The 65,453-nt window shown below is 44.6% G+C and overlaps 1 protein-coding gene across 1 annotated transcript; it reads right to left on the reverse strand.

The window, feature by feature from the left end:
* Positions 1-27,554: 27,554 nt before the first annotated feature.
* tle3a (TLE family member 3, transcriptional corepressor a) lies at positions 27,555-57,605 on the reverse strand. Its single transcript, XM_080736032.1, has 22 exons — positions 57,248-57,605; positions 56,274-56,452; positions 55,628-55,728; positions 55,327-55,390; positions 53,358-53,402; positions 47,441-47,503; positions 47,052-47,156; positions 45,294-45,323; positions 41,790-41,998; positions 40,816-40,819; positions 38,611-38,733; positions 38,076-38,126; positions 37,437-37,589; positions 36,811-36,943; positions 36,035-36,210; positions 35,064-35,137; positions 34,708-34,957; positions 33,700-33,947; positions 32,868-33,015; positions 30,454-30,604; positions 29,714-29,790; positions 27,555-28,957 (listed from the first exon to the last, which is right to left on the reverse strand). Exons 2-22 carry the CDS (start codon positions 56,295-56,297, stop codon positions 28,850-28,852), a joined length of 2,337 nt encoding a protein of 778 aa, XP_080592158.1. The 5' UTR covers positions 56,298-56,452; positions 57,248-57,605; the 3' UTR covers positions 27,555-28,849.
* Between the last annotated feature and the right edge of the window lie 7,848 nt (positions 57,606-65,453).

Consider the following 65,453-nt stretch of genomic DNA (forward strand, 5'->3'; position numbering starts at 1 on the left):
GCATAAATGGACAATCCAAGCTATTATTATTATTATTATTACAAGCAAACAGATGGTCAAAACGGGTCCTATGACAACAGGTATAATGGGGTTTGCATTAAAGGGCGGGCATTCATTCCCTATTTACATCGTTCCCGATTTGACCAGGTCGCCGACTAGACGCTCGGCCGCGGCCGAGCTTCTAGTTCCTTAAATTGTCACTTTTATCTGGGGACCCCCCACCCCCTCTCATCTGGGGTCCCCCTACAAAGTTGATGTGTCACAAATATGGAGTTCCAGATCAGTTGTGCCCAAATATGGGCACAACTATCCATGATGTCAGGCCAAGGCCCTATTTAACATCTTACTCTAGCTAACAGTATGTCACTCTCAATGTGTTTAATACACAAATAGATATTTAACCAGGTGCTCTGTCGTTACCACACATTCTGCGAAGGATTATGGGTTTGAGAATCAAGCTGCCGAGCCTTAACCAGACATTAAAACTCAACCTTAAAATTCTAGTGTTGCTTAATTTTGCACAGTGTCTGTTAGTGTTTTATATGCAAGCAGCTACACCCCCACCCCCACCAGCCCCGCACCCTGCACCAGGGGCGTGCAGAGAATGTTAGAGAGGCAAGGGCTGGAATTTCTAAATGGGCTTTTTGGTGAAAATATCGAAGATAGCAGATCTCTAACTTAAAGCAGTGTTTCTCAACCACTGTGCCTGGGGACCTTTGGTGTGCACCTGAGAAGGGTCAAGTGTGCCGCTTGAAACTGCTTGAATGCCAGTATTGTGTTTATAATTTAAAAAATGAACCCACTCACTAAACTAGTGAGGCGTTGTGTGCTTGTAGATCTGCTGTTTTCACTACTGTTGTGCGACAGCCTTGTATGATGAAGCAGGGCTTTACTTTGCGAAGAAACGTACAAATTTGAAACTTGGAGATGCAAGGTTTCTTTCCAACAGTGACGATATTTACACCCCCGTATTATGTTGGTGTGCCCATGGATTCTTGGGACATGAAAAGTGTGCCCATGCAGAAAAAAGGTTGAGAAACACTGACTTAGAGCACACCGGGCATATGCCCGGTCGGCCAACTATACAAGTGGGTCTGTGGGCCTGTGCCCCGCCCCCCCCCCCCCCCCCCCTTTTTTTGGCCAGCATTTTAGGATAGTTACAGTATTTTTTTTTGGCTGGGCGGCCATAGCAGAGAGACATCACATGCATAATTGGCCCACTGGCTTGTCTATCATCTGAATACTGGCCAATCACAGACTACTGTGGCCCAGGTGTCCCACCCGAACATATATGCCCACAACGCTTCGCTGCCTCGACGCGTTGTGGGCTTGTAGCCTACTAATAATAATAAATATAGCTGCAAGCAGCGTTAGTGGCCAAAAACAACTCAAATCATGAACACAGCCTGCGATGTGCGTGACATTTTGCAAGCACATTCCCACTAGGTCAAGGAACAGATGCCACCCTTCTCACATTGGCCTGTTATAGCGCCACCAGCGGGTCAACTTTTGCATAACACATTTTTGGAACAAAATGCCTCAAATCACCCATGCAGCGTCCGATTGCGTCAGTAACGTCAAAGAGAGCACTGCCTGCGATCTTGATATTTTGTACTTTTATAGCCATTGTTTTTTGGCTTGAAGCGAGCCCACAATTGTTTCGAAGGAACAATATTTTCTAGTTTAATTGGATGTTACTCAGAGGCAATGCAAGTGCAGTCCCGCTCATGGGAGAGAGGCCTTGAAGATTTGACAAATCCTTTGAATTTATGTAATGTTACTTTGCTTCACACAAGAGCAAAACCCAATGATTTGAACACAAAAACAAAAAACGAACTCTTTTATAGGCCTATTTATAATCCCCTTTGAACTGTAAACTCCATCTGTAGTTTAAAGTGATGACTCATTCAGAGCCCTAATCTTAATCCATTTTTATGCGGCTTAGTTCTTAAGGGAACCAGGGGAATTGAAAGCTGCCATCAACGCAATAAAAAACGGAATCTAATACACATACAGAGCAGGATGTAAATCTCCTACAAGGGCACTAATGGTGTTCATGTGGGTCCCTTAGATATGCAAAGCAATATATTTTTACATGGGCTGAAAAATAATTCTCGGTTCTGTGCACTTCAACACCATCAAATTCACACAATTATTCAATTGCTCTTCTTTTTCACTTGTGTCAGCTGTAAAACCGACCAAGTAAAAAAATATTGTCACCTAGAAATATTTAAATGTCTATGCTTATCGTATTCAGAAAGCTAGCATCACAACAAATCACTGAATCAGTTAAATTACAATCAATTACAATTATTTATTGCCAAATCCAAGATGGCGCTCCAAGGTGATGTCCTGTTCTACCAAATGTTTTGACGCCCTTTTTCCCCAATTTAATTGTCATTCCTATTGATTCCTCCTCTTTGTGTTGTCACTGCACTGCTGTGATCTTACTGACTCACCTACCAGTGAGGAACCCCAACCAGGAGAACATAGAGCCTTCGTCCTATTAATCCTCCCGCACAACACTCCCTGCAGCCTGTAGGATTTTGTGCAGTGATAATTATCACCCTTCCCAATTGTGTTTGTGTAGATTGCACCAGGGTGGATTCAAACCTACTGTACAACCTCCGCGGTGGTGGGCAGGCACTTGAACACTGCGCCAACCGGGCGCCAAAAGAACAACACATTAACCTTTTATTAATTGTAACACAATAACTGTCACAGGTGTCAGGTGGCAATCGATTCATCTCACTTACAGTATGTCAACAATGAATGCTTCTTCAGATATTCTCTTGAAGGTCATTCATTGTGACTATTCCTCTGACTGCAAGACTCTCCACTGCTCTTTTAAAAAATATGGACTACTACATCACCGTGTCAACTTGAGGAATGTGACAATTCGACAAGTTTTTCTTCCCGAGGAGTCAGAAGATGACAATAAATAGCGACTAACTAAAGATAGTATTTCTCAACAGGGACGGTATGTATTGAATTGTATTGTATTGTATTTATTGCGGCCGTAGGTTACAGTTAACTATGAAAACGTCACATCTTGTCCGTACGTCCGTGAGTAACGCCTCAATGTCTATAGCTGCTGACCTGTTGTGACATCACATTGTTGTCACATCACATTGTGACATCACATTCCGTCCTTGTCCCTTGTATGCCCATATATGGAGATCCCTGACCTATGACATCACATAGTTGTGACATCACATTCCGTCCTTGTCGGGCATATGATGTCATCAATATTAAGCCCATAGCTTTGAATGCCCATATATGGATATATTGTGTGATGTCTATGATGTCAAACGTCAGTCATATCCATATTTGGGAAAATATTATGGGTAGCAATAATGACCTGTTATAAATCATTTATAAACATTTATAAGCAGTTTATAGATGAGTAATAAACATGAACAAACTGTTCATTGACATTTATAAATGTTTAACTAAACATTTATAACTGTTTTAAACATAATTTACATGTTATTAGTAAGGTATTAGTAAGTAGTAAACTAATCATGAATAAACCATTTATATACATTTGTAAATGCTTACTAAATCATTTATAACCAATGCTAAAATTCACATAATGTGTAGGTAGGAATGCATTTACAAATGTCTGTTAAGGTGACCTCCATGTGTTGTTCATGTTTAATATACGCTTTGTAGATGTTATCAAGAGCCCTAATGTAAAGTGAAGACTATTCATTGCGACCATCAGGTTGCAAGTTACTATGAAAACCTCCCCCGGCTGTCTGTCAGTCCCTCCGTCAGTCTGTCCGTCACATCACATCACGTCACGTCACACTTTTGGCCCTACTCTTATCTCCGGCACCGTTTCCCCTATCCTTGCCAAACTTGCCAAACTGCTAAACATGAACAAACATGGAGGCCACATTAACAGACAGTTGTAAATAATGAATAGTCTTCACTTTACATTAGGGCTCTTGATAACATCTACTAATGATTTATAGATATTTAAGGAATGTTTTACAAAGCATAACCATGAACAAACAAGGAGGCCACATTAACAGACAGATATAAATAACCAGTAAGGAGATAAGCAACCTCATGGTGGCGCTAGAAGAGGGGCATGTGAGAAATCAGGGGTGGAGGTTGTGGTTTGGCAGCCAAGGAGTGTGTGCAAAGTTTGGCATGGATAGGGGCAACGGTGCCAGAGATAAGAGTAGGGCCAAAAGTGTGGCGTGACGTGACGTGACGTGACGTGACGGACATTCGGTGGAGGTTATAGTAACTTGCGACCTCACGGTCGCAATGAATAGTCTTCACTTTACATTAGGGCTCTTGATAACATCTACAAAGCGTATATTAAATATGAACAACACATGGAGGTCACCTTAACAGACATTTGTAAATGCATTCCTACCTACACATTATGTGAATTTTAGCATTGGTTATAAATGATTTAGTAAGCATTTACAAATGTATATAAATGGTTTATTCATGATTAGTTTACTACTTACTAATACCTTAGTAATAACATGATAATGATGTTTAAAACAGTTATAAATGTTTAGGTAAACATTTACAAATGTCAATAAACAGTTTGTTCATGTTTATTACTCATCTATAAACTGCTTATAAATGTTTATAAATGATTTATAACAGGTCATTATTGTAAAGTGCTACCATATTAGGTCCACATTTTGTCCAACTTAAACAACCAACCGCAACTCGAATTCGCCTTTCGCCCTTAGGCGTCTTACTGGTATTATGTTCAAGATCCAGAACACTCCTTGCCTGACTCCAGACCAAAGACCTGCCCACTCTCTGAGCGGCTGCTTGTGCTGAATCTGAAATCAGGCTAGAACACTCCCCTTGGAATGGTGCTCATCAGTTACAGCTGAGTATTAAAGGCTGTCATCTGAACACCACCACACCCTGGGCAAGATATAACTTCCGCTTGGTTCCAAGATTTCTAGCGGAAGTGCTGTGTTTAACGGACGTTACGTCATGCGCTGCGGGTCTGTTTACATCCCCAGCGAAAAAACAAAAATAGATTTGTCTGAATCAATGTTTTTGTTTGCATATTGTTTTTTGCGAGCGCAACCGACGGAGCAGGAGACGTAGACCAGAGTTTTTCCAGCGGGGAATACGTTTGCAGGAACACCGCACTGTACAACTTCCGGGAAGATTCAGCTCCACCTCCTAGAACGGTCTCTGCCTCATATCTTGACCAGGCTTTTCTCTTCGCAGATGAGTAAGCCTGGCAACGCGAGGCTAACACCACCATGCTAGGGGTGCTGGAGGCATGATAGCGAAAGGGAACCGCTTTCTCCCTGGTCCTGGAAAAGACGCACTGTGATTGGGCGTCGCTTTGAATGACAACCGCACGAGGCTCCTCCCCTACGCGAGGCTTTTAAGTTTTCCTCCCTTACTAATGCAGACCGAATGCCCCCTCCCTCCCTGGCCTCAGTGGCTTAGTGGATTAGTCACAGTGCTCCCAATCCATGCACCCTGGGTTCGCATCAGGTGCTTGTGCCACTTTTTTATCGCCACAGCGAACAACTTTTTTTGTGCCGATAAAGTATTATTATTATCCATACGGTGGCCCGCTGTCTCAGGCGACCTTGAGCCCTGTGAGGCCCCGCCGAGCAAGTGGTAGCGTGCGAATCGCTGGGCCGAGCGGTGCATAGGTCGCATGAGCCGTCTCAGCGCCGTTACCGAGTTACGTGCCTTTATGGACTGAATACTAAATATTCACCAGGGGACTGCTTCTGCGTTATGCGTCCGAGGAATGCGGCTCAAAGGGACTTGAGCCAATCACACGCTAGCAGGGTGGGGTTTTGGAGAATGCCTGCCTCAAGTTCTCTGTCCAACTTCCAATCGGGCACTCTGACAGTAAATAATAGATACATGCTTCCAAAAATGCTTTCTTTAATTTTTTGGATACTTCTTTTGTGTAATTTATAGTAGAACAGGAGATCACCATGGGACTCAGCTCAGATTTAGCAATAAATAATTAACTAATGGTAATTATTAAACACACACACAATCACACAGACACAGGTGTCTGAGTATTTGAGTCCTCGATGCACAAGAAATATGGCAGTGATCGGTTCAGCACTAAAACCTATAGGCACAAAAAGCACCTTTCTAGGTTGAAACACACACACACACACACACACACACACACACACACACACACACACACACACACACACACACACACACACGATTGCAAACCATGGAAATGATCTACAGCTTGACAGATTGCCGCACACAGCATTGTTGGTGGTCAACACTTGGTCCCAAACAAGATATCTCCAAAACGACTGGTTTGATTTTCCATGGAATTTACTGTGCACCTTCAAGCCCCCTGGAGGATGACACACAGTGGTTTTGGTGACCCCATGGCCTTTACCCGAGCAACCCTCAGGCCAAAATGTTCAACTTTCCACACAAGATATGTATCTCATAATCTAAGGTTACAGGATGAACCCTATAAATTATGGTGACACAACAGCGTCTCGCATACTGTAGCACCAGCCTTGAGCCATACGTTCCAGATAATTGGCTGTCAATTATCGTGTAATTATTTAGTAATTACGGGGTACTTATAAAATACAGGGTGCAGCAGTGTGGTTACAGGGAACAAAACAAGACAACTTTTTAGATTTAGTAGCCCGCTTCTTTTCTTTTGATTGGCTACAACATGGTTACGGGTGCTTCCCCTCTTGTTCCCTATAGTTAAGGATTAAGCACACGGTATGCAAGCTGTAAAATGGAGCTGTGCTTGTTCCTGTCCTGTTCACAGTAATTATTGGGTAAGTACAAGGCTGCAAGAAGATTGTTCATGACCGAAGGGGGTGGAGGGTGTAATGGTCTAACCCCAAGAAAATCGGAGTTCATGAGAGCATAATGACTATTATGATCTATTGATCAAATTCACAGGGATATTTAGTAGAACAGCAAATGACAACCGTGTAAGAAACCAAACACTAACCCCTGAACCCTAAAACACACACACTTTCCAAGAACAAACTCAGGTAATAGTGCAGTCTGTTCTAATTATCCATACTACCAGTAATATGCCCAACGTGCGAGAAGCGAGGTTGCGCTGAAACAACAGACTGTCACAATATGTCCATATATGGGCATAATTAATATTGATGATATCAGTGATCTTGGCCATATGGAGCGTGACATGAGGTGTGACACACGTACACGCACATGATCTGCAGGATTTCATACTAAATGCGACCTATGGTCGCAAAAATAATGTGTAAACAAAATGTATACAGCAGCTAGCACAGGTTAAGAACCTCTGAACTAGACGTCTGTTGTTCTTTTCAAGCCAAATTCCAACACTAGCATTTCTGCCTCCTCTGTCCTCCTGTGTTATGGAGAAATTGGTGAGCTGACAAAATACGTGCCCATCTTGTGGATCACTGCTGTTTGTTTATTAACAGAGCAACTCTGTTAATAAACTAACGGTTGTTATTTACACTTTGGACATTGTTGTTATGTGAAGTCCACGAGATGGGTCACATGTTTTTTAAAGTCACCCATTTCACTCATTCATTTTGTGACCAGCCCAAATGATTATGATGATTGGCATGCATGTCCACATTGTAAACATTTGGATTTTTGTCATGTCTGAACAGCAAAACAATCATGGAAACTGTGTTCTTTTTTTTTTTTTTTGTAAATCATATTTGAATCTCATTCCTGAGCCTTGTTCAGACAGCATAAAACCAATTCCACTTTGGTTACATAATCATATTTGGGCTGCTAGTGTGAACATGGCCAATCCAACGATTCATCACCAAAGACTCCGCCAAACCCTGGTTTTCAGTCAATAAGCTAGTGGGCCCTCTTTGGCAAGGTATGAATGGTGCTAGGTTGCTAGGAGACAGATACAACCGGAAATGACGTCATCTCAAAACTTTTAGCCCCATTCATTTCCAGGTTATTGGATTTGGAAAAATCCATTTATCTCAGATTCTTTTCCCAGATTGCGTTTTTGTTCAAAACAACGAACAAGACCCTAAAAAAGGAACACTTAATCACAGATACAATTTATTTTTTTATTTTTTAAAGAAAAGACAACAGTCCGCTTGGCCATGTGCTTTTTGTTTACATCCTGGCCACATGGTGCGTTCCTGTTGCCGGGCGAACATAAGATAAAAACGCTGAAAAACCCTGGCAGTGGTGGATGAATGAATTGATAAGAGTGACATCAGACTTGACAGATCCTCGAACAAGTATACTGTATATAACCACTATAGACTGATCCATGACAGGTCGAAGCTGAGTAAAACACCGGTCTATAGTGTACTGATCCACGACAGATAGAGACAGAGTGAAACACGCCCGCATAGTAGGCTGGAATGAAATATTGACTGGGCCTTTTAGAATCTCGGATCTGATCTACTGTCTGAGCCTACTACTGAAGCTACAGAAAACAAGCGTGAGAGGGCATCCATTAGGTTTAGACTTTAGAGGGACACTTTTTCTTTCATGAATGTTTTTGGTTGGAGGCCCTTTGAGGGTGATGCCCATGGCAACTGAGACGGGTGTTAATGAATATGTGCTTCTGGAAGCCTTTTCTTTCTGCATGGCCAATCTTTGTGAGTGTTTGAGCAGACTGTGTTTTAGGGCCAACTGAGACCTTTTCCAACTCGCTGACGAGCACTGACAGATTTGCACTTGTTAGGTATGATCCACATACTGTACGTTGGTGTTTTGGCAGAGCTGGGAGAATTTAGTTTTGGTCTAGACTCATTTATACTTCAGCGACTAACTGTACGTGCCATATGGCTATGTACTCTCAACTGAAAAATGTATTGACATTCATCATGAATACCAGAACACTCGCCCCAATTCACAGTCACAGTCTGTCTGGTGGAACGGTAGAACAGTCTCTGCCTGGTGGTATTCCTAAATGTAACACTAACAACTATGCCTCAATGGTGAAATCTTATGTATAAACTTATTTCTAACCTCATCCTCAGTAAAACAAATACAAGAATACAAGAACCGCCCCACCGAGCGGTTGGCAGGAAAAATGAGGGTGAGTGTGAATTTGGGCGAGCGATCTGGTTACCCCCAACATTGACACTTTTTTCTGTTGAAAATATACATCATCTTTGTCGTGTGAACAGGTCAGCCGATGAGGTGCAAATTAGACTTTAGTTTAGTTTTAAATTAGCAGTCATAGACATGTTGCAGAGACAGGCTTGCTATTTTCTCCACAACCAAATCTAACTGCACCAGGCTAAATCTAACCATGATGTATGAATAGTTTCCACCCAGCTATAGCTCATTCATTGAATGTATATATAATATACCAGGAGCAAGAGTTAGAAAACACATTATTATTCTGAACAACTATACTGTACCACCCACCACTCATAACAGTCATAGTTGTAATATATATACAGTATATATGTATCTAATTATTATTCTTTTAAGGAGTGGTCACACCACTCCTTAGCGTGGATGTGTGTAGGTTACTACAGTATGTGTGTATGCGTGTGGGTATGAGCATGAACTGCAATACCACTGGTGACCAAGGGGCGCTGTTGCATGACACTCACACACACACACACACACACCACCGCTCACTTCAAACTTGGTTTGATTTTTTTTTAAAGATATGTTTTGGGGCTTTTATGCCTTTATTGAGAGGACAGTGACTGACAGGAAATGGGGAGAGAGATGGGGAGTGACACGCAGCAAAGGTAGTCGGGGTCGGGAATCGAACCAGCAACACGCTGTCAGGCTACACTGAGCCTAAGTGGTATGTGCCTGGACCGGTAGGCCAGCAGGTGCCCTATACAGTAGTATATTTTAAACCAAGAACCAGCCTGGTTCTCCACAGGGATGTGCTGTTTTCTCCAAGTTCCCTTGGCTTTGCCCAGCAGAGTTCATCACCGACATGCTGTGTCTTTGTGACACAGTCAGCACCGGTATAGTCTTTGGCCCTGGGAAGATATTGCATGATTGTCTACATTAAAGTGCTCCTGCTGGGTTGTTCATTGTGGTGGCTGTCATGCTGCCTGAGAGCTGGGCAGGCTTGTGTGTGTGTGTGTGTGCAGTGTGTGTGCAGTGTGTGTGTGTGTGTGTGTGTGTGTGTGTGTGTGTGTGTGTGTCACTGAGAAGACGAGGGAAACCTTGGGTGTCTCAAGCCCAATTCATGCCCCATCGTATGACTGGGTCGCTTGCCTAAAATAGACAATCTACAAGCTCACAACATGTTGTGGATGAGACTTGTAGATCTGCTATTTTTGGCATGTGGCACCATCGTACTGTGGGCATGTCGAACTCTCTCACCACCCCTTGAGCCTTGACTCCACACGTTCCACGGTTCTCACTAACTTGTAATTGGATTATGAATACATGTCATTGAGCAGCCAAACAGATTAGCCTGAGTCAACACAAGGCTTGGCCAAGTTACTGGTTCACATTGAAAATAGAGTGACAGGCTGGCCCCAAAATTTTAAGATTGTAAATATTTCCAAACAAACTTAATTTGTGAATTTCTAGCACTACGGCGAAACTATAATTTGACATATAGGCTAGTTACAAGATATGTTTAACACGCTCCCTTTAACTGGAGCAAACATCACAGTGACTCACACCCTTGTTTTGAAACCCCCCCATTTGATTTGTGGGAACTGATCTAATGGAAAACACTTGCAGGGTCATTGCTGAGACATTGAGCCTGGCAAAAACATTTAGTCTCGTACTTATCTATTTTCAATTAGCTGTGTGTGATGATGAATGGAGCGCTGGGAGTTATGGATGGGTTAATTAGCACGGAGCGCTCATGTCATTAGACAGAGAATGGCATCAGAACGTGGTGTACAATGTACCATCAGAGCTCTGATGGTACATTCCTCTGCACGCCTGCTTCACTACATCATTGTGTGTGTTACTGTCTATTGTTCGCTGACCCGCATCGCTGTCACATGACCACAGTGTGTGTTTTTTTCAACACACACTCATGCATGCACAGATCCACACACACACGTATGCAACACCATACAAAATATAAACAGAAATACTTGCACACATGTGCGATGTACAAACACACATAACATAACAATGGAAACGAAAGATGCATGTCTTTCCCAATTTCTGTTTCTACACGATCAGATTGGTTTACCATTTATGTCAGTATTAAGTTGTTTCTTTCTTATATATCAAAATAAAATGAAATGACAGATTACCTTTCCAAAGTAATGTTTTACATTCTAATATCTGTACAAAATGTAAAATTGATGCAAGGGTCAGTAGGCTTCTAGAAAGTGCAGGGGAGCACGGTTGCTGAAATGACCCTCATAGATCAAGAAGAGGATGAACTATTGTTCAAATGCCTATGCCAACATTAAAACTGTGCTGGAACAAGTCCTGCATTTTTCATCAAAAGCAGCTTTATGTGTTCTTTCTGTCCTTTCGTTTTTTTCTTGTGTGTGTTATTTTCTTCCAAATGATACATCCATGCCTGTCTGGCTCGATATCAGATTTAAAGATCCTGCAATCTGGACTGTAATTAAGCCTGATCTAATTGAGTCATGGAACAGGTGTGAATCCCTAGCCTTCTATGCTATCTGTCTACTCTGACAGGAAAAACAAGTCAGCACCACATCACATGCATTCTCACAGCGCCTCATTAACCATGTGTAAATTGGTGAATTTCTTAGTAATTGACTTATGGCAATTGGTTATTAGATTTCTTTATTTCCTAATCAGAAGCCCCATAGGGTTGTGGGGGGAGTTTCTCACATGTTGGTGAATGACAGATGATTTGACAAATCACCCCCCATCCGCTGGAAAGCTTAATGTGTTGTGCATATTCATAGCTTTTTTTTTTCCTCCTCCAGATTTCCAATCAAAGTTGCTGGCAGGTCCCCGGCATGAGCTGTGCCTCTCACTCCTCTATAAATGATTCATGCTGTTTAGCTCACAGTAGTTTGGGTGCATCTGGCTCAGGGAGGTATGGGGCCGGCCAAATGGAGGAGCCACATGGCAGCTCCAGATGTTCTGCTTTTGTATATGCACAGCTCATCAAAAACAACAAGCGATGCCACCCCGGAGTCTCTGCCATCTGGGGGAGAGCAGACAACAGCTTCCAGTCCTCGCTGGTGCATCATGGGAGAGCTCTTTTGAAAAGGCTGAGTGGCACCAGTTAGTGATATTAGTCTCGGGCACCTTCCAGCACCATGTTCAACACTACAGTCAACATGTATTTGTATTCATCGCATCCTAAGACAAAAAAAAAAAAAAGATTATAGTAAACCCAAATGCATTTGGGTCAGAATCAATGGGGGTAAATTTAGGGTCAAGGGTCAAGTAAATTTACCCCCATTGATTCTGACACAAATGCATTTGGGTTCCCATCCAGGCCCATGCATTTGGGTCCCCATCCAGAATCAATGGGGGTACATTTACTTTTTGTCCTAGGAATGCAACAAATACAAAAAAATATTATTGAACTCAAGTCTCCAATGGAAAAAAGTCATTTTGGGGTGAACTACTACTGTAAGGGTCAATTTAGACCCCCATAAAGGAACCTAGAGTCCCTGAAATCCACTTCTATAACAACTGTTTTAAGGGTACACATCATTATTAGAATTGTAAACGTGTTCCAGCCATTACCAAAATCTTTGTCAAAATTGTCAATATGTTTTCTAACTGCATTGCATTATTATGGAAATGTGTAGAAAAGGGGACTTGTGAAAAACTGATGCCCGCTTTTGGTACAAAGTTTGGTGAATTCCAGTCAGGTCAGATTCTTCTGAATGAGTTGCACAGTGTTCTGTAGGCTACAAGGCTCTTTGTGGCCATCCCTCGGCATGCATCACATCTACCCCAAGATCCCCGCCACACTCTCTGTAAAAATCATTATTTAGTCCTTTTGTAAGCAAGCAGTGTCCCTGATCACAAATTAATCTTTCATATGTTTCCAAGATCTAGCCTTCTGTAATCCCATCTGTATGAGACACAACAAAGCACAGCAAAAGAGAGCTCCTATGAATTATTCATTCATTTCTCATGAAAGGCTTTCGTTATGTCTGTCATGTTTCACTCTTGCAGGGGAAAATCCATTGATCCTTGCCTTTTTACTCTGACGAGAACAAACAAGCAACATCTCATGGCTGTGCATTATCTCACACCCCAATGAACAGATCTGAGAAAATGCAGAGGGAAATCAGCGGGTGTACAATATGCATGTGTGCATAATGAGCACACACACATTATAAATGTTCACTCAAACGTACTGCACTGTATGCACACACACCACATTAAACATATAGTACATGCTCTCGTCTAATAGCCGCGAGTGCAACCTCAGGGAAAAATGCATGAAACGGAACACGGTGAGGCACAGTGGATTAAGTTGCATGCTCCTTGCCCGTAATCATTTATCTCCAGCGGTATTGTAATCTAATGGGCACCCGTCTTCTTTTAGACAAGTCGCCCCCATAATTCTGCGCAACGGAATGGAGAAAACAGCATTGTTAACAAGAAAAGGCTTTAAATCACAAGCGCGGAGTACATTTCCAGTGAAATATTAATGTGGAAAGTGTGTTTGTGTACAGGGAACAAAGGCCAGAGTGTTGTACATCAATGGGCTGACAGTGCTGCAGGCTCCACAGACCAGGCTCTGCTTACTCCAACCAATGGGAGAGCGTGCACGTGTGTGTATGTCTGTGCGTGTGTGTGTGTGTGTGACTGGAGCGTGAGTGGGGGCTGGGGTGGTCATTTATAATGTATGGGCCTACTGGAGCGTGAGGTGTTGGGTCTGTTCGGGCCTCCGTGCATACCTCACTGTGTGTGGCTGGGTTTCACCTAGCTCTGAACACTTGCTTTATTTACTTTAAAAGCTTCCCTCTGGAGGAGCCTTGTTTGGAAACTTGGGGCCTGGATGGCCAAGACAGATCCAATTCACTAATACACCCCCCCCCCCCCTTGCTTTCCCAATCATGAGCCTATCGCCTTACAGGATTGGGAGCAGGCACAACTCTCCCTTTGAAAGTCAGAGAGGCTTGTAAGGCCACATTAGTGTCTTGTTACCTGGAATGTAATGAGGTTAGTCAGGGGTTTGTCTGAAGGGGTGCACTGGTAATACTCTTGGCTCCAAGGTCAGTAGAATCTAACTGGATCCTATTATGAGCCACAAAGAGGCTTCATCTCCATTCACAATTATGGAAGGCCAGGCTAGAGCTAAACATGAGTTTGATCAATGAAAATGTAACAGCAGAAAGTATTACACACATAAAAGTTATTTCAATTGTTTACATTTGTATTTGCCATTATGGTTCTGCTCCTGTGATGCTCCTCAACAAATGTGCATAAGCATCGTGTGTCCGGATATAGCTGAGTCGGTAGAGCTGTCGCCCCGGCCCAGGCACTTCCGTCTCATCGTATGAGTGGCACGGCTTGGGTGCGGCAAGCCGTGCAAATACTGCGAGCTGATGGTAGGTTGTTGCGCTGTCCTCCTCAGCAATCCATCTCCCAGAGTTCTAGAGCGTTTTTGGCTGATACCAACAAAAAGCCTCTTCGTCCTACTTACTTACTTATTTACTTAAGACATAAGTAAATTGAATTCGTAGTGACTTGACCTGACCACGAACACTCCCCCTTTGGCCAGAGCCTAAATATACTACTACAAAATATAGTAGGCTACACATGAGCCCACATAATGAACATAAAATGGAGTACTTACACTAGATACTGGAGGAGGCTGGGAGTTCGATCGTGGTGTTATCAGGCAATTGTTTAATCTTTTTGACTGAATACTTTATACTTTATAAACTTCTTGTACAATTCATACAATACATTACATATTGTAACAACAGCAATAGCAGCAACATATATATTTACAGAGAAAAGAAGGATGGGGCAGGGGATGCCACTCACTATAAAATAATCTGATGCACACACTATACAAGATATGAATGGGGAATCCCACACTACAGGATTGCATTATGATTATCAGGTTGTTGTTTTTTTTACTTTATTTTGTTGTTTTTATATTGTAATATATTTTTTCACTTGCTTATTTGTCACTTATAAAAAGTGTTGTCTTACCTGCATAAAACAATAAAGAGATTTGAAATAAAAAATAATAGAGAGATGATCAGATGCCAACATAACACATCTAAATGTGCAGTGATCACATACAGAAGCAGATGTAAACAACTCTCCTCCCACTCCAACTCACCTGTACTGCAGAATGAATACTCCCATCACACAATGATGGTGTGACTCAACTCTAGTTATAATAATAATCATAATTGTGGGCTCGCCTGAAAGGCGAGAACACTGTCATTATTTATTTACCAAGTTCCTGCCGCAGACAGTACAAAGGCAGGGCCCTTAGCCAATGAGGTGCAATTGGCGGAAAAACATCTGGGAGTGGTGTTAGCTGGAGTATTGGTTGAGCTTCACATGACAGTTAGCACGCTGCAGAATATAGTCACGTTGGCAACCAATTTTTTAAATGATTTCTTTACGAGCGAGCCCACACTGTTTCATAGGAACAGTATTTCTAGTTAATATTATTATTGTTGTTGTTACTGTTGTCGTTGTGTGATACTTGACTATGTAGAGATAACAGAGAAGCTAGCAGGGTAAGAAGACTGCTGTTGCTGTCTACTCCCTGCCTGTCAGCACAAAGTGTGGATGAGCTTGTGGCCCATTTTCTCTGCTGTTAATCCTGCCTGTTCTGCTTTGTCAAAGCTGCTGTTTGAACAATGGAGCTGTCTTCTTGTCTGCTAATTTAGGAACAAACATTTGCCCGCGTAGCAAACAAGCTCTCCCAGGAAGTGCTATTAATAGGATAATTAAGCAGACGGTAATGAGCAGGATTACTGCTAATTATGACAAGATTTGTTTTGGCATTTGCCTGAGAGGCAGCCGAGTGTTAAAGTCTGCACAGGAGTTCATCACTACACAGAATGAGCAGGCACCTGAGTAAACAGACTGGGACTCACTGGGGGTATGGGTGTGCGTGAGTGTGCGTGTGTGTGTGTGTGTGTGTGTGTGTGTGTGTGTGTGTGTGTGTGTGTGTGTGTGTGTCTATTTGTATACGAGGCAGAGAGAGGCAGAGGGGAGATAACAGAAAATCTACAACAGGCCCAGAGGTGCTGCCATAGCAGAGCTATCACTTTGCAACAAGGTCAGTCCAACCTGACCTCTCCCACTGTTGGATGAGTCTACAGAAAGCAGCCATCTTGGGAGAGACATGGTCATATGAGGGTTGGTGCTGCAGTTTGTTAGAAGAAAAATTAAATAGTGCTGCTCATTCATATTGCAACAAGGTCATTCATTTCAAAATGAAGCAAGCTGCAATTAAGCAGTTTGACATTGGATAAAAATGTTGGTCCAGTTCATTTCCGTTATTTATATTCCAGGGTGTTGTTGACATTCTCTCAGGGGAATAGAGAGTAAATTAGACAAGTTTCCAAGGAATTATCTGGCAGATGACGGGCAAAAGTATTAAAGCTTTGGATTCATTCGTCAAAGGTGAAGCCACAATTCACAAGATTCAATCAAAAAGAGACAACAAACAAGCGCAGTTGAGGTGAAGGCGAATCTTAATGCGATTGCAGCTAAAGCCCAGACAGTGAGCCGCCTCCATTAAAGCATGCCACAGGGCCCAGCAGCTCTAGATAAGACAGCTGAGTCTGGGATTTAGAGCTTTGGCTTATCGTCATCTTCACACCACTGTCTCACCCAGCGCATGGACCGTGGCCTCAAATCCTCTCAGACTGAGGAACAAATTTGTGTCCTTGGGTTGTAAGAAGGCGGCCAGGGTGCGAACAGGTGGGTTAATGGGGCCTGGACCCCAACACTCCGTCATTTAGAACCCCTCGCCTCTCAGCCTCCCTCCAAATATTCACACCGGCTTTGGCACATCGAAGACTTTCATTTACTGGCAGAAGCTGGGATGAGATTATGGTGCGAGCTGTGCAAAGTACTGTTTCAGAAGTAAAATTGCTTTTATTCCACCCAACATGTGTTCAGTGAGATTAAGGCGTAATCTTACGATGTTTAATAAGAGCCCGTTTGTGGCCTGCTGGCTGAGACTGAAAAGTGGAGCATGCCTGCTCTACTGCAAATCCTGTTTATTGAATTATAAAGAACCTTAAAGGCTGAGGAGTGTGACTCAATGTAGCATATTTTGTGGTATATGTCAAAGCAGAAAATCAAGGAGCGTACCAAGTGTTCAAAGACGTTTTCATAAAACTGTCTTATGACTGCATCAGCAACAGTATATGAATCTAAAATATTTTTAGTGAAAGAATAATTTCAATTCTGATTGAATCATCATTGAATTAGAAAATAAGAACATTAAAAGAAGAAAACAAACAGTTTACCACCAAATGCGGGGCTACTGTCACATAGCCTACTATCTAGGTGCAACATGAATAACGGATACTACATATCATGATTCATATCTCAATATGTGCGAATTTCATTAAGGTTCACCATAAAGTGATATTATGATAGAATACATAACATTGCTCCACTGCTACAAATCCAACCCTGCTTTAGTCCCAGACATAAGGCCATATTGGAAATCCCTAACCTCAATTTATGTAATCCAAAGCCCTTGCATGAACTTCAGCTTGAGCTGTGGCTTTCAAGAGGTATTTGGAAGTTTAAGTCTCAGATCAGATTTGGACAGATTAGAATTAGGAGTTGGAAGTCTGGGAGGGGTGGATATGAGGATTTGCAGTGTTCCACGAGACAGCCTTGTCAGTGATAAGTTATACTGAGCTATGGGTAAGAGGATTGCCTAGACTAATCCGAATCAAAAGACATACCATGTGAATTACATCCCGAAACAGGTTCGCTTACACAGATTAGGAGCCTGCATGTAAATCCTGTCATACTCTACTTCGCGCAGGAAGGATGGGTCTGAAAGAGCAAACAACATCTGCTTTGTGCCCTCACTGCAAACAGTGGCACAGGGCTGGTTACCCAAACTGTCGTTTGCCGTGATTAAATACGCCTTTCCCCTGTTCCTCAGATGATTAGATAACCATTGATGAGGCAATCTGGGCCAGGCAGGCACACTAATTATTCACAACACATCTAAGAAAGTGCTTATACATTCCATGTGAGCTGACACCCTGACACAGCCTGCCTGCTCCCTCCCGCCCTCTCTCCTTCTAAAAGCCTCCCTCCCACCCAGAACCTCTCCCTCCCACCAGCACTAAACTAAGCTCTAGTTCAATGAAGCATTTATTCCTCTTCCTGTTTGACACGAGTGATTCTATCAAGGCATCTGGCAGCAAGTGCTGTAATACAAGGCTTTCTGTTGAGACGTCAAAGAATGTTACACTCTCACCGTGGTGAGAGAAAAAAATTGCTTACATTTTTCTCTCTGCGTTTCTTTTTTTTTTTTTTTTTGAACAAACAAGACTTGTATCCCTGGCCCAGAAATGCTTCAAAGAGCACATGTCTGCTGGGACTGGCTCAGAAATTTAGAGCAGTGTTGGCTGCTTAGCTTTGCATTTCAGCCAGAGCTCGCTCATAAGAGGGCTGGAGAAATCTGGGCAGATCTGTAAACCAAGGGGATTCGAGTGTGAGGTTCAACCGCCCTCCTCACTGCAACAGCTCAGAGTGACTGTGGGCAGAGGCACGTTGCCGCAATAAAAACTGCAATTTATCCGCCACTGCCCATTGGTCGCCTATTTCATAGACTCTGAATCGTGGGTGCTCATTGATGTGGGTAATTAGACACGGTGAACCTAGAAGTCAGTGCGTTACTCAGATCCGCAAGTGTATTCTACTGATAAAAACTGATGAATAATAACTTTACTGATAAATAGAATTTTAAGCCCCCACAAATCTGTTGGTCCTCCATGTGTAAAAGGCAGGTATGCCATGGTTATTACCCTACACATCAGGCCATTGTGTAGAATACAGCAAGAAAAAAAGGTATTTGGTCTCGGATTGAATGGATGTAAATGCTTCAGGGCACGGCACAAATGGAAAGCATGGAGAGGAAAGCGCCAGAGCCCCAAATAAGAAAAACCATCAAGCAGTGGTGCACAAACTGTCTGCAGCGCTATGAAGCATGCCGAATAGAGGTTTCTCTCGCTGCAGTATAACGGCTCATAAAGCCGCAAATGGTATTTCCGCTCCATTCAGTCTCGGGGCCAGGTTCCAAGCAGCTCCTCAATGACGGAATTGAACCCATTAGCAATCGATTAAAGAACCAGCAGGCAGTCACCACTCCGCCTGCGGGGAGGGAATGGGGGGGGGACGTCTGGTGAGGGAAAGGGTGGGGGCCTGTTGGCCAGCCAGACTCCTGGGGATTGAGGTTCAAATCTTTGTTTATGTAGAAGAAGTAGTGGTGAGCACTTTAACCTCAGATTCCACCCCCGTGGAGCAGATTAAGACAGTCAGCTGGTGAGTAGGGGGGCATACCAACCCTTGACTGACACATCAGTCAAGGTTTGGTATGCCCCACTGCACTCTGCACAGCCTGATATAAGACAGGACCCACAGGACGCACCCACAACCACCCCAAGAGGTCATGGGTTACCAATATGATAGGCATATTCATAAGTCCTATCGAGTGGTCTAGCCATGGGTGTTTACCCAGGCCCATGCGATATGAATGATGAACACTTTGACCTTTGGAAACAGATTAGAATTTCAATCAAGTGACCACCAACTGATCCATAAAACCATAACAAGTATGTCATTGTCTAAGGCGCAATTATTATAATTATTTTACATTGCACTGCCTAGATAATTACGAATACTTGTGGCATGGAGTGAACATATCCGTATTGAGATTTGGATAAGTCCATAATCACTTTATTTATCTGATCCCACTTTCCTTATTCCTAAATTATATATGCACTACACATGGCAGCCTGTCAGCTTCTACTCTTGGCGCCGACCTTTATCTACGGGAGCCTCATAACTGACATTTTCAATTACACTGCAAACAACTTATCAATATGCATGGATTTCCCAGCCAATATCAAGGCAAACAGAGTCGTTTGGAGAGCCGAGTCTGTCAGGGGAGAGAAATAGGGCAGACATGTCAAGGTCAGGATTTTGTTAATGAGGGACGGGCCGCTGAATAATTGAATGGGCTGAGCGGTATCGACTGCTCAAGCAGAAGCGTTTAAAGCGCTGGCGATCGTTAAGGAAAATCCTCCCAGCACTTTATGTTCCGTGGCAGTAATTTATGCACGGGCATCCAAGCGGGTGCCCTATGGTTCACAGCGCCGAATGCACAAAGCAATGAGTGGATTAGTCGAGCACACTTTAGAAACAGCAGCCAAGCGTGCAAGTCATTCCTGTGGATGAAGTGATGGCTCTGGCAGTGCAATTATTCAGCTGTGCATTTTAAACACACAGACAAATGGTAAAGAGAGAAAATCCTTAAAAATCTACGCGGTGTGGCTGCCAAGAACACACAGAAAAGCACTGAGGAACATGCACATGGCGTTGTAATAAGCTGAAGCTGTTTGAAATGCTAACAATTGTTGTACACTTGAATAATGTAATGGTCGCAGCGTTGGTAGAAGCAGGTCTGCCAGTGCATGTGCACTCTGTAAATGAGTTCCAAGAGAAAACTAATCTGAGGGCCCAGTCCTGCTAAACTGATGACATCAGCTGGTGTGTCAGATTCCCTGGCAAACGCAATTGTTGCCAACTATTCCTCTGTGGTGTGATATTTGGCTACAGAAAAAGAGATACTGAGGATAGTAGTCAGTCGAAATCACAAGCTGTAAATGCATGTACATAAGCTAAGTAATACCACTGTAGCCCACCCACACCCCCTGTTCTTGTTTTTAGCACAATCTCAGCCATTTATAATCTGCACAGAGGGCTGCTCAAGCTGTTATTGCAACAACATACTAGACCAATTCTCAGCCCTAAAGCATCCACCCCGCCTCTCTCTCTGCAGGGTGGGAACTTTGTGTGTGCGTGCGCAAGCGTGTGCGTACGTGCATGTTTGCAGCAGGGGGGACGGGGATGGGGAGGGGGTTGCTGCTACTAATCCCTCTATGTAATTACTGCTCCCTGCAACAGCCAGACCATCTCTCTGTAAATCAGATTAGCTGACCTAAATCGCTCTCGTTCCCCTCCACCCCATCAAACAATTCCTTATCTCCACCCAGAAAGCTAAACAACACTGAGACACCACTCCTCCAGCCTCCAGCCTTCCCCAGAAGACATGGCCTGTTTATTTGATCAACGCCGGAAAGCAAACAGTTTCTCCATGATACACAAACAGGCCCGGCCCGGGTCCGGGCTGGGCCAGGCTGGGCTGGGCTGGGCCTGATGGGTGGCCACAGAGCATGGGGCTGGGGACATGCAGATAACCACCCCTGTCACGTCCACCATGTCCATTAAGGGGGGAGGGTAGTCGGGAGGCAGAGACACAATGTGAATAATGATATTGCTCAACGCACAGTAAATAAAGGTCACCCAGCATCATAGAGATGTATTACGCCTCTCTGTGCTCCCGCCTTCCCATCCAATTTAGTTCTCAGGTCATACATTTACAAGTCGGGAGAGAGAGAGCAGGAGGAGGAGGAGTTACAGAGAGGAAACGCTGCTCTTCACCGGGAATAGAGACAGGCTAAAGTAAAGAGCAAGGAAGTTATTTAAGAAGGAAGGGAAACACGTGACCACATGGGCATGCGTATGGAGCTCAGCATGGGTGCCAAACTGCAGCCGGAAGTTCGGCAGAATGCACAAGGCAGCCTGGGACGGCTGGGAGCAGCTCATGAATAAATACTATTTCTGAACAATTGAGACCTTTATAACATACTCAGCTCAGGAAAATAAAAGAAGGCATGTCACACATTTTTTTGTGCTGTGTGGATTTTCGATGTGTGCACTGTGTCATTTTATAGCAGTAGGCCTATCTAAAGAGCAAAAAGTATGTTTCTAAACGAGCCAAGTATCGCGAGACTATCCACCGTTTCCTGTCTGGGAACCAAATCTCGCGATACTTCGGGGACAGAAACGATTATTATTTACAGTTATTATTATTATTTCATTATGTACTGTGCACATCGAAAAGCAAGTGATTGTAAAAATACCTTTGGTATGTCTTCTTTTATATTCCTGAACAGATTAGATGACAAAGGTCTCAGTAGTTAATAAATAGTTTTTGTTCCAGGTTTGTTCATGAGCTGATCAAGCCGGCTCCATTCACTGACGCGACCATGGTTTTCCCAACGGCCCTGAGCGCAATGGTGGGGGCGCGGGAGTGTGGGAAGCCTATTGCCCATCGGCCCCCACCTTTGCGCTCAGGGTCACTGGGAAAACTGCGGTCGCTTCACTGACATGTATTTTATCGTACTTCCGGTGCGAGTTCTGGCACCCATGCTGAGCTCCATACGAATGCCCATGTGGTCACGTGTTTCCCTTCCTTCTTAAATAACTTCCTTGGTAAAGAGGGGGAACAAATGAGGTCTGTGATCCTGCCTCCCCCTCCCCCTCCAGCCCCAATCAGGCTGAACCGCTGCTCTCAGTGCGACAGCCAGGCCTTTGTTGCCATCTGAATGGAGGTTAAATATCCCTCGAAATCAGAGCTCTTTGGCTTTCTGGATGCATAGTCAGAGCCCTGGTGCCTTTCACATGCTAATGCTCGTGTTTTTTTTATTTCCTTTGTAACCATGGTTAGACAGCGGTATCACGCTGAAGGGCGATGAATAAAGCTGGTGAATTTGGGTTTTTCTCAGCTTATATTGCTCCCGCTTTCTCTCTGCTCTTTCTCCCATCCCTCCCTCCCTCCCTCTCTCCCTCTTTTCTCTCTCCCTTTTATCGCCGTCTCTTCGAGCCAGGCCACATTCCATCCCCCCTCCTGCAGGGTTTTTAAGAAAGCACAGATGGTCTCTGCTGACCCGCTATTCATCATTGTGTCAAAAGCTTTGTCAGAGTGATGCTTCTCAACAACAAGCCGAACTATTTTTATTTGTTTCTATTGACGGGGCCTGTTAATTCCGCAGACGTCTCATTAGGCTTAAACCGCAATTAATTTCTTTTGTTCTCATTAAATGGCTAATTCTACACATGAAACCCGTGCTGACAATGAGTGCCGCTCAGAAGAAATGTCGATCGGGGCCAGACAGTGCCGCTCTCGCCACAGCCACTGGAGCGTGAAGCAGACAGGTAGGGAGAAAATTGAAGAGCAGGAGAGGGGGAGGAAAAAGGACAAGGAGATAGGAGGGGGGAGGAGGGGTTGAGTGAGGGGAGAGAGGAGGGGAGCCATGACAAAAGCCTCTGTTAATTTGTAGATGCCCTTAACACTAGGCATGGATGGCAACTCATTAACTGCTTGCTTTTTTTTTCAGTCGGTGGATCAAGTGGCCCTCAGGAGTAAAGGTTGCAATCATCTGTTGGTGGCAGCAGCCAGTACTCATCTCTGAATAACAACGAAAATAAAAATGATAGCGGAATAAATCAAAATACAAATGGGAGCATGGGGGTGGGGTGGAAAACATAAAGGAAAGGAAAGGAAAGCGCAGTCTGGAGAACCGAGGCAGTAATATTTCTATTGGAAGCGCGTTCACAAAAACTATCTTGCGCCTGCACTCCATTATGGCAGTGCAAGCTGTCATTACGGCTGAGGATATACGGGAGCCTCGTAATATCCAGAGATTGGTAGTTTGTTAGACAGGACTGTACAATTTGCTGCAGCCTTGAAGCATCCTTGAGCCTCTCTTGACGATTTACCGAGGGAATTGCCGGAGCGTTGCCTTTTGTCTGCTGGAGACACAGGGGCAATTATCCAGCCTCCTGTAATGTTTCCCTGACTTTAATCTCCTGGCTGAGAGCGGAAAGCAGAATGGGCTAAGGTTTCAGAGTGCCTCTGGGTTCTATTAACACACAACTGCTGTTCCTGCTCAGGCCAGGCAGCCGAGAGAAGGCTGCAATCTGACAGGCAGGCCTCTCCAGGGCCTTTAGGGGAGAAAACATGATTATGTCATAATATATTTTCGAAAAGAGATCCATTTGAGAGATTACTCCTCTGTCTTTTCAATCTAACATGGCTCTGCTTTTGTCAGGCACAGTGGGAGTACTGTGAATGACAGATGCTTCAATGAACCAAGTAGGACTGGAAATGCGGTTTTCTTTTGTGTCTTAGCCAGAAAACATACAAAAAGCTGGAGATGGGAAATGGGTGTAAAAAAAAAAGAAATCCTATTTCATGCAATTTGCAGTGTCCTGTATGTCCTTTGGACTAGTAATGAACATACTACCCATGACATTAATGGTCCAAATAATATTTTAGATCAAAGGTATGAGCTTGTTCCAAGTGCATATATTTCAGTTTCAAGGATGGCACTTTAGTTTTCTCAGTGTATTTGCACAGCTCTCTAGGACAGACATCACACACCCACTCCATCCACCTCTGGGTTCAAGAGCTCCCCTAAAAAAGCCAAGCGACGAGGGTGGGCAATTTTGTGATCAAAGTGCACCCCTCTCAGCAATGCACTTTCCACCATACTCCAGTCATGAAACTACATCATAAAAATAAAAATAAATCTCACAGAGAGCAAAGAGAAGGGTCCACTGTTGCCTTAAATAAAAAGCAAGAGACACTGAGCCAACTAGGGTTAATTGAGTAATAATGATCTCTCAGGAGTTTAGTCATATTGTCCCACTTAGCAATCGACTGTATGGCAATTGGCAACACAGAAAAATGAAGTAACCTGTGAAAATTCTTGGCCCAGATCCACTTAAGGAAGCTTATTTATAGTAAAATTGTAAAAAATATAAATAAATCAGTGTAAACACAGGCAGAGGAAGGGGCCAAGGGGAGATTCCAGCTCCAACCACTTGAGCACAATACCACCATTTCCTTTCGTAATTAGTCGTGTATCTTTTACACCTCCAGCTGTGCCTAAATCAAAGAACTTGTGTGGAAATATAATTAACATGTTAGCATAATGCATATAATAAGGGTTCTTGTATAGTTGTCTTGATCTTGACATCAAAGAGAACACTGCTTCTTTCTCAGGACGCAAGTACCACAATAATCTAATTACTGTTGATATTGAATTACTGGATTCTTCTGTAGATATTTAGAAATGGACACAAAGGAAGGTCCTGACAGCGAGTTGACTTTCTAAATTTATCTATGGAAGACAGGCAATACCGAAAAGGCATACACAGGAAGCACGGCTAAACAACATCCTGATAATGTGCGGGACAGATCTGGAGGAATGGCGCTTTGTCAGCCTTCAAGCACCTCCCCGTTTGTGGAGACAGTTCCTGGACCTCAATATCTAAAATGGCAGCCACTCTATTACCGTACCTGTGTCCTCTGACTAAGCTCAGAGACTCGACAAGGGTGAACTGCGACATCAAGCTCTAATGTAAAAGGTCTTGTGGACATCAGTAGTCTGAGCACAATAGCAACAGCAGCAGCAGCAGCAACGAAGGCCGAGTCAGAAGCTGCAATCCAGCCTAATCCAAATGAATCCAGGACTCCCAGGTTTGTTCATCCTGGTTGGAGGGTGATGACTGCTCTGCTGGGGTGCTTATCTGCCGGCGGTGGTCGGCGGGTGTACAGGCCCCCGTGTTATCGGGGGCTCAGCTTGCTTGGGGATTGGAGGGCCCGTGGAAAGTAAACATAGAACCTGTCCTCTGCTTATCTCTCCCAGGAGAGAGAGAGAGAGAGCGAGCGTGTGTGCATGAGAGAGAAAGAGAAAGGGAGAGGAAAAACTCGTTTCCATGGCAACCTCCTCCCTTAACCCGCACCACCCCACTCCTCCCCTCCCCTCCGGAGGAGAGCCCTGGTGGTCTTTGTGTAATGCGATTCCACTAGAATGCACTGTGGATTAGAGCAGCACTGCCTTCAGGCCCTAGGCAGGGCAACAGTAAAGACATTATTACCCAGATCAAACGCTGTAATCACTCGGCACTGGGGGCTTTCACATCCATTGCAGATAAAACCCAGCACTGGCAATGCTCAGGTGATTAGGGGATTATTATTCTGCATTTCAGCATGGTGCCAGTCCCTTCGCTGTAAAAAAAAAAAAGGAGAAAAAGCCCTGATTCTCCATTTGATGGATGGGGGAGTGAAACACACTATACCAGCCAAAATGAACCAGCCAGACTTCTGGTGGACTGAGATCAATGCCTGGCAGCTAAAACTAAGAAAGCCTATTCAGTCATGGGGGTGGATGTGCTCACCCCTACATTTTGGCATTATGGAAGCCCTGATCCTCTGTAATGTCTTTTGAGTCTTGCTCAAGCAGTCTAAGCAGAATTAGAGGACAGGTTTTAGGTTCTTATGTTCAGAGCTGCTGTAAAACACTTAGGCCACTCTAGCATCTTATGCTGGCGCGGTGGCCACCCCTAAATAGAGCCAGGGCAGCGCCAGGCCTTTCACATGAGAACCTGCTGAAAGCTCTCCACTGAGAGGTGGATGAGCGGAAGGCGAGACAATGACCCCTCAAGTGTTCAGCGACAGACCGCGAGAGCCACAAACTTTCATCTCCAGATATTCCAGTGTTTGATTAAGTGAGGAGGGAAAAAAAATCAGACTTGAGCAAGGAGCTCGGCCTTACAAACGCTCTCAGGAAGTGCACACTTCAGGGATGTGGGAAAAGAAAGACTATAGCCTGTAACAAATGAGCCCGTGAGAGCGGAGCACCGTGGTTGGCTCCACGCTGAAAGCATCCGGCCTTGCTTTTATAATCCAACAACAACATCTCTGAAGTGGTGGCCCGGGCCGTGTGAGGGGCTCGCAGCTTCAGGGACAGAGTCCTAAGAGCCTCAGACTTTGGAGTGGAGGGACAGGGCCATTCATCTCAACCCAACCCAAAAGCACTCAACTGCCAAAAGACCACTCAAGAGGGCCTGGAGAGCAAAGGGTTTGCGTCACGCACCTGAAGTGGCACAGCATACAGCCCGGCTTATTGTATCACTGTTCAACTTCAATATGACCACACAACATACAGACGGAATAAAAATAGTAACAGAAGCAACCACAAGGGCACAGGTCTGCCGCCCACTGATCCTGAAGTTCATACGTCAAATATTAATGGGATGCTCTGTAATTTAATAGGAAAAGCCATTGCTACCGGTGTCCCCTTACTGCTTCCAAAATAAGGACTTCCTCCAGAATTACGTCCTGGGTCCTCAGAGCATTCATCAAGTTCTATCTGGACGTACTTTCATCCATTTACCGTTGCAGTTCCATTTAATGTACATCTGTACAGAGAGCATGAGGAGTGCAAGGCAGAGCCCTCCCTGGTTGCGTTTTTCAGAAGAGCAAAGTAAGAATGAACACATTCATTCAGTGGACAACCCCCACACAGACATGGCTTGCCTTTACAGTCATTACATGCACCCCACAGCTTTGTTTCCACATGTCCCATCCCTCACTCGGAGAAGAGAACACACCAACTTTAATCTGTCAGTCTACAGACAAAATGTCAGCCTTTCCAAGCCACATAGTTCAGCAGTACACCTGTGCTGCACCACAGAAATTCAGTCAAAAAGATGGTTCTTTTTTAATATAAAAACAGTTTATTGAAATATCAACAACTGTACAATCCTTGATGATGACATGTGTTTTGCTACATGGTCTGAAGTGTGTTGGAGAAGAGTCCATTTCAGTCTATGACAGCAGAGAACAGTGATCGGATATCAATGTAAGTACGGAAGAAAATTAGAGCATACCCAAACACATAGAATGTGGTCACGACTTTGACTGCCACCAGTGTGAGTAACCGTGAAATAGCCTTTGCATATCAGTCACAGATAGTCAAAAGAGAAGGGCAATGATTAACTCTTACAGATCGATGGCTAACGGTGAACACTTTTGTTGAGGAGCATACACATATTCATAAATCCTTAAGAGCCAACAGTGATAGAAACCGAGGCGCCATCTGCTTGTCCACCAAGTCCAAACCCACCCTCCTCCAGATGAGCTGCCATTTGATCCATCTTTGCTGTCATTAAAAGCAGCCAAGGTTCTGGGATAAACCCTGCATTTCAGAGACAAATTAAAAAGGTCCGATTTTAGGGGAGGGAAAGGGGCTCCGACGGCTGTGACTCCTCTCCCTTCCCTCGTACTCCCGTGTAGTCTGAGGAAATTGACATCTCCCAGAATGCTCCACTGCTAAAATCCCAAACGGAGAAATAGAGTCCTAGCAAATTGTGAAGGAGGAGAAAAAGCCATTTTCAGGGAGAGGAGGGGAGGGGGAAATCGCCTCCGAATTAGATTTCCGAAAAGGTCATCCTGGACAACGAACATGAAAAAAGGCAGAGGGAGAAAAAACTGAAATAGAATATCCTCTTACAAAGTCCTAATCTAATTTCCATCCCCCAGTGGGGACAGAAAATCAAGGAGAACAAGAAAGAACCATCACAAGCGTAACTGGACACCAAAATATAAATCTATAAAAGGCCTTTTATTACTCCATTATGTACACTTTACACAGGACCTCCAGGGAGAAGCTCCAGAGTGAAGCGCCGCTTCTACTTGCGTCACGGAACCTTCATCTCCACGTTAAAAAGACAAAAAAAAAAATATCCGACAAAACAGAGAAAAAGGAAAAAAAAAACAGCAAGACAATATTTTCTTCTCTGAGTATGTGGAAAACCACACTCACTGTACAAGTGTTAGTTGTATGAATGAAGGTTGAGGGCCGGAACCGGAGGAACGCGGCACCCAGTAGACACAACAGTACCGACATGTGGTACAGTCTGGCGCAGCCCAGTCCAGTCCAGCCCCGAACTGCGAAAATCCAGCCGGGTGGGTAACATCCATGCTGTCGTTGTGTGAGGAAGGGTAGATGAAGTTCTGTCGTGTTCCTAAGCACCGAGCGATGCTCCCCGAGTTCAACGACCAGTGTGAGTTCTAATAGATCACTTCATACACGGTGGCCTTCTTGTCACCGGAGCCCGTCACAATATACTTGTCATCTGCGGAGATGTCACAGCTCAGGACGGACGAGGATTCCTTGGACTGTTTTAAAGAGAGAGAGAGACACAAACATATGTTATGTAAGGCTGGCTGAGGACAGAGTGCAAGAAGGGGAAAGCAGTTACAGGCTACAGTATACAGTATATCGTCGTTGTCGGGTGAAAACCTTGTATGTCCATAACCGTTTGTTTTGCAATTATCATTTTAAAATGATTTAACTAGTGAAAACAGCCGATCTACAAGCACACAACGCCTCGCACCGCGAGGCGTTGTGTGCTTGTAGATCTGCTGTTTTCACTACTTTTGTGCGACGGCCTTGTATAATGAAGCAGAGCTTTACTTTGCGATAGAACGTACAAATTTGAAACTTGGAGATACGAGGGTTCCACCCGACAACGACGATATGCTGCATATATCTTTATGGCAAAAGGCTACATTACAGTCACGTGACCTTTCTCAGGAATGGCTAGGGAAGAGACGGCGTGTAGTTTTTATGAGAAAAAGAAAAACGACAGTTCAGTCACGGTGGCAGGCAGCGTGATGAACTACATTTGAGGTTAAGTGGCGCAGAACAGCTGACTACAGGGCTAGATGAGATTCTAATGACATCAAATTCTGGCCCGGTGCCCCTCAGAAGAAAAGAAAAAAAGAGTGTTCTTTGTCAGGTCAATATTTCAGGTTCGGTTTTCACTGATAGGAGAGCCCTGTCAGACAGCGGTCGCTGTGTCCTTCCTCTCAGAGAGACTAGCTGTGCATACGTTTGGACCGGCTGCAGACGAAGCGTATTGATCAGCATACCTGGAATATGCTGGCGCCATAAGGAGTCCTCCAAGCATTCAACAGATTGTCCTTCCCAGTGCTTACGAACCATTTACCTGCGGAGCAAAAGAGCAATAGAATCAGCCTACCTTGAATGAGGCCGGCAATGGAAATAGAAAAAAAGGCCCTTCAAATAATGACCTTGCCGAGACACACAAAGCAAGCACTCGGGTTATGAAAAGGGCACTGCAGTATTACCGTCAAATCAGCTTATGAAAGGGTAAAGTCAGCGATGTGTGTGTATTTGTGCGTGTGTATTAGGGATGGGACGATAAGCGATATTATCGTTTATCGTGATATAAAACACGCACGATAATCGTATCGTGGAGATCTAATTTATCGTGAAATCGTCCTCCGTCATGCACTGGGATCAATTCACCTTTTATTTGCCGAGCTGCACATCCAGTACCACTTAAACCCTGGTAAAAGGTACTTATAATATACATACTTGATACATACTTGATACAGTCTTTTTTTCCCACTATCCATCAAAAGTCTATTCCAAAAAATAGCCGATCTACAAGCTCACAACACGTCACGTCGCGACACGTTGTGAGCTTGTAGATCGGCTATTTTTTGGCAAAAGTTCTGCCCCAGGATAATGGATTTTGATTACTGCGAAATTGTAAATCGCGATTTCTTTTGTCACAATAATCGTGAGGTGAAATTCCCATATCGTCCCATTCCTAGTGTGTATATGTGTGCGACTGAAATCATACCGCAGTAGGCGAACTTGAGGGAGAGGACACAGCTTTCGTGCAAGTGGAGCTGATATTTGTCAGGCTTAGTGTGGTGGAGCACCTCCACGTTGCTGCTCTCCATGCCCACAGCCAGCCATTCACCAGTCGGGCAGTAGCCCAGAGAGAAGATCTGTGAAAGGGTGACACGTACAGTAAGCGACTGCATGACATAAATCCAATTGACCCTTTGCAGGGTTCCCACACATCTTTACCAATTAATTTCCAAAACTTTTCCAAAACTTTTCCAGAATATTTAACCCGATTTCCAGGACTATATAACAATAATTCAGCTCAATAACGAGTCGCTTACTCCTATGCGCAATGCCCAAAGACAAGTAGTGTATGCCAGTGGTTCTCAACCTTTTCAGGCCGTGATCCCCAAAATAATCATATTTGAACTGGGGACCCGGCACCCTGACGAGCACTAAGAATTTTATTGTGAAAATAGCCGATCTACATGCTCACAACGCCTCGCAGCGCTCGATGGACAATTTAGCCAATGTTTAATTTGTCATTTCAGAGGTATTAACAAAATCAATAACCAAAGACAATGCATAGCAATATTTTCTCTTCGCACCCATTTGTTGGCGTTTCTTGGTTGGACAAAAATCCTTCCTCTCACATACCATTGAAATAACGTTTTTCAGTTGCTACGTATTGATATTCAGTGTATACAATTAGCCCTTCGATATGCACCTCCCCAAAAGCTTTTGTCCAATGCTAGCTTAGCAACCGTTACTAACTGGCAGCATGCCAAGGCAAGCTTCCGTGAGCAGTCATAGCCGTCAAAGCTATTTCGCCAGCTCACACACAGTTAGCAACATGCTAGCAAGAATAGGAATACCACGATAACGCAGCGGTGACTATAAGAACCAGCAACAGATTCCTCATACCCAGAAAAGAGTTTAAGGGTGCATTTTTCCACCCCTTTTCCCATGCTGAAATCTGCACTTGTTGGCTATGTTGTTGTGTCGTTGAACTCATTCACAGCTTAACGTCGGGAAAGTTACACGACTCACCCACACAGGTGATAGCAATAATACTAATCGCCGTAATCGTAACAAAGGTGCAAATCATATAAAACAAACAAATGTACAAATCTGCAGTGATCTGATGTGTTGACAGCTGCTGCTGGGCTGGCATGTTTCAGATTCAGATATCTCACGCCGTCAAGGGTCCACCTCAACCAGCTGTTGAGCAGTTTAGCCGCACTTTAAGACGTCTACACAAACGTCCAGATTTAAAACAATAAAGTGCTTACTGAAGGCTCACAGATGTCTCAATATGGTAGGCTCAAGCAGAATTACCCCATCTTCTATATTATTTAATAAGAAGCATTTTCATCCGATCGGTCGTCATTTTCTAAAAAGGTTTTAATCTATCAGAGTGCAATACACCTCACAACCGATGGGGTCTTGTAGTGAGAAAAATGCGAGAACATGGCCGCCGATCGGATTAAAATGCTTTTTATTAAACAATAGGAAGATACAGGTAATTCTGCTTGAGCATACCATATTGTGACATCCGTGACCGTGAGCCTTCGCTAAGCACTTTATTTTTGAAATCTGAACGTTTGTGTAGACATACGTAGCAAATTGGATAAACAGGTCAACACCAGGTTGAGGTGGACAGATGACAGTCGTGAGATTCGACCGAATTGTTTCAAGGCTATTTCTCCCTCTAACATTTACCTGTGTTTTTAGTTAATTGAAATAATGTCATGCAGATTTAGGAGACATTTTGAAGCTTTTCCTCCTGAAACGATCGATTATTTACATGTGAAAGAGGCAATTAATGTCATATAACATGCAAGGTCTATGGGTGAGAAGCAGAGTGGCTCAAGGACGGGTTCCTCCTGAAATGATCGATTATTTACATGTGAAAGAGGCAAGATATGTCATATAACATGCAAGGTCTATGGGTGAGAAGCAGAGTGTCTCAAGGACGGGTTGGGGAGGGGCATAGGTAAGGGCTAATTGTTATTAGTGTGCTTTAGCTATCGGCAACACACTATTGTATTCAGTCCGAGAAGTTCTTGCCATCAAAGTGAACCTGCTTTTCAAATGTGAAGCTTTTGGTCATTCTTTTGGTCATTCTTCACACACTGTTGTCACTGTCGCTTCATATGACATCACAATATATAATATATAAGTGGTAAGACAGAATTCAGTTCCCAGTGGATCCCTTGGGACTCGCGTCAGTGCAACCACACTTGCAGTTTCCCGTACCTTTCTAGTTTTAAACTGGTTCTCAGTAAAAAGGTGCAGTATAGTGACTGGGCATAAATTATGTTTTTGTAATTCCAAATAAACAACCATAAGGTGGGCGGAACAAGGCACTGACAGTTTTCCTTCAATTCATGCATTTGTTCAATCTATGGTAGCGGGTTGTACCTGTGAGGTGAAGTCATGCTGCTGCAGCTGTCGACCCTCTCTCAGATCCCAGGAGCGGACGGTGTTGTCCAGACCGCCCGTCCACAGTTTGGTGCCGTCGTGGGAGATATCAATGCAGCTCGCACCATCCGTATGGCCCTGGAATTGCCTGCAATACAGATTATAGAAAGGAGCCGTGAACCAGGGTTCCCACACATTTTTACCAATGAATTTCCAAAACCTTTCCAGAATATTTAACCCAATTTCCAATTCCAAGACTATATTATAACAATAATTCAGCTCACTGACAAGTTGCTTACTCCTATTACGCAATGCCTAAAGACAGGTAGTGTATGCCAGTGGTTCTCAACCTTTTCAGGCCGTGACCTCAGAAATAATCATATTTTAACTGGGGACCCCGGCACCCTGATGAGCACTAAGTTGAGGAATTTTGTATAACACGGTTCTATTGTGAAAATAGCCCATCTACATGCTCACAACGCCTCGCAACTGCTATTTTCACAATTTCTGCCTCTAATATTTGACAATTTGGCCAATGTTTAAGTTGTCATTTCAGAGGTATTAATAAAATCAATAACCAAAGACAATGCATAGCAATTTTTTCCAGGACCTTCCAGGACCCTTTTGATCAATTCCAAAACTTTTCCAGTACTGGAAAAAATATTTTTCTAATTTCAAAATATTTCCAGGAATTTCATGACCGTGGGAACCCTGGTGAACATTCCTGAATCGAACATCCCTGGAAAAATCGGTAGACTTAATCGGCTCGCTGAGGCAATTCGGCTGTGGGGCCACAAGTCACAAAATGTGCCCAGAGGCGCTGTTATCTTACCTAACAAGAGTCTGGTTGTGGAGGTCCCATACAGCGATGTTGCCGTCACTGCAGCAGGAGAAGCAGACCTTGGCGTCGGGGCTGATGGCCAGGGCGTAGCAGGCCGGGGCAGAGGAGGTGAGCTCGGCCTTGATGCGGGGCGTCTGCGAGGCCAGGTCCCAGATGGTCAGCGTGCTGGCCTCGCCTCCCACAATCAATGTGCGGCCATCGGGTAGCAGCTTACACGAACGGATGTAGTTATCCCTGTTCTGTTGCGCGCACACACACACACACGCGCGCACAAACGCAGGACAGAGCAAATCAATAGACCAGTTCAGAGCAACAGTAGGTTGACAACCTAGCATTTAGTACAACTAGTGAGTTAATAGGGATGAGGTGGGAAGGTTGTAGGCGGCGGAGACAGTGTCCTGACACTCTAATGCAGGGGTTTTCAAAGTGGGTGACGCGGCACCCTGGCGTGCCGTGACGGCAGTCCAGGGGTACCGCGAGATAATTTGATAATATTTGGAATTTATTTGGACACTTGAAAAAATATTTAGTATCATTTTAAACTTGAAGTACAAAGTTATTTTCAGTCAGTTCTAACCAAAAATGTCTATTATCTAAACGTTTTCCTCGCAACATAATCACTAAAATATCGTCACTGTCGGGCAGAAATCTCGTATCTCCAAGTTTCAAATGTGTATGTCTTTTGGTAAAGCAATGCCCTGCTTCATCATACAAGACTGTCGCACAAAACTAGTGAAAACAGCAGATCTGCAAGCACACAACGCCTCGCATCTGTTTTCACTAGTTTAGTAAATTTTTTAGATGATAAATACAAAACGAACGGTTTTGGACATACCGTACAAGGTTGGGACTTGGGAGTGAACATTGTAATGCCTCGGATTAAAAATATATTTATGGGGTGCCCCGAGCCAAAAAGGTTTGGGAATCCCTGCTCTAATGAACCAATCAACAGTTAGCGATGAGTGAGAGTGGTGGTGGGTGTGTGGGGGAGGTCCTCACCAGGCAGTCCAGCTGGGACACAGGGCTCTTGCTTCCTGGTTGGCTGATGTCCCAGATCTTCACACAGCCCTTGCCACCCGTGTACACATGGCGCGTGGGGTTGCTGATGGTGACCGCGCACACCACCTCGCCGTGACTCAACGTGTTGATCTGCCGTGCGTGGCGGGGAATGCCGGGCCCAATCAGCGCATCGGGAGGAAAGGGCACGGGCTGCATCTGACCGTCTGCGCTCACGTGAAAGGAGTAGGCTCTGGAACGTTTGGTAGAGCTTGCGTTGGCATTTCTGATCATCATTACAAATAGATAGACTTGCAGAGTGTTTGACCAAGATTCAGTATGAGAATGAGTTTACTCACGGCTTGCCACCAGAAATGGACGTCAGGCTGGTTGGGAGACCTGGAGCTCTCATATGGGTGTGAGGGTCAAAGCCCTGGAAGAGGAGGAGACAGAAGCCGTTGAACACTTTTGTTTGGCCCTGCACTGTTAAGTAGTATTAGTACTTGTGTTTGATATAACGGTGAGATACGTATGTAGCACTGACTAGCACTGACTGTTATGGACACTTTATTTGGTTACGGTCACTTTTTCTGTTTGGCACTGCATTGATAAGTTGTACTATAATTATTACATACATACATATATATATATCGATGGCCAAAACGCTAAACCTCCTATCTGCAAATTTCATGATTTTTGGATTTCACTTGCTATGCTGGCTATGCTGCACATGGTCAGTCTGTCTGCAAGATCGTTCTACCCCTTATTTTGCAAAAAATATCATGTGACTAGAAATAGTAGATTTTAATGTTTTTAATGTTGAACAAACATTTTCTTTTTCCTTTTCCCAAAAGTGAATTTTTCAGATGGAAGGTTTAGCGTTTTGGCCATCGATATTATATACACGCACGCGCGCGCGCGCACACACACACACACACACACGCACGCACGCACGCACGCACGCACACATTCTTTGGGCAGGGGGTTTTACCCAAGTTTATGACTGCTCTGTATTGTTGATTCAAATTTTTGCTTAGTTTTTTCGCTGTACACAACAGTACTTTTTTTTTTTTTTTTACTTCACTGTAACTTTGTAAACGTAACTGCTGTGCCACCTCTGGGCGACTGATTTTCCCCCTTGTGATAATAAAAGTATCCATCCATCCATCCATCCATCCATCTATCTATCTATCTATCTATCTATCTATCTATCTATCTATCCATCCATCTATCTGAACAACTGAAAAGTAAACTGAATTGGTGAATTCTGATCACAAAGTTACACTTCTAGTAAAGCTACAATAGCCACAGATGTTATCATTACCATTACCATTGGAGAACGTCCATAGGCTGCAGCGGCTGCCGCGCTCATCTGAGGGGAGATGTGCAGGCCAGCATACACTCCAGGACTGGTCAGGCCTCCATTCATCTCATGGTGGCCCATCATGGCAAACGGAGTAGGGTATGAGCCTGCGATGGACAGAGGGGTACGCAGAGCTGGGGCTGCTGCAGACAACGTGGGACAGAAAGTAGGATTAGGATTATTGTTAACACTGGAGACAAGAGGAAAGGAGCAAATTGTTCGTTTTGCAATTTTCATTTAAAAAATGATTTAAACTAGTGAAAACAGCCGATCTACAAGCACTCGCACCGCGAGGCGTTGTGTGCTTGTAGATCTGCTGTTTTCACTACTTTTGTGCGACGGCCTTGTACGATAAATGGTACTTTTATCCAAGGCGCTTTACATAGATTGTGCATTACATTCACCCATTCACACACACATTCATACACCAGTGGCGGAGGAAACCATGCAAGGCACCAACCTACTCACCAGGAGCAATTAGGGGTTCAGAGTCTGTCTCAAGAACCTTTCGACATTAACTCAGGGGGAGCCCGGATTCGAACTGGGAACCCTTCGGGAACACTTTGTGCTTTAATAACGGTTTCTCTACCCCTGAGCTATGCCGCCCCTGACACTACGATGAAGCAGGACTTTACTTTGCAAAAAGAACATACAAATTTGAAACTTGCGAGATACGAGGTTTCCACCCGACAACGACGATAAAATGCTTCATGAGACCAATGGAAGGAAAAAGTGGAACTAACCCAGAGCCTCCATGCCTGGTGGCTTGCCCAGGATGGGCCTTAGCCCGGGAGTGGAGCTGGTGCCAGGGGTCGGGGCATCGCTGCGGGGCGTGGGGGTGTTGGACTTGAGGCCTGGCGTGGAGGATTTGTCATTCTGTTGAGGGAAGAGAGAGAGAGAGAAAGCGGGCGCATGTTCACAATCTCTGAAGAGCAGACACTGTGCAGACTGACAATGTGAGAGCAAACTGAACATAATCCAATCTAATTCTGACAACCCCTATAGTCACTGCCGAAGCTATAAACTGCTATTTATTCCAAAACCTATTACAACCACAATGACGACGGGGGTCGTTTTTTATCCCTTCACTGCCATGGCTTTAATCTTTCCCTGAGTGAGGGGAGGGGGCTGTGGTGGGGTGGCGGCTCGAGGATAAAAAATCCTGAAATAGTTGAATACATTGAGCTATTACCGAGAAGACCTGACTGATCCCTACGCAGGACAACATTATCCCTGACATTTAGTCGTGCACTTAAAGCACCGACAACCACTCGTAATCCACTGCATAGACGGCCTAGATTTATTTGCACATATCCCTCCCTCCCTCTCTCTCACTGTCCCAGTGTCCCTCTCTCTCTCAGTGTCTTACGTGACTGAGCTCCTTGGCCTTGGAGGACGGAGTGCTGCCAGACGAGGCGACAGATGCGGGGCTGTTGGGAGTGTCCTTCTTAGGAGGGCGGGGCTTGTCGATGCCGTTTTCAGGTGGGGAGTGTGCGGGGCTCGCCCGTGGGGTGGCGGGGTCCTGGGTGAAACGCAAAAACACGATTTTAGTTTTTTACTGTCAACAAGAATAGGTGCAGGAGCACGGTCCAGTAGAATGTATAAAACAATCTAGTACTGAGTACTGCTTATGTAACTTGAAACTCCCTCAAGGTAAAAGTCAATGTAGTGCATACATCTCTTTTGCACCAGCGAATTTCACAAACCACGCCCCATCGCTGTAATTTTAACATCACTTGACAGGAAGGCAGGCATGCCAACAGCTAGCTGAGCGAGTGCCCGCACAGAGCAGATGGCGTCGCGTGTTGTCCGAGTTGGTGGAGGATGGAACAGGTTATCACCCGTTTCCAAATGTCACATGGTACTGTACTTGACAATGACATGCCTGTAGGCTAGCTAATGTTAGCAGGATACATAATAATGTAAACAGACTGGCTGTAACCTGGAGGACAGCGTAGCCAATGGAAGTGATGAGGCTACATTTAGCTGGGGCTGTACGCATGCTCACCTCATTTGACACGTCCACAACCAGGTCATCACTTTTCTCTCCGTCGCTGTCCTGCAAGGCAAGAAATTAAATACAATCAGCTTAATCCAATGGTTCTCAGCCTGGGGGTCCCCAAATTATTTTGGGGGGTCCCCAGATGATTAACTAAACAGTATACATTACAAACCAACATAAAATGTATAGAGGGTATCTGCACATTTCTAAAGTGACAATTTAAGGACTTTTTAATACCTCTAAAATGACAAATTAAACATTGGTCAAATTGTCAAATATTAGAGGCAATAGCCGATCTACATGCTCACAACGCCTCACAACGTAGATCTGCTATTTTCATAATAGAATTGTGTTATACAAAATGTAATGCCTCAACTCTTAGTGTTTGTCAGGGTGGGGGGGCGGGGGGTCCCCAGTTAAAATATGATTATTTTGGGGGTTGCGGCCTGAATAGGATGAGAACCACTGGCTTAATCAACCAGGATCCTAAATCTTCATCATCAAATCTTGGCCGTTGTTGTGGGAGTGCACAGTGACGTACATATCTGCTCATGCTGTCCTTCTCCTCCACTTTGCGTTTCTTAGAGTCGAGACTATAGTCGGAGGAGCTGCGGTGTTTCTCACTGGCCGTGCGCAGGCTATCTGATGGGGATATGGAGTTATTCTGTAAAGAAAAGGAATAAAAGTAAGAAATAAAACAAACACAGGCTTCATTGCCGGGAGGTCTTCATTCACAGATAGTAAATGCAGACACCACTGCCAATCCGAGCACTAAAAGAAATGTCTCATTCACAACCACTGTGGATGTGACAGACTGCTGGAAGGCCAGTTCCACATAGTACCATGACACCAGCCAAAGCCCTGTCTCTCACACACACAAGCCTGTCCCCTGGCCACGGTGACAGAAAGGGCCGTTATCTGCACTAAAGGGGGGCTTGTTTTCCAAGCCGGGCTCCCTCCTCCTCCACATAACCGGACAACAAACAGGCTCACAGGGACATGAGCAGTGTGTTGAGGCCTGAACAGAGGCCCTTTTCTCTGGAGTCAGCCAGGCTGAGCGTGAGAGAGGGAGGGAGGGAGACACAGACAGACAGACAGACAGACAGACAGTAAGAGAGAGGAGGGGGGAGTGTGTGTGTGTGTGTGTGTGTGTGTGTGTGTGTGTGTGTGTGTGTGTGTGTGTGTGTGTGTGTGTGTGTGTGTGTGTGTGTGTGTGGTGGGCATTGATTGCCGCGGTGCCTGGGCACCATGTCAGTTCCACTCGGCTTTTAACGGCAGGCTTTGAGCGCTGAGATAAAGAAAGGGGGGGTGAGATCTATATCCTGCCAGTGGGCACAACAGCGTGGGACTGACTGGTGCTTCAGCTTCTTTACGGAGCCGTGCCCACACAGGCTGGGACAGCTCACTTCCAAAAAAACGCCAATAGAACGGGGAGGAACTAGGCAGGTGTCCAGCAGGCCTTCACAAGAGCTCGCGATTGGCTTGCAAATGGCCTGCAAACCGCCAAGCTTTCCACGATTCCCTCCCCGTCCCCTCTACTGAGGGCCGAGGGGAGCGACATGGGCTAAGTCAGCGGCAGCCCCGGAGAGGAGAACAAAAGGCCGATGGACTAGCAGTCTGGGCAAAGGGCCACCGTCTGCATAATGGCTGACCTTTAAAGAGATGCTTAGCGTGACTCATTAACCAAAGTCACCACTCTGCTATCAGATGACCTAGGACAAGAGCACAGCAACAAAACAGGGCCTACTAATCGCCCCAGGAGTTCCATTCCTTCAGACATGACTGCACCCATTCAGACAGCCTGGGCCGGCAGAAATACAATCTCACAGGCCCATCACAAGCCATCAGACATTGCAGACATTCAAATAAAATGCTCTAGCAGTTTCCGGACCAGGCAGGGTGGAGGGAAAAAAATCTACAATTTCATCGAGAAGAGGGCAGAGAGAGAGGAAGAGAGAAAGAGACAGGGAGGGAGAGAGAGATTAATAATGGGACGGGTAAACAGGGAGTTGAAGGATCAAAGAAATCCTTTAAGAGGGGTCCAATGTCCAAGTCTTCCTTCCTAATAGTGATGAAAATACACTGCCAATTCCCCCGGCATGATACGCGGCAACCCCCCTCCCCCCCACACACACATCTGGATTAAAATGCACAGGGGCTTATTATTACAGATCATTACTCATCCCCCATTACAATGTGACATATTACAACACACACACACACACACACAGTGTACCATGTCCTCATTCAAAGCAAAGTTATGGACACTCACCGTGCTCTCTTCAGTCACAGGAATCACAATGGTCGAGTTCGAGGAAGATGACAGCAGTTCCGATGCAACAAAGAGAAGAGAGTCAGTCACAGTAAAATCCTTATCCATCGTAACACTCTTACAAATGTAAACAAAACCAAACGGACCAATTTGGTTACATTTGTACACTCTCAGGGTTAAATGAACACAAAGGGTTTTATTGTGCAGTTAGTGCATTGCAACAGATGCTGGTGGCTGAAGTTAAGAGATTTGGCTAGAAGGCACAAAGCTCCTCTTATCAGTGTGATGAGGACCTGTTGAATAGCTTGTGCTGTCGTGGGCTGAGAATGTACCAGCTCATTACCCAGAGAGAATGTGAGCAGACAGGATGCACTCACCTTCCTAGGGGCCCCCAAGTAGTGAATTCGGGACATTCAGGAAGTCACACGCTACACTAAATGAGTCCTTTCCCCCTTTTTTATGCCATTTTGCTACGGCGCTAACCGCTAACGTTAGAAACATGCCACCATACCGCTTCCTCAAGTGTAAACTAGTAAAGCAGCTGATGTCTCTAAAAGGCAGTGGTTCCCAAACTCTTTAGCCCGTGACCCATAAATTAGACATTCGTCCGGGACCCAAACTAGTGAAAATAGCAGACCTACAAGCTCACAACGTGACGCTTCGTACCACGTTGAGAGCTTGTAGATCGGCTATTTTCACTACTTCTTAATTATTAATGTCTTAGATGTGTTTGTTTGAAAATGTATAACATTCAAATTTTGTTTTATTTTTTCAAAAAAATAAAATGTGTTTTTGGGGAGGGGAAAATCTTTTTATCAAATCACTGTTTGTGGGTCCGTGACCCACAAACAGTGACCCACTGTTTGAGAAAGAGTGCTTTAAGATACATATACTATGGTAGGTATTAGGGCATTCACGAATAGTGATTTTTAGTATTCGAATTATTCAACCTCAAAGTATTCGAATAGTCGAATATTCGACAGGACTGGCCAAACTGTCAAATATTAAGTAAGCAAGAGGCGAACATTGTGAAAATAGCCGATCTACATGCTCACAACGCCTCACGTTGCGAGGCGTTGTGAGCATGTAGATCTGCTATTTTCACAATATTTATCTGCGGAACTGAGTCATATTAAATGTAATACCTACAATTCCAAGTGCTTGTCAGGGTGGGGGTCCCCAGTTCAAATATGTTTATTTTGGGGGTCACGGCCTAAAAAGGTTTGAGAACCCCTGGTATAGAGCGTTAACAAATTCATCCACCAGGGGCATTGACAACTCATTCTTATGACTTCCTATTAAACTATATATTTTTTTTTAAGAGAAAACAATAAAAAAATAAAAACAAGCGAATATTCGACTTCAGTGAACAACGTCGAATAGTGACTTTGATATTCGAATTTTTGAATATTCGAATATTTGGTGAATGCCCTAGTAGGTATCAGTACTCACCTCTGTGTTCCAGATCGTGGTGGTTCTTCTCGTCCTTGACAGGGAGGTGGGCCTGGCTTCCCAGGGCCCCCAGCGCCAGCAGGCCCGAACCGGCGCCCGTCACGGGTGGGATGCCGGGGGGCTGCAGGCCCGAGGGATGCGGGGGCAGCTGGACGGGAGGCCCATGGGCCGCGTGCGAAAGGTGCTGTGCCTGGAGTTGCTGCTGCTGCACACAGACACGGTGGGAGATAGAGAGACAGACGGCAAGTGGGTCGGAGGGTAAAAGGCAAAAGACACACCACACACTGAACATGATGCTGCTCAGTTGCTATTGCGCAGGCTGGGATCAGATATTAGTGCAATCACACGCCTATTACTGTTAGGATCAGGGATCAATCCTTTTTTTTTTTTCAACAAGAGGACAGGGTCACGTAAGCACCTCCTCCCCCCACCAGACCTGTGCTGAGGAAAGAAGTTGTGACTAATGTTTGAAGGGGGAAGATGGATACAGTGCACAGCAGAGTTAGTCCACACTGGAGTGCGACACGCAATGACGGCAATATACGTTGTGAATTTGAAGCAAATTAATGATAACCACAGGTTAAGGTCTTAGCCAGCCATGCAACTAAAAACCCAGATGATTCTGAATCAGCGTTCAATTCATCATTCCATTCAGTGTAAACTAGCACTTTTCACAGAGCAGCAACCCTGCCCCTCCTCACCAAGCCCTCTTTCTAAGCTGTCATGACTCTGGGTCACCTCTCTTTACAGAAGGAGAGAGTCCCTGAGCGGGTGGAGCAATCTGTCAGGTCTGGTCTAAATTACCTGCTTTTATACACACTTCAAAAACACAGCCTGCCTTTATTTACTCCTCTCACATTCACATCATCCCGGGATTAACAACACATGAGTCATCCACACACCCAAACTTTGAGATCGACCGAACAGCAAGTGTCAGCAGCTGTCTCACTGTGTGTACACGCGTGTGAGATAAAGACTGTGTGTCTGGAAGCTTGCTCCAGCAGCCAAGACCAGGGGTCCCATGCTGGCACTCAGTCAAGCCTCCAATATTGCCATCAATATTTGAAAGGCACGGGGAAATGGATGGGAGTTAAAAGGCACTCAGAATGGACATAAGCAGTTTAGAGCATGGTTAAATAATACTTAGCCAAGTCACCAATAAAGACTTTGGCAATTTATTACCAGTCTACAAGCCCAGCTGAATAATTCAGGTGCTGCAATGGCAAGCACCTCCCCTCTTTCTTTTACAAAGCTCAATCAGTGACCACCCTACTATAAATGCACAACATTTCTGTCTGTACAGTAGTTCGTGTATCACTTGAACGTCCGTCTGACTGGCCTCGAGTCGGTCATCCAGAAGCGCTGATCGGACCGATACGCCCATATATAGCCAGGCATATGTAGAGATCTGGTAGTCAATAACCTCTGATCCGACCACTACGCCCATATATGGGCATGGCCATATAAGGGCCCAGCCGACTTCAAACTCGGTGTGCCCATCACAGAGGACTTGAGGGAGTTAAAATGGAAGTCTGTCGGATCAGAGGATCTCCAAAAACCACAGATCCCCATATGGAGTACCCTGATGTCATCAATATGACGTCATAGTACTGATGTCATAGACTGGCCTGGATATGCCTTGATACAAATCACCATATATGGGCATAAAAGGGACAGACAGACAGACAGACAGACAGACAGACAGACGGTTAAGCGTCATTCCCAACGGCATGATAAAGATAACTATTATGATATGTCGGCTTTCACATCAATTATGTTGGCATTATCATTGTGGTGTGCACAACGCTACCATCCACTTGGGTTGAGATTTTTAAAACAATATCTTTATGGAATTACGTTTTACAATGGGTACTCTGATGCGTCGTGGGTACAGTGGGTATTGCATAACCGGGTGGGGCATGCATTTCCAACTGGTATCATTTCATACTTGCATTGTTCCAGAGTCTAGTCTTACAACTAGAAAGGTGTAATCCTGGGAAATTGCAAGTGTGGTTGTCTATTGATAGTTTTTGGATAGGCAAAATGTCAAGTGAAGCTTGACCAATCCTCTGGAGTTTACGAAGTTACATTTTTCTCGGAACGAGAACAATAGTGTGTCGCCCTTCAGACAACCACACTAATAAATGCGCAACGTCTCTGTAAGTCTGACTGTACGTCTGTGTAGAATCTTGAGCAGTTATCTCGATAGCTGTCCGGCCATCTAACTTCAAACTCGGCACACATCGACAAAGGCTTGGGGAGTGCGGTGTCCGACGTTGATACTCCATGTATACCCATATAAAGGCATTATGGAGATCCAGTTGTCCAGAACCGCCAATCCAACCGATGGGCATGCCCATATGTGGCCATAATCATATATGGTCATATACTGATGACATCAGGCATCTCCAAATATGGGCATAAACGGGACACAGACAGACAGGTACAACGGGTTCACTGGCAACAGGTATTGCATAGCTGGATGTGGCATGCATTCCCAACCTGCGTTGTTCCCAATTTGCATTGTTTCCAGAGTAGACTGGTGCCTGTTATGGTCATTAACATAACAGTAGGTACATCTTAATCGCTTGGGATGTGGTCATGGTACAGTACACTATGCTGTGTATCTCAGTGTACTGGTATGTCTATGCCCATCACATGGTATGAACAGCCTGAACATTCAGTCATTTAAGCACAAGTGCAGCTATTATGAGGGTACATATTACTTCAATATGTCCATAAAAATCATATCTGGAGGGGTGTTTTAATTGCTTATGTCCTTACTTATTATCTACACAGCATGTGGTGTGGAATGGCTTGCAACATGGCAGTTACAGGTCACTGGGGATGTGGACTTGCAACCTTGCCCCCTACTCCACAGAAGGGCTGTCAATCCAATTAGAAAAAGTGCATCAGAGACAGGAAAGCAGAGAGGGTGGGAGAGAGAGAGCAGGTGAGATAGAACGAGACAGAAAGAGAGTGTGTGTATGTGTGTGTGCATGAGTGTGTGAGGGAGAGTTATGATATTATGTCCATGAGGGAAATTAAGGAGCCAGTTCATTGGCAGGGGAGAGTCATCCTTGCTCATTGTGCTTAATGAGGCACTGATGGCTAATATGCATGGCTGATCAGCCAGAGCCCTCATTAGAGGGCCATAAATGAAGACAATAATAAATAAAGAACGCAGGCTGCCCTATTCACTCTAATTTAATATTCCTAGATAAAGACCTACTCTTTTTGCTCCCGTTTTCCCCCTGCAGTGAATATATGTACCTACAGAGCCAGCTCAAAATCTTAGGCTCACAAGCAAAACTGGCCTAATCCCATCCTCTAAGCATAGCAAATAAACAACACAATCAACATACTGGTGGCACTGGCAGCTAGGCAGGACTAACGTCATGCAACATGCACAAGCCCCTCAAGCTCCTTGTCTGTGGACAAACACACCAATTCCATAAACTTCAGCATGGCACACACAGACATCTCAGGATGCCACTGACCATGAGAGCTGGGTAGGCAGCTTGCTGCTGCTGAGGGAGGAAGGAGGAAAGAGGCTGGTCAGGGATAAACACTATTATTAACTTGGTGCAAAGTCCTGCGTATGTTTGGTTTATCCTCCGGTTTTATATCATCTGTCCTGGAGGCAGCATCCAGGAGGGTGAGGAAATGTGCTTAGCTGAATTTTGCTTTTTAAAGGGGAGGGGTTTTTAATCAAGCAGAGTTTGCTACCAGTCAGCAGGTTCATCTCGGACACCAGCAGCTTGTCCTAGATGCATCCTATTAATGGCCTTCGGGCCCATCAATAACACATGCGGCTGGCTCCTGGTTGCTGCCCCTGTCTGTCTGCTTGCCTGGCACACGCTCTTTCACCCCACCTTGCCTTACAATATGCATGAGGCTCTTGGCGTGCCTACACTGCTGCTTCTCTCAATGAATAACTAATAAGAGAGGTATTCGTAAACATTGCTACATTTCCACCCTCACAGACATGTACGTGCAAGATGACCTGGGCATGAGTGAGAGGAGGCCCGGTGGCTTTGCCCTGGTGAAATGCCACATTGAAACTAATGTTTGTAAATCATGTATGGATTACTACAATATTTAAACATTTTCTCAAACTTCTGCAAGCATGTGTGTCCAGATAGCAAGAGCTTAAGTGAGCATGGCGCCTAATCCAAAGCTAGAGCATTGATAGTACAGAAATAATCATCATGATCGTACAATCAAACCTTAGAATTAACAACAGCGCAAATTGCTTTAACACTACTACTTCGGTCCACCAAACAAACAAAAAAGACAGAAAGCAAAACAAATGGCTCTCCATCACCTGGAGACACCTAGTCAGAGAAATTCCAGGGAGCAATTATCTTGGAATGAAAGGTCACCAAGGGGGCATTAATTGAATTCCGATATGTGCCTCCAGTCATCCAGTCAGCCATCCGGGCAGGGCCTCTTGTGCATGTTAAAGACCCTGACTCCACTAATAAGATCACTGATAGTGTGAGCTCTTGGATTGGGAGGTGAAACCAATCAGTTGTGTGGTAGGAGGACAGGCCTGCTGCTGTTGATCAATGAGGAGCAGATGGCCAGGCCAGAGCCGTGATGAAAACCATACATTATAGCGCCGCGTTGCTGCGGCCAGCAGACTGCGGACTGCGGGCTGTGATGGCTGACTGCTGTGCTTTGTGTGTTGTGCTGTCTCGGTCTAGCTTAGCAGTGCTGGCACTCGTGTTGTGCTCAGCCCCTCAGACTTTTAATTCCCACAGCTATCCAGGTCAGCAGTGAGGGATGAGCCTCCTCGTTAAAACCTTAGCCAATTAAAGCAATACAGGCTGGCGAGGCAGGATCTCAAGAGCTCCCAGGCTCACATTTATAAACACACAACAAGGCAGTGAAGATACCACTGAGACCCAGTATGGAACAACAGGCCGCCTCCCTGGCCGACCCACTCAATGTGTATACGGCTCAGATTCATTACTCAGAAACCAAACATTCGATTGGAACAGAACAATATTAAAGAAATTAGATAAAAGAATCAATGGCTGAGGCAAATCTGCACTTTATTGCTTCAGTGCGCTCGACTTAATTTGACCGCACTCTGTACTCAAGTCTAAACAATTTTGTTCCACTTGGCACAACAAGGCGGTATGGTAGATTAGGATAGAAGAGGACTATTTATGAGCCAGTGATTGAACATATGTGCAGGTTTGCCTCTAGCCCTTAAGGTCAAATAAAGGAATAAAAGAAGGAATACACACGGTGAGAGGCAGATTGGGAAGTCCACGTACCCCGATGATGGCATTCAGCTCAGTCATAGTCACCTGCTTTGCCCGCTCTACTGCCTGAGCCACCTGCTGTTGGTGCTGGGGGGGAAAAAAGGCATGCTTAATACGACATGCCAGCATTGACCAACCATACTTTCACACATTGTTAACCATACATTTACTATTCACGGCTTTGATGCCATTATATAAAAGAGGCATGAGTCACACACAATTATTTTTGAAGTGTCTAACCTTACGTGTTTTTAAAAGCTGTAACTTTAGAGCAGAATGTGTGGCTCCTGAATAAAGACCATAACAGCCAATTGCTCTTTTATACTTGTACAGTGTTTACAAGGTACAGTAGGCACATAAAAAAGACTCACCTCTTGTGACAGGAAAGGCATAATTTGAGCTAAAATGGCGTTGAGACGTTTGGCGATCTCCGTCTGGAAAAAACAAAAGAGTAGCAGAACGTAAATGAGTATGAAACAGTGGCTTCACATAGTCTCTACCCCCCCTCCTCCTCCCTTTAATGTTTACACCGATTAAGTCAATTACTGCGGCAATCAGAACTGCTTGACTCAACATCCTCTAAACAGCATGATATTGACATTTGAAATATTTAAAACATTAGGAGAGCCCAGGGGGATGGAGCACAGCTGTGCTGAGAGTGCACTCCACGCTAAACGGATATGAGCAGGCGGAGTGCGGCTGACTTAAGAGCATCCTCTCTCTTCTCTTCTACTCTGCCCTCTTCCCCTCTATCTAGCACTCTGCTGTCCTGCAGTTAACCTCAGAGATCAACCGCGCCCAGGAAGTAAGCCCTACTGACCACACTTCCCCGTTTATTTACATATGACTCTGGTGCAGACTAATTACACTATGGCTGCCCTATGGCTGATGGTTGAGTAAAGTGTACGGGACCATAATGACCTTTAGTACAACACGTTCACCTCAAAAGTCTATGATCAATACCATTAGAACACAACAGCTGGCCACTGAATATTGAGAATGTGGTTTTTCCACAGGCTGGTCTTCCTGAGAGCAATGTGGAGGTTGTTTCTCACTGCAGTCGACTGCTCCCCGGCCCCCTCCCCCAGCCCACCCATCCATCCATCCACTCGGCCCGGCCTCCATTCTTCTGCCTGTCTACCCACTACCATGGCAACAGCTGCAGCCCTATCTGGCTAGGATCATTATGCAAATGGCACCTCTGCCTGACCGTAACAGGGTTTAAAATCATATTACGTGCTTGGAGGCAGGTCATTAAATTGAATTTTCAGCCTGTCGATCAGATGAACAGGGCAAATGAATGGTGGATAAAAGGAGCAGTGGGAGGAGGAGGTGTAAAGGAGGGGTGCATGCATGATCCGCCAACCCTCCCCCACCGCTGTAAAAACACTGCATGGCGAGGCTCTCCCCTGCCTCCCTTGTCCAGGGAGGGCAGAGCATGAGAGCAGACAACAGTAGATTCTGAGGTTGGTGGGGATTTCTGCACTGGGCGCAGAGAAAATGCCAGCACCAAAGCTACATCATCTATGGAATTTATGAGCTGCAGTTCAACCCAGGGCCACTGCAGAACACAAACACATCAGACGGATTTTCTCCAATTTTTCATTCGGAGCAACACACACAATGTACTTTGCAGCCTGCCAGCTTTATTTATTACATATAGCACAAATGCCAGGCTGTTTTGGCAGCAGGACATATTGCCTCTGAACACCGCCAGGGAAATTGGAGAGTAATGTTAGCCCAACCAAGGCCTGCTGACCCAACCTACAATCGCATAGATACTCTGCCCAGAAGGCCAGTGGCACAAACTCTAAGCTCAATATTTAAGTTCAGATGCACAACAGGCAGTAATCTGAATTACACACATGGAGTCATGTGATAAAGTACAACATGCATAAAGCTAGCCCTTTCATTACATATGCCACACAACCTGAGTAACTCTATCACACCCAAAACAGACATATAAAGCCGAAGAGATAGACCTCCACACAACCTGGCTGTAATCTATATCTAATAAAAAATGATTAAAGAGGTTAACTTGGAATATATATAGGTTGCATGGGCATTAGCATTAGAGCTATAAAGTAAGTGCTTTAGAAAGCTGCTGCGCTTGAATAATCTTTGTTTGTTGAGATGAGCCATGTCAATAGCAGTTGAACATTTGACAGGATTTGTGGAAAGGCCCCGAGCACATAGTCCATTCCTCTGAAGCTTAGTGTCATGGTGACAGCTGGCTGAGAGGTCAGGAGGTGGACAACCCTAGCACGACCAAAACAATCGCCTGCTCTACACTCTCACACAGTACAAGATGCAAATACATGGAAATAACTAACGACTCAGCGGGCAAACACTGTCAAAATAGATACAGTGCAGAGGCACAGGTTTTTAGCTCTGTCGGCAGATATGGGGGGGAGAACAGAAAGGGGCTGTTGTCGCTTTAAGCAGATGACAGCCTAGCCCTCGAGGGGCCAGCTTTGCGCTCGACTACACAATTACAGGTACTCGGACCTGTCTAGCACCACTTTAAGAGCACTCTCAGGCCAGCCTGTCAGCAGCACGCAGAAAGCTATTTGTCTGTGTTGCTATCAGCAATGGGAGAATGGAGTGAGACACTGATGAGCATTAAATACACAGCCACAACAACTGGTAGTGTTGGTCACGTGATCTGTGCATAAACATCACTTGACCCAGTCAGTTGTAGAGGGCCTCCAATTTCTCCAAGATGACAAGCATTCTCTCTCCCAGTCATGAGAAAATTGCGGCTGTTCTTCCAATACGATCTCATCTAAGGTGAGGCCTGATGGATGTTTCCGCCAGCCAGATTGAGGTGTTGTGCTGGACCTCCAAGCCTTGTTTAAAGAGTGGCGAGTTTAGGCCAAATTGTTAATTGACATCTGAATTTACCTGTATTGATCTGTACCGACTGAGGCCAGGGGCCTGGCCTCTAAATGAGCTGCATGGATTGTTACAGCGATTTAACCTCACTATCATCAACAGGCAGAAGAGGCTATCAAGTAAATGAATACAACAACCATCAACGGTTAGAACAAAAACAAGAAAGATACAATTCTAGGAAATTGCAAGTGTTTTTTCACTGACGCATGGTCACGTTGAATCCACTGGGAACAAAGCCACACAAGACAGAGGGAATTAATCAACGCTCCTAGAGGAGGTTCAACAACCACCAGGTGCATCGGTGTGCCACAGCCACCAGACTTCAGGTCCAAGCACAACACATCATACTCAACATTTGCACACTTGCAATCCAGTTGCCTATAGGGCAACCCGCTATTGTTCTCTTACAACTTTATGGAGTAACTTCCAGCCAATGAGGAAGCAGCATTCTTGGTGACGACACCTTTATGCTGCTTCCTCATTGGCTAAAAGTTACTCTATAAAGTAACCCCACTGGCTTGAATGGGAAAATGCAAAAATGGCAACCACACTCGCAATTTCCCTAAAATGCATCTTTCTAATTCTGTCTTGTATTTATATTACATATTATGATGTCACTTCTTCTTATGATGTCACTCCTGTCTTGTAAACTTTTTGAGTGATGTTATCCGGGTTATAAGGCTGGATATCTTCAAAAACCTGCATCTAATTGCACGCTGCTACTGCTTACTTGCGCAAGCAGTAAGCAAGTACTGCGATCGGCTGGGTGGGTGGGTGGGATGTGTGTATGTGTGTGTGTATGTACAGTATGTATGTCGGTGTCTCCTCTTGTTGAAGACCGTAGCCCAATCAGGGACCAGCATCTCTGGCAACGTCACTATTAACAGGCAATGAGGGACCAGTATTCCTGGTGATGCCAGTGGTCATGGTCATATGTCATTGATCATAATATATCAGTTTTCTTTGGAAGCGGTGATGGCAGTGGTGAACGCACCTCATGGCACGCTCTGCTTGCGCACAAGTGGGCCATATGCGGCGCAAGTTGGCACCTCGAGCGAGTGCATTTCTAGTTATATATTGTGATGTCATGCGAAGCATGACCAATCCTGTCCGTTGGACACTATATGTTATGTTATGTTTTATTTATTTGTCATCGACATCATAATTACATTGGACGAACCAGATGTATTGATATAAGTGATTATAGCACACGTGCTATAATCTAATTAGAGCTATAATTGTCCAAGGTATCCAGCCTTGCAACCCAGATAACATCAGTCAAAGCGTTAACAAAACACAGGTTCACTTTGCCGGCAAAAGATTATCTGACCGAATACAATAGTGTGTTGCCTATAGCAACCACACTAACAAGAACAATCGTCTTGTAAATGCAAATTTAATATTCTAAAATAGCATTACATGTCTATCTAGCTGTGCAGCCCTGACTGCCCTCAACAATTACACAGCTCCGCTCCAGCAGGCAGAAACAGATGACTGATGGGAGATGGCTGGAAGGGAGGGCTAGCGACGTTTCCCCAGCCGCTCGTCATCAGTACGCTTCTCTTTTGGAAGAACACTGTTAACTCACTCCACGGACCGACCAAGTTTGTTTTGGCCTCCCAATATGCCAGATAGTTAGCTCCTTCGCAAATAATTCCTTAAGGCCCCTGAATATAAATCATTCGTCTCTCAACACTGCTCCCTGCCCTCCTGTTAACCCCCCTCCCTCCCCACACACACAGACATAATGCATTACTTGGATGTATGTGGCCTCAAGTGAGCTCTGTGACTATGTTGGAACAGGTAAAGCCCTGAAACTGTTGGAGGCCTAATGACACCCAGGCCTCCGACCCCCTCCACCCCAGGGCAGCTCCCGGAAACAAGTGGCAGACATGGAAATTACAGGCTGACAGCACAGGCCAGAAATTAGCTGTATTTTTCTACATAGTGCTGTGCCTGACGGGACAGGATCAGACAGCACTACCACATCGGCCCATCTGTGATGTGCTGCTGTGTACTCTGAAATCCGCATTATGTCTCTGCACAGTAATGAAAAAGGCACCGTTAGGGGGAATGGATTTCCTCACAACAAAATAAATCCCCCCGGCAGGAAAATAATATGCCTATGTGCATCCAATAATCCGGCCCAACCCTGCCTGTTAACCACTCCCTGTGTCCCCCCCTAAACCCCACCCGGAAACTCTATGGCGGCGGTAGGTGGGGGGTAGTAGTATTGTGGGGGAGCAATGGGGTCGGGGGGCCCACACTGTTTGCTTACAAACACGCTGTTCAGCAGGTTAGGGCCCTGCCAATGAATTATTCAACGTCTTCCATCAGCTCTGTTGAGGCTCCTGATAAAAGTCAGGCGCTAAAATGGATCAGTCGATTAACCTGTTTACACAAAGCGCGGGGCCTGCCGCCCTTCCCCCCAGCGCTACTCTTCAACTGGCCTCCCCCATCCCCCCTCTCTTCTCTCCTGGTTGGAGATAAGTGCCTGACAGAAGCTATCAGAGAGGCCCCGGGCCTGACAGACATGTGGCAGTGTGACACCCAGCCCAGAGACACTGATGGATCACCCCACCACTCCAATCCACCATGTCCCCAGTGCTGTCATTAACCACGAGCCCCAACCCACTACTGGGGGATGCAGGGGAGGGACAGCCTTACTGGTTTCAAAGCAGCCTGGGAATCTAAAGGATTACCCATTCATGTGTTCCTTACCTCTCCAAGCATGTCAATGCAATTGATCCTAGTGATCAGTGGTGGGGTGACTTAATGGTGAGAAGTGCACGGTCAGTGAAGGCCCCAGTACACAGTATATTAATACAATAAAATAAAAGCCAGAGGAAAGGACTTTTGCCTGCCCTGCCTTAAAAGATAAAATTGCAGACCTATCAGCAGTCCTCTCTCTTTTATCATTCAGTCAAAGGCTGGCCTTGCCAAAGTCTGCCTTTAATCTTATCAAAGCGGTTTAACAAAACCTGCCTTTTACACAAATTCCAAAGGCGACAGCGGTGGTACAGAGTACACGCTAGTCTGAACGTGTGTGTGTTGCCTCCTTCACACCATGTGCAGTGACCCCTTCTGTTTACAGCCTACTATCATCAAAGTACATTTCAGCTCTCAGCCCCATGAGTGGCTCCTGTCACACTGTCTGCCCCCGCTACCATCACACACACACACACACACACACACACACACACACACACACACACACACACACACACACACACACACACACACACACACACACACACACACACACACACACACACACACACACACACACACACACACACACACACACACACACACACACACACACACACACACACACGGCAGTGAACTGTGAAAAAATAAATTGGGCTCAGACAGGATCCCAGTGGTACCTACCTGTTTGTGCATCTCTATGTTCAACCCGTAGGACATCTCGTAATACTAGAATGAAAAAAGAACCTTTTGTTTAGTAAATCATCTTGATGACTCCAAATCAATCAGTCGCTCTCACATGCAAGTGCTTTTCGCAGTAATTACTATTAGCATTTATAAAAACAGCCTTTCATTTGCAACTTGTTGCATAATTGTAATAGCCTTAATGTAACTTGCTTGCTGGCAATATGGTTACATATAATCTGATTAAATCAATTACGATCCATTACAGTGTGCTGTCAATTATGTCCTCATTCACAGGATTAAAGAGCAAGTTGCTTAAAGACCAAATGTCACCAGGCAAAACATTTTAAGGGACAGTACAGTGTTCAATATCTACTCTGACGTCTTGCAGTGTGGGCAGAGGGAAGAAAGGGTTAGATGTATTGATCGACGCCTTAAGCCCCCCCACTCCCCCCAGATTGCTGAGATGTCTTGTTTACTCAGCTTAACGCCCGTTGCTCAACGCTCCTGATATTCTCAAGCCAGGTCAGTCTGTCTGGCTGAAATGTAATCCACGGAGCCCGCGAGTGGTGGTCAGGGCTGAAATGGCTTTCCAGTCAGCGTCTATTTGATGAGGCCAATGCATTATTCAGTCCATTAGCTTCTTCGAAAATTACCCTCAAACAAGAGAGCCATTCTGTCTGAGATCAGAGCCCTCGCAACCCTCAACGTAACATGACACCGAGAGCCCACAGCGCTGGCTGTGGGATACTTCCTACATGTTTACCTAACCTCCTCCCTGTCAGCCTGACATGTTTTTTCCTGTGAAAAGAATGTTTAACTTAAGTCTCAGTGTATTGGTTTAAGTCATCCCCTGCGTGTTTACCTAGGATAAGAAGAATACACTGGCCATAGAAGACACACTGATTGCATCATGTCTGAGACAAAATGTCTGTTCCATGGGCACACCTTGGGTAATGGCTAACATTAAAACATGTAGGTTAAGAATGCTACTGTGCCCAAGAACAGGGTGCTGATATTTTGTAAAGAATAACCCGCTCGCGCCACCACGTCCTCCATCTTGTGTGCGGTGGTACATTTTCCCACACACTGCTCTGGCCCTCCTCCGTCAGCGCTCACCTAATTTATGGCCGTGCATATGTCTGAGCGCAGTGTCTCCTAGGAGAATAATCAGATCAGCACACACAGAGGGCAACGCTGTAGTCATTGACCCTTGGAGATCGGGGGCGCTCTAGAATGGAGCCTCAGCCCACTGCTGCCTCCCTGCTTGCCTGTCTGTCAGAAAAAGGGTTCTTCTGCAGCAACAGCCAGATACAGAGCCCCCCCCCCCCCCCCCAATCCCCTGGAGCAGTGGTTCACAAACTTTTCAGCTCGAGACCAAAAAGAGAAATTAGACGTTTGCCCGGGAGCCAAACTAGAGAAAACAGCAGATCTACAAGCTCACAACGCGTCGCTTCATTGTGAGATTGTGGATTGTCTATTTTCACTACTTCTTAAACATGTGTGTTCTAATTTATGGACTTTTTTTTTATTTTTCTTTGATTTCTTCATGACATTACTGGAAATAAATCTTTTTGTCTTTAATTTACAGAAACAAATAGCTTTTTTGGTAATATTTTTTGAAAATATTTTGAATAATAACATAAAAACAACATGTATTAAACAATAAACAAAAGGAAAAAGGAACCCATAAAAACTCTAGTCTGCGACCCACAAATGGTCCCGACCCGGTGTTTGGGGACCAATGCCCTGGAGGGACCTTCAAACAGGCCCATACCTGACACTCACCTACCCAAACCTACACACACACACACACACACACACACACACACACACACACACACACACACACACACACACACACACACAGGTAAACACAATGGCCCTGTCTCACCCCACCTCTAACTAGATCTCTTACAAGCCTCACAATTTGGAAACATAATTGCTTCCTATTGTAACATAATCTTACCATGACATAGTGGCGCTGCATCTCCGTCTTCTCATTGGCCAGCTTGTCGTACTCCACCTTAAGACTAAAATAGAAGACAAGGTGTCAATTTCCAGGCGTCTTCTGCTCTTCCTATAAATCACTCACTCTCAACCACTTGACTTCAGTCAGTGTGCAGAGAATGGAAACCATAGTCTGTTTTTTGTTTTGTTTCCTCCCCCATGAGGAAGTTGACAGCAAATATTTGCCCATAAATCTTTTATAATTGTACTATCAGCTTAAAAGTGTGAACATAGCTATTGGTTTCATGTTGAATTATTACCTGTGATACTGGGCTTGCAGGAACTGAAATTCATCTTTGATTCTGTCACAAGACTCTGCTACAGTGAATTTGAAGCCAGGCTGGCCTGGCTGATGGGGAGCCTGAAAGAAGGTTGTACACTCACATGAGACCATCAATACAAGAAAGACTACCCCTCCCAAATCTGCAGAACGGTGGCTCATGCTCAATTAGTGAATTTGATACACTTTATCATCCCTCTAGGGGGAAACTTACACATGTAATGTGTAAAAATACTGTTATGATCACATTTGAGGCAAACCTCCCCATTGCAGTAAATGAGCCATTACCAGAGCAATGGGGGTGGGTAACTATAGCCAAATATTGTTCCAAAAATACAAAACTTGGCTCAATTAATGCTGAGTATGTAAACAAACATGTCTGAATACTGAAAGCCTCCCATGTTGCCATAGGTTTACACAGCATTATAGCAATAATTGCAACGTTATTTCGGGGTGAACAGCAAATGTGTGGCAATATTAACAAATACAAAAGGCAACTGAGTTGTAGCAGTTGAAGGTTACGAAATGACAGGCTTCGACATAGTGGCCGTGCCGCCACCACCTCTGCAATGTTGTCAAGAAGATAAATATAAAGCTGTTATAATTTAGATGAGACAAGGTCTTACCGGATGCCGGCCTTGCGGATACATTTTGAAATGTATCCCTTTGTTTATCTATCCAATGCGCTGGTCCTTCCTTCGGCAAAATGGTTGAAATGTGTGTGTTATGGTATCACCGCTCAACACGCTGAGATCCGTGGTCGTGTGAACTCGTCAAATGTCTCTGATGCAAAAAATCCTCGAGGCTATAGCAAAACAAAGGAGGGTTTTAGCACACACGGTAAGGCAAGTTGCTGTGTTTACACGATTGCGGCTATTGTAGAGGAAAAGAATAATACCGTCGGTCGCGGAAAAACAACAACGCAAAAAAAAGCAGCAGCAGCAGTCAACAGCTTCTTTTCTTTGATGACCTTATTCAGTCAGTCAACACAGAGGAACCACGTCCTCCTGGTTCACAAAAGTGATGCGGTCTCACACTACCGAATCCGATGGCGTTAGATCATCTCCTGGACATGTTTGTGTCGCTTATGGCGAGAAATATCTCCCTTGGCGTTTTTCAAAAGACCGATATTTGGTGTGAAAAGCCTCCACTTTAGCTCTTGTTCGCTTTTACAACCAGGGTTCCCTCTGCCATACCACCTACTGTTTGGTGGAGCCGCGTCCGCTGTTACAATTCAAAACAGAGGCGTAATGTCAGAAATAAATCGTGGTTGTCCAAATAAAAAAGTGGTTACCGCTTAATAGCGAAAATAGTGGATCGACATGCTCTCTCAACGCGTCGCTTGATCCACAATTGTCACTATTTGTTTGAGGGGCGAAAAGAGAAAACGTTTCAAGATGTTCGCCTATAATTACATTCACACAATCGCGGATACCACGTTGAAAGTGCTTAATAAAGGAGTCGGGGGAACAATATGCATAAAAATAACCGAATTTGAGGTTAAATGTGCGACACTAGGGGGTGGCAATTGCCATCCCCTGATGCCCCAAATGACGCCCCTGATTTTTCAAAATCAAAACCATTATAGAGAAATACGTACCCGTATAAGTAAATCCGTAACGTTTGCGGAAGCTTTTAAGTTGAGAGTAGGTTACAAATCATGCGTTGAATGTGTTTTAATCCTTCTCGATGTAACGTTACGCACGGTGCATCCTCTCCAAGCGCACCCAGTCCGATGAGTCGAGATGTAGGTCTACTACTCGGGAGAAATGTGGTGCGGACGGCCCGGGTCTCGATTAAACTTTCTTCTTCGAACCACGAACAATCCAAGGAATGTGCCTTTTGAGGGCGAGTTAATCCCAAAATACGTTTCCAAATCTTTCTTCCGATTCTTTCGATTTTCTTTCCTTCTTCTTAAAAGCGTAACATGGTACTCCACAATCTCACATTTCCCGTGCTTGTCCACTAGCTCTATCCCGTGTGCCACACACACACACAGGCAGGCAGTAGGGCTGAACCGCCGTGCACACAGCGCCTATCTGTCCAATCGGATCAGTCCAATCGGATTACTCCGAAGGAGCACGGCTCCGTCTGCCTATCGGAGGACGACGGCCCCACGTGGGGCTCAATGATACATGACATCATCTCGTGGATTTACAAGGCATCACATCCCTCTGATGTGCAACAACAGCACTAATGCGCCGACAACGATTTTAAAAACCAAAAGAGCCCACAGTCTTTATATCCGCAGTGCATTAACATTGTCTTTTTTTATTTCACCCGATAGTTATATATACGATATTATACTACGATTGGTGTGATGGGCAGGGAAGGGGGGTTAAACAACTATCTCTGAAATGTTGCATATTGTGGTTTTAGCCTAGTAGCTACTGTGTGTGGGACACTTTATTTCACTGCACCACATTAATATCAACTGGTATTTCGTTTTAAAATGTTTCAAGCAGCCGCAAAAAAAAAGGAGGATTCGTGTTAACAGACCCCAAGGACACAATAACGTCCAATCGATCGACGACACCGACCAAATTGCCTAGGCAACCCAACATAAATTGTGTGTTAAATCGCAGCTGATTATTTTTCTTTCGTTTTTTATTTGTATTTTTTTACAAAACATAATGTGTCACTACCTATCGACGATAGTGTGGTGCACTGTAGGGACCGAGATTATTGCTTTTGTCTGATAGACTGATATGAACATCAGCCATGTCTGAGCAGTGCGAGAGCACAACCTATCGCTTGTTTTGAAGGTTCACTCTTCCCCACGTGGGACTTCTCTGTGGCTTTAAGGTTTTCCGTCCAATGGCAGCGCGGTACACTTACTCGCTGCCTCGCGATTGGCCAGGACATGTCAAGCCTGTCATTCAAGGAGCGGTGTTGTCAATCAATACCACGCGGGGTCAAGCGCTGACAAATGCCTGTGCTCCTCGGTCCTCTGCCTGTGAATAGTGCCTGGAATGGCTGCTTAATTAGCTTCGAATGGCTTTTCTCTCCAGTTCAAACAATCTGTTACCACCACGTGGTAATGAGAGCCTACATTAAACAAAGGAAGAAAGGAAGCATGCAAACAGTTGTAACATCACAACCTAGTTTTCCTTTACATATAGGCCTATATAACGAGCAGACAATGGAATCTTGTTTGACATTATTATAAAGGCAATCCGCCTGTAATAACTTAAAACACAGGTGAAAGCATAACCAAGGTCTGGGCTATCCTATAGATATAGTGCCATTACATTTCAAGGTCTGGTGAAATTATTTGTATTTTGAAATTAATATTCAAATGAATAAATAAACACCATCATTTAGTTTTGTATTGTTTAGTTTTTTCACTTTGCACGAAGCAGGTAGGATTTTTACAATCTCTTCTGTCTGTCTGAAAGTATTTGTTTTTTATGTATATAAGGCTATCTACATCAGTTATAGTATATATGGTATCATTTTGTAAATGTCTGACCTGAAGAAGAAAATGGCTGTATGAGTTTAAATTTGACATCCGAGTCCTTTCCATGAGTCATGACTCATGTGCACACGAGCTTCCGAGAAGAGGCAAGCTGGCATGTTAAGTCTTTATGCTGTTCGACAGGTAGGCTAATGATCAGCAGCATCATTGTACACTACTAGGGTGATTAATTTCCTCCTTGTTCCCTGCTGACTTCTCGAAATGCACCAAACACAACTGGATGAATCAGTTTATTTTTTATTTATATGATTTCTTTATTTTGTATTTATCAGGCACAATCACAGGATTGCCCAACAAGTCTAGTTAGTTGCCATTCTTGTCAGCCACCACAAGGATGTGGGATAAGCATGTTATTTCCCAAAGCATAGAAGCAGTCTGTGAGAAAACTCAGGCACACACAAGAGCCAGCGGGCTAATCTCACCCAGGCACCACCCCCATGCTTTTCAATAGAGAGTGCTTGGATTAAAGGCAACAAAAGGCTGGGCCCAGCCCCGGGAGGGGAGGTGGTGGTGGTGGTGGTGGTGGGGGTGGGGGTGCCTCCACCCACTGAGACCTCCTCACTGTTTATTTACACGGAAACCCCAGCCTCAGTGAAACTCCCACCCTCAGGCATTACACACTGGCCTATTTGCAGAGGTGGTGCTAATTCTTCACAGAACAGGGATTGTCCTTCTCGCTCCCTGCCACTTTGAACTGAGTATAGCGGCTCACTTTCCACACAGCTCAGATGTAGGTGGCTGGTAAACAAATGGTTTGGCTACTTCTGGAGAACAATACAGATGTAGGGGTCATGCTGTCCTTCTCAATTATGCACAACATCCAACCAAGGTGGCTATAGTGATTGTACACGGCATGCATTTGAAATAAATGGTCTCATTCCACTGTTTGAATGCACAGTTCTGCACTACAAGAACAAGGCAGAGATCAATGATATGGTGGAACTATTTATCATCGCCCTATATTGGTTATATTTGCAGATTACACAGTATTGGCTCATTAATATGACTTGCCGTTAACAAATGACTTGGGAGTTTCTTTTCTCTGCACATTCAGGCTTAGTTTCCTGTTCAAGAAGCAGAAAATGAGGGCCCCATTTCTGCAAAAGGCCTGGTTTGTATTGCAATGGTTCTCACTTGAGGTTATTGGCATGCCTTTTGTATGGAGATGTGCAGATTACTACACTCACACATGAATATACATATTACAGGCATGTGTCCTTACACACACACACACACACACACACACACGCGCGCGCGCGCACACACGCCCGCGCGCACACACACACACGGAAATGCACACAGACATTCCTTTGAACAAAGGGCCTAGTGTGTGGTGGCGAGATGAATTGCCTGTACTGTATCAGAGTGTAATCAATGCAAACAGGATGAAAGGCCTCATCAAAAGGGACGAATGCAGACATGAACAGTGACACAAAACAAAATGATGAGGCCTTTGGCAGGAACCTCTGGGCAGTATTCAGCCTTCTGCAACAGAGAGGACATGGAGCCAATTGCCACTCTGAATTGGATTTTCTATCTGCAGTCACTCACCGTTAACTGTATGAGCATGAGCAAGCAGTGCTACAATGGTAAACAAAATAGCTGGAGATACAATGCATTACTCAAAGAACTTCATGGCACAGCTATATGTAGCCCTAACTATGCAGCCCAACATTAGGTGTTTGTTGTAGATTAAAAATTGTGCTGTTGGAGGATTTTGTCCTTGTATGGAGATATTCCATCTGTGATTTTCATTTACAAGGCATTGTCTTTACGATCAATAATTGATGTAATTCAGTCAGTTACAATGAAGCAATAAAATGATGCCTGTAGACCCCAGTTAATGGCTATTGCATGTGGGTTTTTTGTTCATTGATGAAGTGCCTTGTGTGTTATGATTTACAAAGATGCTCCTCTTTTGTGATATGTGTGTGATGCTAGCTCCAGTTCTCAGTGATGAAGTCAGACACATTTAAAATGATTCAGAGCAAGCATAGCTGTGTCAGTTAAAGATAAAAAACCTCTTTGCACTAAATGAAACCAAAGCCAAGTGCTGTGGGTACATCTGTGATAACATAATTGTTAGGAAACTGGTTGATTAAACGAACAACATATGGTTGGTTGGTAACATCAAGCTTGGCCACATGACGATGAAAATATCTATCAGCGTAACTGTAAAACTGAGTTGGCTTCTATTGGCTGGCTGTGTGTGCATAGCAAGAGACTAAGAGAGCCTCATCTTTCAATTTAATCACTCATTGTGTAAAACCCACTTGTTTATAATTCAGATCAAAGGCCACATATGGTTCTGCTATGCACATTCACAGGCCAGGCCTATATACAAGGTACACATAAGCCCCCTTTCCACTGACATGGCCCAACACCACACCACTCCACACCGCCCACTTGTGCCAGGTTTTCCACAACAAGGACCTGGGTAGAGTGGTGTGAAAGTGGTACTAAACATGGTACTAAAAAGTATCCACTCCAGAGTATGTCTGAGCTAGGCCAAACAGGGCCAAACACTTCATAATGACTGATAACTGACTGACTTTTCATTTAGACCATACTAGTTGTAATACATGATAATATATTCTATTGTGTTATAATCACTGTTATAATCTATTATAGTGTATTATAATTATCATAGTAATATATTAATACTTTATAGTAGAGATGTTACCGATCAATCGGCAATGGATCGGATCGGGCCGATCAAAGCGTGATCGGCGATAATCGGTGGTTTAAATCAAAAGGTAAATTCACCGATCCGATCCGATCGGTGCATCCGATCAGCCAGCCGTTCAGTATGCCCACTTGAGGCCATTTTGGGGTATTGATTTCCACAGTGCTGAAGGAATAATTAGTTACTTCTATGATAATAAATACATTGTAATACTGGTAAATAACTATAAGGCAAATATATAAATGAATTCATGAGTGAGTGAATGAATTAAAGTTAAAACATTAACATTTAGAAAATATAAATAATAACTTGATCGGATCGGTGATTGATCGGTATCGGGTGATCAAACTTTTGTGATCGGTGCTCGCTGATCGGTTCCAAAAAACCTGATCGGACCATCCCTACTTTATAGTGTATTATATTCACAGTTATCCATTATAGTGCATTATCATTAGGATAGTTGTAATATTTGATATTGTATTATAATCACAGTTAAAAGGGTCAATTTGTTTCTTACCGACAGGGGTACTTTTGTGTAATGGAAAATGTAGATATTCTTATGTGGTGTGGTGTGGTGCGGTGTAGTGTGGTGTTAAAGCTGCAGTCGAAAAAGGGCTATACAGTACACTGATATACCATGTGCCCAGGACACAAAAGCAGTGTTTCGTGTTTGTTCCCTGTGTTCAATCAGTGACAGGTCCTAGTGCTGAACCAGCAGGACTCTTACAACAGCTGATACCCCAACACTTCCTGCTCTGCAACGTCATCCTCATACACAAAGCTGCTATCTCCATGTGTGATTGTTACATGTCTACCATTCACACCAGAGCTGGAGGGCGGCCAGTTGCCTTCTTATCCCCTCCATTTCAGCGACCCACTTCCGGAGGGCTGCATGGGGGCAGCACATGGTAACCCTTCACACACCCTTTACACTGGTGTAATCAGCAGTCACACAAGTGCCACGTCGAGAAACTCGGCTCGGTGGTTGCATGGCTGCATCACTCCTGCATCGCCCATGTGATGACGACAAACCATGCCAACACAGCTGGGCTGAGTTGCATCCTCCTGGATGTGTTCCATTAGTGAGGACACAAATAGCATGAAAACATTAAGCATTCAACAAATCAGTGATCAAGTGCTACTAATTGATTGAGGGGCTCTTGCGTTCCTCATCAAAGATTTTGTCACTCTAATCTAGTTTGCTAAATGGCTGATGTGATTAAAAGTTCTTTGGGACTAAATTCAGTTATGGTTCATGATTACATTCACATGATATGGGAATGGCTTCACATGACTGTCTGGCAGAAAGTACGTTGTCAAGGGAACACCAAGTCGACGAAACGCGACTGAGGACATAATAGCTGAACAGTTACGGTAAGTTGGTCTGATTTTAATTCTGATAATGGAATGAAGGGGGAAATAAACAGAGTACAGTCGAGGAGCTGTTGTAGAATTATAGTGGTGAAATTTAGTGTCATCCTGAATTTATCACAAATATACCATAACATTATCATTGGTACATTTATGAACACCAAGCTTAGACAATGGATCGGGTCCCATATCCCAGCAGAATTGTGTCTGTATGGATTAGAGATCTTGCATATGTCTGTCCACGTATACCACATTTCACCACTGCCATTCTGAGAAGCATTTCATATTCCCTGGCACACAGTAATATAGCCTTCCTCCTCCATGCCAAATTGACTCCACACAAGTGCTTCTATACCTGCTGACTGACACATGCTCGGTGAAAATGATTCCTCAGCCAGCAGCCGACGTTGCTGCTTGCTCAGGAGGGGTACTTGATTCCATTATTAAGTTGAAAAGGAGAGATGGAGAAAGGGAGGGAGGGGGCGAGAGAGCTTGGCCGGGAATGGGGGAAATAATAGAGAGCAGAGGAAGTTATCAGGGCCACAGAGAGAAAGCCAGCCTTTCTGACAGGAGATCAGAGAGTTCCTCCAGCTGGAACCCACTGCTCATGAGCCGAGCCCAGCACAGCTAGCCGACTGGGATGATGAGCTCTGCTGGACAGGGCAGGTCAGAATACTACCACCTATACACATCAATCCCATAACCACTGCACAGGCACCATGCTATTCTGCAGAACGGGGTATCTGATAAATAGGTAGGGAGTCTGTAGCAGTGTGTATAGTATGAACAGATTAATTGTTTTTAAGTTGTTTCACCCAAGTAAAGGGCAATCAGTGTAATGTTTTTTCCCCATGAATTCCGTCCCCGAATTATGCTCTATGAAAGGACACTAAGGGTTAAAGAATTATGGAAGCAGCGCCCCTGAGAGGGAGAGCGAGACCACATCAACAAATTAATGCCTCTCCTATGAGAGGCTAATCCTCTTATTTTTTTATTTCAAATGAGGATGGAAATTGACTTCCTTATTAAATCTAATTATTAGCCGGTGCCCTCCAAAAGTCTTCTAAAACCGCCTAGAGCGACCGGGTATTAGCATAAACACTACCACTGGCAAGCTTAAAACAAATGGTATATTTAGCCTGTGTTAATGGGATTAAAGTGTGCTGGATTCGGCGGTGGTTCTGCTAACAGCGAGCATCACATCTTCATTATGGTTGCCCTGACTTCTCCATTTCCAGCCCCTTTTGTTTGCATTTCATTCCACTACACTGCCTCCCTCTCTGCTCAGTTATTCAACAGATTGTGTTCAATCTTGATCCAAGAAAGAAAAAAGGAAAAAAGAAAAGAAAACCCAGACAATCATAAATAATAAAGGATTACACCAATCTCCACAAAAAGCTGGTGGCTCGCCAGCGGCAATGCGCACACAGAGAAATAATTGTTGGCCATCTGTGCAGCAGATTGGTAAGAGAAAGGGTAAACAAAGAGCACAGTGTACCTGCTACAGCTACACCCCCACTCCCATCTCCCCAGTCCTCTCCCCTCCTCTCCGCTCCCTCCAGCCAGGGAACATGAAAGGCTCTGATGACGTTCGCTCCTGCAGAATCCACTGGCTCGCTTCGAGAGATTTTTCGATTACGGGGGAAGGTTTCAAAACCACAGGCTGACAAGCCATGCCTGTCAGGAAATCTAACAAGGCTCGGGGTTATCTCTCTATCACCATCCAAACAGTGTTGAAACGCCACACGCTGTCAGCCCCGACCGAGCTAGGGATGGAGGGATAATTGACTATAGGGCCTAGGCAAATGATCACATTTACATGCGACGTACACAAGTCTCCAGAAAGGAAAGTGATGTCATGAAAGCTTACCCTCTGCAGGCTCATAAATCACTCCTTCTCGTGAGCCAAGATTGAATGTACTGGCACCGTGTTAATCATGCACTGCCAGATCTACCATGGGGGATGCATAAACCCGCGTCCGACCATCAGGAATCCTTATTAGGAAAATTGATCTTGTTGTTAAAGATTGTGCTGGGGTCAATCAATGTATTTTGATGCAAGCTGTAAAGTTAATTGTGATACGCTTTAGATTTATGGGTCAGAGAATAAATCAATGCGTGGGATGGATTTCACACGGGCCCCTTGTCGTCTATTCAACGGCATGATGGATTCCGAGTCATTGTCTCGTGATTAAGACTCATTTGATATCTACCACCACATCACCCGCGTGGATATAATGACCTCCAAATGTTGGATTCCTCAGTGTGAAA

The sequence above is a fragment of the Nannobrachium achirus genome, assembly GCF_963921795.1.
Source record: "Nannobrachium achirus genome assembly, chromosome: 11".
Classification (NCBI taxonomy): domain Eukaryota; kingdom Metazoa; phylum Chordata; class Actinopteri; order Myctophiformes; family Myctophidae; genus Nannobrachium; species Nannobrachium achirus.

Excerpts from the sequence above, each read along its gene's own strand:
- tle3a (XM_080736032.1), bottom strand. The coding sequence starts at position 56,297 with ATGTATCCGCAAGGCCGGCATCCG. Across the intron at positions 53,403-55,326 it reads TGCAGCGCCACTATGTCATG|TATTACGAGATGTCCTACGG; the intron begins GTAAGATTATGT and ends TTTTCATTCTAG. Across the intron at positions 34,958-35,063 it reads TCCATTTCTGGTGGCAAGCC|AGCCTACTCCTTTCACGTGA; the intron begins GTGAGTAAACTC and ends CAAACGTTCCAG.